Source organism: Dysidea avara, chromosome 11 (assembly GCF_963678975.1).
Source record: "Dysidea avara chromosome 11, odDysAvar1.4, whole genome shotgun sequence".
Lineage (NCBI taxonomy): Eukaryota > Metazoa > Porifera > Demospongiae > Dictyoceratida > Dysideidae > Dysidea > Dysidea avara.
This window is the reverse complement of record NC_089282.1, coordinates 8,776,234-8,848,322: the sequence shown is the minus strand read 5'-3', so window position 1 is coordinate 8,848,322 and position 72,089 is coordinate 8,776,234. Positions and strand designations below refer to the sequence as shown.

General features: G+C 37.7%; 3 protein-coding genes and 2 long non-coding RNA genes across 17 annotated transcripts in view; 2 read left to right on the top strand and 3 right to left on the bottom strand.

The window, feature by feature from the left end:
* LOC136238045 (uncharacterized) overlaps positions 1-658 on the bottom strand; it is a 5,080-nt gene extending 4,422 nt beyond the window's left edge. For 4 of the 9 annotated variants that reach the window (XM_066028365.1, XM_066028356.1, XM_066028357.1 and 1 more), the window contains exons 1-2: positions 522-658; positions 1-461 (exon numbers count right to left, since the gene is read on the bottom strand). The exon at positions 1-461 is cut by the window's left edge. The gene's annotated coding sequence lies outside the window, so the exon portion shown is untranslated. The remainder of the gene's footprint in view (positions 462-521) is intronic. The other 5 variants (XM_066028359.1, XM_066028362.1, XM_066028360.1 and 2 more) reach the window with 2 other exon arrangements.
* Positions 1-1,694, top strand: part of LOC136238046 (uncharacterized) — a 7,805-nt gene extending 6,111 nt beyond the window's left edge. For 3 of the 5 annotated variants that reach the window (XR_010692737.1, XR_010692736.1, XR_010692733.1), the window contains 6 exons: positions 1-966; positions 1,011-1,066; positions 1,117-1,190; positions 1,236-1,303; positions 1,358-1,401; positions 1,458-1,694. The exon at positions 1-966 is cut by the window's left edge and continues 1,396 nt beyond it. This is a non-coding gene — a long non-coding RNA (uncharacterized lncRNA). The remainder of the gene's footprint in view (positions 967-1,010; positions 1,067-1,116; positions 1,191-1,235; positions 1,304-1,357; positions 1,402-1,457) is intronic. The other 2 variants (XR_010692735.1, XR_010692734.1) reach the window with 2 other exon arrangements.
* Positions 1,695-29,212: 27,518 nt separating this feature from the next.
* Positions 29,213-46,916, bottom strand: LOC136238079 (WD40 repeat-containing protein SMU1-like). The gene is made up of 14 exons (XM_066028405.1): positions 46,830-46,916; positions 46,631-46,768; positions 46,514-46,580; positions 45,183-45,326; positions 44,841-44,993; positions 44,697-44,748; positions 41,444-41,528; positions 40,070-40,313; positions 38,140-38,235; positions 37,705-37,832; positions 36,043-36,169; positions 34,321-34,485; positions 33,795-33,947; positions 29,213-29,439 (listed from the first exon to the last, which is right to left on the bottom strand). The coding sequence occupies exons 2-14, from the start codon at positions 46,654-46,656 to the stop codon at positions 29,341-29,343; spliced, it is 1,539 nt and encodes a 512-aa protein (XP_065884477.1). The 5' UTR covers positions 46,657-46,768; positions 46,830-46,916; the 3' UTR covers positions 29,213-29,340.
* Positions 46,917-54,186: 7,270 nt separating this feature from the next.
* On the top strand, positions 54,187-61,031 carry LOC136238080 (uncharacterized). The gene is made up of 3 exons (XR_010692743.1): positions 54,187-54,335; positions 58,458-58,564; positions 60,770-61,031. It is a non-coding gene; the product is annotated as an uncharacterized lncRNA (long non-coding RNA).
* LOC136239167 (uncharacterized) lies at positions 55,956-57,152 on the bottom strand. The gene has a single exon (XM_066029900.1). It carries the CDS (start codon positions 57,150-57,152, stop codon positions 55,956-55,958), a length of 1,197 nt encoding a protein of 398 aa, XP_065885972.1.
* Positions 61,032-72,089: the final 11,058 nt, after the last annotated feature.

The following is a 72,089-nucleotide window of genomic DNA, read 5'->3' as shown; positions in this document are numbered from 1 at the left end:
CAGTGGCCAATTTGCAGTGGTGGTTTTCGAGATGCTAATAGAGCACCCCATGTTTTATACATCCATAGTGACCTAAGTTCTGTAAAACATCATGGGCTATTGACGGACGTGAGTTTAAATGTAATGGTTTTCTGTAAATATGTGTTTCCAGATTCTTCTGAAACCTCTATATAAAATGGTGATCAAGAAGGAAAAATATTGATGATCACAGTTCATTACTCCAGTTGAAAGTGCATCACCCATCATCAACTGGCAGTGTGGAAGTGACTACCAATTGCATAGTGACCTCAATCTGATGATGCAAACTTTCAACATGAGTACTGTATATCTACCTGGAATAAAAGCAGCATAGTAGCGGTAGTCCGCCTCAAACTTGGCAGCGAGTGATTGCCTGGTAGCTCAGGTAGCTAGCCGACTCAGTTTATTTTTGCGTAGGCGCCTCAAGTGATGGTGAAGTGACTCTACATTGACAAGGAATCGTACAGTAGATAAGATTTCACATACTTGGAATCACAACTAACCTTCACATGATTCGATGTTCCATCCCGTGTTCCATTTAATTGTCACCATCCCTATAACACTCACGTGAGGATGCTATCGACAGCTGCAATTTGTTAGCAACCGTTTGGACATACGACGTTGAGTCGAATATTCACAAACGGAGGTTGTTGAGTAAGGCTGTACTTAAAAGTTGTCGGAGCTGGTGGTGCATGGTGTAGGCCGGTGTTGGACTGAGCTGCCGCAACTGGGTTGAACCATACCAGACTATTCGGTTTGTTTCATTATACTGATAATAATTTCTTGCTTGACTAAACTTTTTAGCAGGCGGCTACATACTGCAGTCGACCATGAACTGTACGAAGGCGTTCCGCAGGCTCCTGTGCCGGCGGCTCAGGGGGCCGGTTCAATTAACTGCCATTCTCTCAGTTCCGGCGGCCGGGGTTTACATACTAGCACTGATAACAGGTTGGTAACTATGTTACTTGCAGTGGCTTTTAGTTTTTATATAGGTATGCTGACAGAAAAGTGTTGACAGAAGTGACAGGTCAGGATGAAGTGACACCAGGTACGGACAATACAAAGGTGTTATCATGTCACATATCATATCCTTTCTAGCAAACAGCAATTAGTTCTAGTGACATGGATTGAAATACTGCTATATAGTCAGGATGGCCAGACCACCAAACATGGTAAGATTATGGAATGCTGATTTATCAATCATTTTTTCTTCCCAGAACACCGATTTGTAAATTTATAAGACCAGTCTTATGCTATTAAGACACAACTGATTCAATAACAACAGGTATTATACCGTACAATTCTTACATTAAAATTCATAATCTATAATAATTGACAGAATTAACTATACATTGCTTCTGAAAGAGATTTCAACCATGCATGGTAAGTACATTGTTTCTTGGCTTCATCTGTTCACAATGCATACCATAATGCCATAGAAACAACTGCAGAAATAGAAGATAGTGATAGCCGTATGCAGTTCCCATGGATGTCATTCATCTTAGATGTTCAGATCAGTGGCGTAGCCAGACTTTTCGCCATGCCTGGGCAATGGGTGGGCAAGCCATTTCCCATGCAACACACGTACACATGTCCATCTTCATATGGACATCAATATAACATTTTAAAAATGCATTATGTATCATCCTACACTACTGTATGCAAGATGACTAATATCAACCTAATAGAAGCGAACGCCTAGCTAGCTATTGGCCTTCTAACATATTACATACATCTAGCTACATGTGTCTTAATACCAGACTACAAAGATTCTTGAATTAAAGCACGAGGCGCTCTATCACGTGATGACTATGCTCTGCCACTACAGTGTATAGCCTAGAAAAGTGGAAACAAAAAGAAAAGAATTACTGACTGAACAAGTACTCCATACCGTTTGAACTGAGCAGTGTACACACGGATAGATGGGTGCTAATTTCACAAATACCTCTAGACTGCTTTGCCTCCCGAGTTTTGACCACACCAATAGCTACCGTGATCACTTCATCCAAATGTAAACCGTCCAGCCCACTATAGTGAAACCAATTCTTTGTCCTTCACTCCTTGCCACAATGCTGCGTGGTTTTTTGTAATCACATGATCTTGCTTCTATTTATTGCCTCCTCTATTTGTGCACAATCAAGTTACTCGTAGGGAAAATCCCTTGGATAACCCCATCTCTGTTTAGCCAAAAAGAAGGAAACCATCGGCGAAAATGGCACAATGAGTGTTGTATATTTAAGTTGTGCTATACTTATTCTTGTACAGTGGCTAGTTAAGTAACTTTAGCAAAATCTCGAGCTATCCAGCCCACGTCTTTATAATTACCCTAGGAGCTGATGGTTGGGCAAAGAAGTCTGATGCCCGGGCAATGCCCTGGCTTGCCCGGGTTTGGCTACGCCACTGGTTCAGATATGCAGTGTCGAAACCTAGAACAATAAATATAATTAGCAATATTTTGAAATATGTATTTGTAATTGTAAATGGATGTTAATCATACCAAAAAAACAGTCTGCATTACATACAATGGCTAGAATGGTTATAATAATGCATTATGGATGTAGATCATACCGGGAATACAGTGTGCATTACGTACTATGGGTAGAATGGTCAGTAATGCACACAACAAATGGAATGCTCGGTGTGAGGAAGCATATCATCTGCAGTTTGGTGTGATATGCAACCAACTGTTTTAACAGTGTGGATCAAGCAATGGGATACTACAATGAACATCCCACAATGGTAGGGGAACTGATTTGTAGAAGTTGATTTTTCGGATTGCGGACCCTATGTTTGCGTGCTTGAAACAATTAACGTGATTACATCATCACGCAAAGATCCTTGTTTTCAAACGGAACTGAAATCCCCTGTATAGCTAGCTATACCCGGAATACGTAGGGTTTTTTTTATCTATGGCATTTAGCTATGTATAGCTACTTTATATTAACAGATCTAGACTAAAACTGAAACCATAGATGAAACCATATAGCTAGCTAGCTAATTACGGCCTATTTTCGAAGAAATAATTTTTCGAAGAACTACTAAACAATTTTAGAAGGTTTTATTTGCTATAGAAAATTTTTGTTGTTGTGCCGGCGGGAGTTTAGCCCAAGCACCAAGGGCGAAAAACAACCCCACAAATTAAAGGCTCGTAGTAAAAGAAAACCTTATCCAAGATCTGAGCAGGAGGACACTGGGGAAACCAGCACTGAAGAACTTTCACTCTGTCCTATTTGTCCAAGAGGTCATAAAGGAACCCACCGACGACGCACCCGGAGATGTAAAATTCACATTTAAATTTTCCATGCCGGCATAGTTTTAGCTTGCTAAATGTATTCTGTGGGTGTTTATGCACTAACTTGATGTATGTATGTATATATGTATGTATGTATGTATGTATGTATGTGTGTATGTGTGTATGTGTGTATGTATGTGTGCATGTGTGTATGTGTGTATGTATGTATGTATGTCTAGGTTGTTGGACACATCTACAACACCTTTGTAATTGATTTATACTATTACCAAATTAAAGTCTAGCTGTAATGCAAGGTTTGGTGTTGCACCTTTTTAAGTTTTGCTGATTATACTAACGCAGTAACTTATGCAATCAGGAAATAGTAAGTCAAGGCTAATGATAATCGACATGATCATGAGCTAGCATTATTCAGTAGAAACTGATATTTCATAAAAGTGTTCATTATATCCTGTGGTATACACATTATTTGATTAGCTAGTATGACATAAAAATGCCAGTACATAAATAAATGTTCCTGTAAAGAAGATTCAGTTTCAATTATCTCTTCATCCATCTGGTCTATTCCATTCAGGTACAGGAAGGAGTACTTATATATGCATCAATTCTGGGTTGGTAAGGTATCAGAGTTGTGTGTCTTCACACAAATGATCCCATTGGAAGGTAACAGCTGGTATATACCAAAACAACTAAACTGTAAGGGTGCAGCCCTTCCAAATATCCAGGGTGAAAAAGGTGATGAAATCAAAAGGTAGCTGCCCAAATGGCCATGATGATGCCATATGGTAGGTTAATGGCAAAGATTTAATAGCGAAAATTTAGGTGAATTTGTGTTGCCTTCTCCATACAAATTCACCTGAATTTTTGTTATTAAACTATTTGCCATTAACCTACCATCACAGCCATTTCTTGGCCACCACTTTTCGTGATTTTACATCTTTTCACCCTGGCCTTTGGGAAGGGCTGCATGCTTTTCTACAGCTTGGCTGTTTTGTTTTATAGATGTATCACTTCTTTTTGTTGTAATTACAAGCCCCAACTGGCTTTGGGGCTTCTTTTTAACTTTGTTTTTTTTCTTTACTACAGGTCTGTATATGGGAATTATCAAAAAGACTAAGACTTTCTATGTGTGTGTAACAATGTGTCCATATTCAAAACTGAAGCTCATAGGGTGATGTGTTATTTAACTGAACCCTGGGACATATAGCATGAGCTGTGTAGAGTGTTTTTTACATGGCTGAATGCACAACAGGGTGACTTGTTTGTAGTTGAACTATCTACAGGGCAACTTGTTGTGTAGCTGAAGTCTATACAGGCCGTATACATACAAATTTTCAAGGGACATAATTTTTGCAGATTTTGCAGATGCTTCACTGTCTGCAAAATTTTTATCCTCAAAAATTAATGATTATTAAAGTTAGCTCTATGCTTTCTAATAAAAAACCTCAGTGGAAAACGACTGATCCTCAAAATGAAACTGCGAAAATCCTGAAATTCGTTGATCCGCGAAAATTACGTACCTAGAAAATCTGTGCATAATATATTATATGGTATGACATATTTATTGAGCTCAATACCCGTTAGAATTGCCCCTTTATCATCTACCTACAGTTAGTAGTAGACCTTTAGCACTTTCCGGACCAGATCTATCTGTTTACAAACTAACTTCTGACTTTAATGCTACACGCTATTCCAATGATTACTATCCATTCATCTCTTCATTCAATCCACTAGTACCCACTTTTCCCCCTTTACCCTTTATTCATTCTTCCCCACTGTGCCCAGCGTCTCCCTTCCAACTTGACTGTATATTTAGTATAATAATTGTTTTAGCTCACATGTGTATGTTACAATTCAATAACCACAAAACTGTTCCTGTAACAACTCTTGTACTAGAAAAGGGAATACATTATAAGATGTATTTGGCATCACAAAACAAAATCCTCATGTATCTCACACAAAAAGCAATGAGAATATACACACGTAATTTAAAGACTTGTGTGCATCATGGATTACAAAATTTCAGAAATGGTTCAACATTAGTTGTGCACAATATAACTATAGCTTGCTAAGAAAATGTTTACTTAAACATGTTTGAAATAACTGCAGATAGTAGTAAGAAACTATAACTATAGGTATAACAGTGTATGCAGTAGAAAACAGTTAGTTAAATGGAGTTGATGCCAATAAAATGTTCTTTATTATTGGAAGTCATAAAATATTATTTTCAACAAAATGGTTCAGATGGTGAAAATTTCTTACATGTAGCTACCTAGAAAGGAAGCAGATATTTATACTAGACAGGACGTCTCAGATATGCTACTAAGTATTTACACAACTCTAGCTTCATGGATGAGGAAACTATATCAGGCAGATTGTCTCAGGTAGCACTACTACATAGTAAACACTGAAGAAATACTTACTGACCTCAAATAGAACACTTATATGAAGCATCTTACTACATGGAATAGCTACACATGGTTCAGTGAAAACAGACATAAGTATTTTGAATTTTACATGCATTAAAATACCATTCTGAGTTACAACACATTGTGTATTCCAGTTCAATTGTCCTATGCATGCAATGTTATAGAAAATTACCCATAAACATTGTTATTGTTAAAGATACAGTTAATTACTGTGATCCCAACAAGTCTTCAGAATGCATATTTTCTAAACTACAGCTTGTTGTTTGTGATTGACACCTTTATCAACACAACTATGATTCAAAGTACAAGTCTGCTGAGCATACAAGAAATATCTCTTGCAGTATGCAAAAAGGTATCTCAGTGAATGCATGCAGCTCTTAAAAACATTACATGTTGAAGTTGGATGGTCAGTATAGCCAATTCATTGACATAGAAATGTTTCTTGGTATGTTACACTAAAATGTATGTATAATTACATTAGGCCACTCCAAGTCATACCTTAGTTTCTGGTCACTCCCAAGCCTACAAATGGATGCGGGCGGGCGGATGATCAGGACTTCAGGACTATAGACTCTACTGTGACAACATACTGTATGGTATTATTGTTTGCTCAATTTAGCAAATTCATGTTGATTTTGTTTTTAGTCAAACTTAACCAACAACATAAGTAGTTGTGCTTCGGCAAAAAATGCACTAGGAAAGTTGTTGATGGATCATGGCTAGCTATACACTGATGTATAGCATTTAAGTATATTTATTTATTTATTTATTTAGAATATGCTATTGGAAATGTTTTACTCATGTAGCTATACTTATGCTTTCCAAGTGAAATAAATGTCTCATTAGCTATGTCAGGAAAGTATTACTATGACTTATAGCTAAGTTGTTCAAATGATCATGATCCAAAATGAAATTTAACTTCTATTTTCACATCAGAAATTCTTCATTCAAATGTGAAGTCTTAGCCCACTAGCTATGTGTTTCCAGCCTTCTATTCAGTAACCTTGAAAAAAGTAACTGTCAAAGTTTTGAGTCATTGAGTGCTCCAGACTAGTGTTTTTTAGTGATCATCTGGGAATGTTTAAACTATAAGGGTTTCTACTTACCAATCTAATTTTAGTTATGGAAAAGTTTAAGTTTAAGTTTAAGCTCACCAAATGTTGCCGGCTTTCCATACCCCTGTAGTGTTCAGTGATAAGGAATTTGAAGTTACTAGACTAATCATTAGAGGACTACATTTGAATTATAAAGTTAAAGCTATGGCCCATCTGCATGGACTAGTAGTTAATGCTACTGAAATTACTTTGGTTACAGAAGCATTAGTAACAGTTATAATCTGAACAGCTATATAATCAAGGACAAAACTAGCTATAGTTAGAAACATTTTATTAGTGTGGCATATATACCTAATATTAGAGTTAAGAGTAGTGTAACTGCTCTATTGGAATCCCTGACTGCTCTATTAGAGTATATCGATCTTTTGCAGTAAAAAATAAGTGTCTTGCTGGGTCACGTGCACTTAAGCACCTGTAATATTAATAACAGTCCTCATAAACTAGGGTTCCAGGTTTACCATGCGGGCGGGTGACCAGAAACTAAGGTTTGACTTGGTGTGGCCTTAGGTGCAGGTTATTTCTGCTCTGTGGATGATGTAATAACATGGTTTAATGCAGAGCCGCCCACAGGGGGGGGCAACTGGGGCATTTTGCCCCGAGCCCCAGCCTGAAAGGGGCCCCAGGAGTCCCTATAAAGGGTCCCTTGAATACCTGTTTAAAAGATCGATATACTCTAATAGAGCAGTCACAGTATTCTTCAGAGGAGCAGTGTAGCAAGCTTATAAATAAGGAGATATGGTTGGTGAGGGCTAGCTATTGTCATTGTCAGCATGTAATGGCCTTTTTTTTGGTCTTTGGTTTTTTGGTCTTTTGTTTTGGTCTTTGGTTTTTTTTTTGGTCTTTTTTTTTTGGTCTTTTTTTTTGACCTTTTTGGTTTTTTTTGGCCTTTGGCTTTTCTTGGATGAAGTTGTGATTCAGAATGGAAACCTCCTTGCCCCTGGGTCCCCACTTTAACTCTTTGCCCTGGGCCCCTTAATTTCTCTGGGCGGCCCTGGTTTAATGTCTTGCCTGTATAAAATCGAGTGCACATAGCTGCCTACATCTACTGTTTATTGAAGATACCCTCATAAGGAAAAGTAGCTATCTATCTAATTTTATCATTCACCATTGAATGATAAAATTAAAATCATTAATTAATTACTACCAAGGAAATTGACAATTAAATCAGGTGTTTATTGCTGAGAAGATTATGACATGACATGTTCAATAACCACAAAACTGCTTCATCATTGCAACAACTGAAAGGGGAAAAATCAGTACATTACAAGATATTTTTTGTCATGAACATCACATAACCTCCTCATAATATACGATCAAGCAATGAGAAGTACACACACATAATTTAGAGATTCATGTTCATCATGGATTACAACATTTCAGAAATTGTTCAATATTGATTATGCACAATATAACTTGCTATGAAAATGTTTACCTAAACAGTCATGTTTGAAATAGCTGTATATATAGCTATAATAATAGGAAACTAAGATACATAGAAGGTAATTGCTATATATATATCTACAGTATATGCAACTGGTTACATGGAGTCAAATGCAATGAGCTATGACTGACACCAATAAAATGTTCTTTAAATAATGGAAGTCATAAAAATGATTTTAACAAAATGGTTTAGTACCTAGAAGGGAAGCAGATATTTACACTAGGCAGGAAGCCTCAGATACGCTTCAGGAAGATTGTCTCTAAACACTGAAAAAAATGCTTTCAGATAAATTTAAGCAACTTACAAATCAGGCATTGATAAGTATATAGTTGAAGTGACTTACTGCGTGGAGTAGCTACACATGTCTATGTGACAACAGACAAATATTGTTAAGTCATAGTGAGAAATGGCATTTTGTGGATGCCAGTCCAATAATTGTCCTATGCAATGGTGTTAGAAAGGTACTCTTGATTCATTTTGAACACATCTGTTTATTGTAATGAATTTAGATGCAAATATGAAAATGACTTAATTATTGTGATCTCAACAAACAAGTTTTTGAAATGCATTTAAAAAAACACATTTGTTGGTTAATTTAGACAACATGTATACCTTTAATATCACAAAGTGAAATTAAGTACAAGTATATGACTTGTAGGAATAGGAATAGCTACTGGTGATATGATAATATAATAATATGTAGTTATGCCCATAAAACATGAAGCTAGCTAAATGCAAAACATATCTGCCATCAATTTACTTGCTTTAATTTGTGACAGATACTTATAATTAAATTCGACATTGCAAACAATTTTATAGTCAGTTACAGCTACATGACTACTATGAAGTAATGAATTACAAGTCCATTGTGCATAAGATACATATTTACAGAATGGTATATATAAGCATGTAGTTCTTTAACATGTCAAGGGCATCTGCGTTTGTTAGTCAATATAGAAAATTCATTGACATAGCAAAATTATTAATAAAACATATTATTACTGGAGTGACTATAGTAATCAGTGGTTCTTGGTAATATATACTCAGTTACAGGTTATTTCTGCTCTGTGAATGATGTAATAATAAATATTGGTTTAATGTCCTTCCTGTTTAAAGTAGTATAAATTGAAGTGCACAAAGCTGCCTACATCTATTGCAGCTACTAAAACACTCAAAAGTATCCAGGTCCTCGGAGACAGTTTCAGTCATGCCTTCTACTGTAGCTATCATAGTTGTACTAGCTGTAGTGCTGGTGAATTCACTTGCAATGACTGAAGATGTTACCTGCACAAGATATGGATTTGATGTGGACCATCCTGGATCATCCTGTGCTGATATACACTACAAGAACCCTGAAAGTCATGGAAAGTCTGGCTACTACGTCATTAAGACTGATCATCTCTTCTTTGCCTATTGTGATATGAAACTAGAGTGTGGTGGCACCAAAGGAGGTTGGATGAGGATTGCTGATATTGACACTAGAAGAGGAGACCAATGTCCTAGTGGATGGGTGAAAAGTTCTCAAAACCATTCTTGCAAACCAAACAATGATGCTGCCGGTTGTTACTCTACTATCTTTGATACACTCTCTACAAGTTACAATGAAGTGTGCGGAAAGGTGGTTGGATATCAAAAAGGAAGTATGGATGGGTTTTATCCATCAGCAAGAGCAAATGGAAGGTTTACTGGCAATTATCAACCTGTAACCATGTCAAGGTCTTTGGATGGTGTATATGTTGATGGTATATCAGTGACTCTTGGTAGCCCACGTAAGCATCTATGGACTTATGCAGTTGGACTCAGTGATGACTATAAATATCTATCTTCTAACTGTCCATGTGCTAAGATTCCTGGACCAGAACCTCCTTCATTTGTTCATGACCATTACTACTGTGAGTCTGGTAACACTGGAGTGTATGATTTTAGTAAACTATACACTGATGACCCATTGTGGGATGGAGCTGGTTGCCTTCCTGAAAACAGTTGTTGCTATCAACCCAGTATGCCGTGGTTTTATCGTCAACTTCCTAAAGCTGAATATGGAAATATTGAAGCGAGGATGTGCAGAGATCAACATTTTAATGATGAAGATCTTACAGTGGAGCAGATTGAACTCTATGTGCGATAATCAACCATTTTTGTACCAGCAATGATAGGATTGTTTCTGCATTTCATTACCAGTATTTGTATCAATGTACTAATTAGGGAATGATTTGATTTAGAAAAATAGCAATATTATAACTATATTGTAGATGTGTACAACATTTCATTGATTATAAAGCAAACATCTATGTTGACATACTGGAAGGGATGCTAGTGCTTATATCTTTAGTTAACCTGTATTGCATTGAACAAATACCTTTCTATATAATCAAGTTCCTTTGAAGTAACTACACACCATAACATGAGTAGCAATTGCTATAAGTGTACAAACCATAAAAACCAAAAGCATTACTAGTGTGAATCATTTGTGAACAGGTTAGCTATGGTAAAACCTGTCATAATAGCTAGCATTTTACTACAATTAGTTAGTGTAAAATGGTTTTAAAAACATTTAAATGCTATATTCATTGATTTAAACATGTCTCTTAGCTAAACTGCTGTTCCGGGTGTAAAATGTTTTAAGCTGGCCTGGTGCATGCATCCCCATTTTGTAGTTATCTTTTACATATTAGTGATAACTGGTACATACCTTTGAATAACAGCAACGGTTAATATTATAATAGTCTGAGGAGATGAGATTAAGTGTCCAACACTATACAGAGTAACAACAAAATTAATTATTCTGTTAAACGCTTCCACCAACCTGTCAAACACACAAAGGCATCACACCATTCAAGGGCTTCTATATGCATGTTACCATTGCCATTTAGGACATCCACCAAAGGGTTTTCACCAGACAAATAGTTTTGAAAAAGACTTATAACCTTCAAGAATCCCTTGGTTCTTCAACAATATCTATTCTGTATGGTGTTGCATCATTTGTAACTTTCTCTCCTCTTAATTAACCCTACAGGTATACTGACAGTGCATTTATATCTTAAGCACTCTAGTTACAGCTTGTTGATTAACAATAACAATGCAATTATTTGTTGGTGAAATATAAAATCGCACCGTATGATTGGGATGAATGCAAATACATTATGCAGCCATGAACATGTGAAGCAGACTTAAATATTGTACTGTGACTTCAACAAGGTCCAGGTGGTAAATCATATATCCATAAAACACACAAAATAACCATATACACACATTCCAATACCAAACAATAATGAGTCCATCAGTTAAACATGTACTGAAATGAAATAAAGGAAAAATGCCGCAGTGATTGTGAGTGAATCAGTCAAGTAAGACATTAAGGGTAAACCATAATTTATTATTGTTCTATGACAATATCTAGTTATGTTGATTGAGTATTTCACAGTCACATAAATCATAACATAAGCGACAAAAAGTTTTGGTGGATGATTGCCGGAATTGGTCTGTAATAAGTTGAATTTCAAGAACTACATGTATTGTAGTGAATAACATTATGGAACAGTGCAGTTGGTTGTAGAGTAGCTACTGGGACAACATTTGCAGATTCCCAGTCATGTATATACTAATTTATAAGTTCCTTACATAACTATATGTACATGGGTGTTGTGCATTATGTCACCTTGTTAACTGTCAGGCTTCATGGCTCTGTTGCTGATGGCATGCACTGTTGTGAACTGTTACTTTGATGAGTGGCAATATACTAAGGCTATAGCTATAATAATGGACTGCCATATACAATTTCCATACGTAATTCTGTACCTTTAAAATATTATGTCTTCTGACCACAATTGTAAAATTTTGAGAAAAGTCAATTGTAAGTTCAAATAGTCTGAGGCTCTACTATTTCATATTTACGTACATACCTGTATGTGCATGTATATTGTAATGTTTCATGATTTTATTGATATAACTACACTGTGTAGTCAGTGAGGTACCTGACTGTCTTGTCTGTACAGAGCTTATTATAATTATTCAGTTAGTAAAAAACATATTTCTATATTGTCTATTAACACCAACTGTAGTACAGCCAGCCTGTTAAACTTAGATGAAAATTTAAATGAATTGAGAAACGTGTCTATAAGGCAAGTTTCTATTTGATGCATTCACAATTATAAGGTTTTAAATCCTCCAGGCTTGCATAAGGCTTATCCACAAGTGTATCACCTAATTTTATTACTGTACGTACACATTAGCCAGGATGTCTCAATTCTAGTGACACAGGCACACTGCTGAATGATGAAATGAAATAAAAGCATTAAGCTACAGACTAAGGAAATTGATAATTACATCAGGTGTTGTTGAGAAGATCATGACATGTTCAATAACTACAAAACTGCTTCATCATCGCAACAACTGGAAGTGGAAAAATCATTACATTACAAGATGTCTTTTGTGATGAACACCACAAAACCTCCTTGTGTATATGATTACACAAAAAATAACTATACACTAACATACTGTAATGTGTACATCATGGATTACTAAATTTCAGAAAGGATTCAATATTGGATATATTCACAATGTGGCTCTATATAGCTTGCTATGAAATGTTTATCTAAACATGTTTGACATAACTGTAGCTAGTAGTAAGACATTTAGGTAGAAGGTAGTACTTTGCTATGTAACACTGCATTGGTGGAGTCAAGTGCTATGAGCAGCGAGATTTGTAACTAACAATTATTCCCAGTACACAAGTGTGATTGAAATGTTATCCAACCTGAGCTGGCCCACGTTAACCAGATGTAGAAATGAATTAACAGAAGGCTATAATGTTATATAAGATCATAAACTGCCAGGTTGATATAAATGCTGACAATCTCCTTATTCTTAACCCTGACATCTACCACACCAGAGGACACAATAAAAGATTTTTGATACCAATGACAAGGATTAACTCTTATAAATTTTCATTTTTTCGTCCGCTATTAAAATTTGGAATTCCTTACCCCAACATGTGATCAACTCGACTGAGATTGAACAATTCAAGCACAACCTAGCTGGTCTAGAGACTGTTTAATTAACTAATTAGTGATTGTAATTGTACTATTGTTTCTTTTGTGCACCACACTTTTCTTGAGGTCTGCACAATACAACAAATAATATGACATGATGTTCTTTATTGTAGGAAGTCATGAAAATGATTTCAATAAAATGGTTCAATTCAGTACCTAGAAAGGAAGCAGATGTTTACACTAGACAAGAAGTCTCATGCAGACAGCTACACTTGCAATTATTATATATCAGGAAGATTGTCTCACACAGAACTAGCACACAGCTAAAACACTGAAGAAATACTTTGCTGACCACAAATAGCTGTTAAAAACATACATGGGAATATACAGACCAGGTAAAGTGACTCATTTTAAAACACTTTTTTTGAGTCACAGTGTGAAATAGCATGCAGTGTGTATATATGCCAGTCCAATCGTCCTTTGTGTTTAGAAAAGTACTCTTGAACATGTTTATTGTAATGGTTTTGGATGCAAAGATGAAGATCCAATTAATTGTTGTGATCCCAACAAGCAAGTTTTCAAAATGCATATTTTCAAATTACATTTGTTTGTTAATTATGATTTCTAAAATTTAATTAAGCACCACACAGACCTGTGTATAATTTGTAGGAATAGCTAGTGGTGATAATATAATTTTGTTCTATGTTACAACAGGTCATTTCTGTTCTGTGGATGATGTAATAATAATATGGTTTAATGTCCTTCCTGTTTAAAATGGAGTGCACATAGCTGCTTACATCTATTGCAGTTACTGTCTATTGAAGACACCCTTGAAATAGTTACAGCCATGCCCTCTACTGTAGCTATCATAGCTGCACTAGCTGTAGTGCTGATGAATGCACTTGTAATGGCTGAAGATGATAACTACAGTGCAAGATATGGATTTGATATTGACCTTCCTGGATCATATGCTGTGCTGATAGCTATAAGTGTACGAGTAACCATAAAAACCAAAACGTTAATGTCAATCATTTGTGAAAGGGTCTCAGCTAAAGCCCATCATAAATCTAGCAAAAACCTAAATCCATAAAATTTTTTAATGCTATTCATTGATTTAAACATATGTCTGAAACATATGTCTAAAATTTAAACATATGTCTAAAATTTTTAGACATATGTTTAAATATGTTTAAAATTTTAGACATATGTTTAAAATTTTAGACATATGTTTCTGACATATGTTTCTGATAAAATTTTAGACATAAAATTTTAGACATACAATCGTCATCATTCTGTACTTTAAAACATTATGTGTTCTGACCATAACCTTAAACATATGTCTAAAATTTTAAACATATTTTAAACATATGTCTAAAATTTTTTAATGCTATTCATTGATTTAAACATATGTCTGAATAACAGACATATGTCTTAAACATATGTCTGTTATTTGTTGGTAAAATCATAGGTAGTATGAAATGGCACCATATGATTTGGATGAAGGACACATGCCTGCATTCACAACTCTGCTTTGTCTATTATACAGCCATGACATGAAGCAGACATAAATATTGTAATGTTTCTTCAATGAGGTCCAGGTGGTCAATCATATATTACATGAAACACACAAAGTCATACGTACATTCAAATAAATGAGTCCATCACTTAACATGTGCTGAAATGAAATAAAGGAAAACTGATTTGGAGGGAATCAGTCAAGTAAAACATTAATTTTTGGTAAACCATAATTGTACATGTTCTGTGAAAATAACTATGTTGATAAGAGCATTTCACAGTCACATAAATCATAAGTGACAAAACTTTTGGTGGACGATTTTTGGCATTGGCAAATTAGCTAGCAAGCAATTAATTCTGCATAATAGTGATATCATTAATAGATGGAAACTGTGAGGGGGAAATGCAGGAACTTTATAGAAAGGTCAAAATTGCAGACTTAATAAATCAGCATTACTATTTGCGAATTTTGTGCCACTCACTAGCTATATACAGATTGTCACGGACACGAGAGAGGTGATTAATAAGTTCCTTACATAACTATATGTACGTGGGTGCTGTGCATTATCACTACCAGATACAGTACATGAAATTGCTATGAAAATAACCATGAAATACCCATGAAAATACCTATGGTTTATCCCATGAATTTTAACATTTCATGGGTACTGCACCCATGAAATCTCTGCAACGCCATGATAATCTGATCTGGAAACGCATTTCATGGCCCATGAAACAACCCATTGTATACCATGAATTGACTTTCATGGTACATTTCATAGGGGAGATTTAACATTTCATGAAAAAACCATATAGATGTTTCATGGCATACTTCTCTGGTAGTGATATGTCACATGGTTAACTCTGAATGGTTTTGCAATGTAATCTATCAGGATTGATGGCTCTGTTGTTAATGGTGCTTTTGTAAACTGTTACTTTGATGGATTAAGGCATGGACTATTAAAGCTATAGCTATAATTTTATGGACTGCTGTGTACAATCGTCATCATTCTGTACTTTAAAACATTATGTGTTCTGACCATAACCTTACAGAAATTTGTGAGTTCAAATAGTGATATTGCATTCTGAGGCTATTGTTTCATATTTACATATGTGTATATTGCTATGTACACTGTAGTCAGTGAGGTATCTGACTGTCATGTGACTCATGTCTGTACACAACTTAATATAAATATTCAGTTAGTCAAAAACAGATTTCTATATTGTCTATCAACACCAACTTTGGAATGTATAAGTACATGTATAGCCAGTTTATTATACTTAGATGAAAATTTAAATCAACCACATATGAAGTTTGAAAAGCATGTCTAAGGATACATTTCTACTTGAATGCATTCACAATTATATTCATTATTATTATTATCATTAATACTTTACAGTGACCAGCACTGAATTCTTCAGGCTTTCAGGCTTGCATAAGACTTATGCAGAGGTGTATTACCTAGTTTAAATACTGTACATATTAGCCAGGATGTCTCAAATCTAATGACACACACTGCTGAATAATGAAATGAAATAAAAACATTAAGCTACCTAGGAAATTGACAATTACATCAGGTGTTGTTGAGAAGATTACTGACATGTTCAATAACCACAAAACTGCTCCATCATTGCAAATCAGTATATCTTTTATCATAAAACCTCCTCAAGTATATGATCACACAAAAAGCAATGAGGAGTGTATACACATAACATAATAGTGTGTACATCATGGATTAAAAAAAATTCAGAAGTGGTTCATGATTGGCTATGTGCAATATAGCTTGCCGCGATGAAAATGTTTACCTAAACATGTTTTTGTATTGTATTGTATTAATGCTTTACAGTGACCTGTAGCTATATAGTAGTAAGACACTAAGGTAGAAGGTAGTACGTTGCTATATAACACCAGTGGCGGATCTAGAAATTTCAGAGGGGGTTTCAGATTCCACTTAGCTGTAGGTCGAAGTCCAAAAAAAAAAAAAAAAGGTCACAACATGCTGTTCAACGCCGTAATTGTGATTTCAAAGGCAAAAGTATGAAGTTTCGCCAATAGAAAGTCCTTCTATAGCACACTATGTATAACTCGTGGCGATTTTATCACCCACACGAGGACTCGTCAATAAATTTGGGGCGCGCGCTATTTTCAGAGGGGTTTCAGCTGAAACCATTGCAACCCCCCTGTATCCGCCACTGAACACTGGTTACATGGAGTCAAGTGATGACATCAAGAAAATGTTCTTTATGGCAAAATGGTTCAATAACAAGAAAGGAAGCAGATGTTTACACTAGACAGGAAGTCTCGAAGCAGATGTTTACACTAGACAGGAAGTCTCTTGCAGATGGCTACACTTGCAATTATATATCAGGCTGATTGTCTCAGGTAGAACTAGTTCACAGCTACACACTGAAGAAATACTTTGCTGACCACAAGTATTAGGCCAATGAAACTTGATTAGCAGTTTCGCGTCATCGCCCGCATGCTTTTGATACACCCGCATGGAATTTCATTATTGGTATTTCAGATCGAAATACTCTAATAGAACAGTCACTTTTACTCTAATAGAGCAATCAGCTATACTCTAATGGAAAAATCACTTGTTATAGATTAGTAACGTACTTTAATTATTTAATGCAAGAGTAATAATCAGTGTAGATCTCACTGATTTTTGGCAGAAATCTTCATGTTTGGATATGTGTTGTGCTTTTGGAAAAATAATGAATAATGAATAATAACCGCCCGCCCGCATCAAATTTTGAGCGAGAAACTGGTAATCAAGTTTCATTGGCCTAATTGTTAACAACATACATGGGAATATACTAACCAGGCGAAGTGACTCATTTTAGAACACCTCAGTCTTGTTGCATCAATAGTATGAAATAGCAGAAAAGTACTCTTGAACAAGCTTATTGTTAGATGCAAATATGAAGATCCAATTGATTATTGTGATCCCAACAAGCAAGTTTTCAAAATGCATATTTTTGAAATACACTTGTCAACGTTATGACTTTTTATAATTTAACAAAGCACCATGCAGACATGTGTATGATTTGTAGGAGTAGCTAGTGGTGATAATATATTTTGTTCTGCCTATATATCAAAATATGTATAGTAAAACATTCTGCTATCAGTTAGTTTACTTTGCACTCACTCGACAATTTTCTAGTCAGTCTACATGACAGATCTAAATTAAACAATGATGAAGCCATTGATGTGTTGTATGCTTGTGAACTGATTCCTGTATCCAAGAAAAGGAACACAAACTGTGATGAAAAAGTACAGTCTGCTGCGCATACAATGCATTCATATCTCCTACAGTATGCAAAATGTAGCTCAGTAATAAGCATACAGTAGCTCTTCAACATGTCAAAGGCATCTGGTCAGTATAGCAAATTTATTGACGTAACAAAATTTTCATAAATCTTTTGACTTAATAATCAATGTTTCTTGGTAATGTGTATAATTTAGCTGCAAGTTTATTTATGTTATGTGGATGATGTAATAATATGGTTTAATGTCCTTCCTGTGTAAAGTAGTATAAATTGGAGTGCACATAGCTGCCTACATCTATTGCAGCTACTGTCTGTTGAAGACACCCTCAAAGGAAAAGTATCCAGGTCTTCAGAATTCGGAAGCAGTTACAGCCATGTCCTCTACTGTAGCGATCATAGCTGTACTAGCTGTAGTGATGGTGGATGTGAATTCACTTGTAATAGCTGAAGATGGTACCTGCAGCACAAGATATGGATTTGATATTGACCTTCCTGGATCATCCTGTGCTGATATACACCACAAGACCCTGAAAGTCATGGAAAGTCTGGCTACTATGTCATCAAACTGATCACCTCTTCTTGGCTACTGTGATATGGAACTAGAGTGTGGTGGTACCAAAGGAGGTGGATGAGGATTGCTGATATTGACACTAAAAGAGGAGACAAAGTCCTAGTGGATGGACTAACTACAAATCTTACTGTATAGGAGGCCAGACAGCCGGTTGTTACTCTACTCACTTCTCATCTAACTCTACAAGCTACAGTAAGGTTTGTGGGAAAGTAGTGGATACCAAAAAGGCTCCATGGGAGCTTTCTTTCCTTCTGCCAAGAAAATGGAAAGTATCCAGATGAGTTTACACCAACTACACATTCACGATCACTAGATGAGTTTATGTTGATGGAATATCAATAACATCAGGCATGCTCGTAAACATATGTGGGACTTATGCAGTGGAAATAGTGATGATGCATCCATCCATCAACCTGCCAACTGCCCATGTGCAAAATACCCAGGACCCGACCCTCCTACTTATGTTGGCACTCATTACTATTGTGAATCCGGCATCAATGGTCCAAGTAAAAATAATCAAGTTTATGAGGATGACCCATTGTGGGATGGAGCAAGGCTGTCCCCCGGAAAACAGCTGCTGCTATGATGCTGGGAATGCCATGGTTTTACCGTCAGTTACCAATACCAGAAAATGGTGATATTGAGATGAGGATATGCCATGATCAAAATTTTCTTGATGAAAGTGTTGCTGTAGAACAAATTCAGCTTTATGTACAATAACTGTTACAGTATTGTTTACTGGTCCAAATATTTTTACATTTCTATATTTCATTAGGCTGCTATATAATGCAATGCATTTATTTGTATAATGTATGGATTATTTCTGATATTAATATTTGGAACAAAACTATTTTAGCATCATGATGTATGGGTGAATCAAAGGTGTTGCCAGTGTTTACAATGGGTGGGTAAGAAACAGTGGACCCAGACTGAGGACTAGAGAGACTGGGCTAAGTTGTATGCACTCCATGTATTTTATGTATTCTTACTAACTCCATGCACACCAATGATAGGCCATTCATTCTTTACAATGAGTACACAGCAAGCTGTTCATTATAGAAGTTTCATTCTAACCACGTATTACAAGGGATGGCTATACTTCTGTGAAGCACAGACCTCATGGTAAAATGGTGCATGCGTGTGCATGAAATCCTTTGGAAATTGTGGGCAAATTTGCACCACTCATGTGGTTGAAGATGTGAAGAATGAGTGATCATGACTTATATGCTAAACCAGTTGACCCACAGCAGCATTAGCCACAATCTTCCTTAGAGTACAGGGGCAGTGGAGCAGGCCAAAGAGTGAGGGGGCCAGGCCAGCTGTAAGTTGAAGACCAAAAAAAAAGTCAGCCTGCTGACAATAGCTGCTCTCCACCAGTTATATCTCCTTATTGATAACTACACATACGTAACTTGCTACACTGCTTCTCTGAATACTATGACTGCTCTATTAGAGTATCCAGATCCCGACTGTTCTATTAGAGTATCTCGATCTTTTCTTGCAAACCAGTGTCCCATAAAAGTGGGGGGGGGGGGGGGGGGGGGGGGGGGCACCCTGCCCCCCGTCTCCACCGCCTATGTTGAGTATACACTAGACTGTTAAAATGAAGGGTAACCGCAACTTAAAGAAGTTCCCATAATAGGGAGGATTTAACACCCCTTGAGAGTAACCATTACTCTAAAGGAGTAACACATGTACATGCTCTGAAGGTGGTGTCATTTACTCTCAGAGTAATGGTATATTCTTCAGAGTGTTGGTTACTCTCCAGGGGTGTTAAATCCTCTCTACACTGGGAACTCTTTAGAGTGGTGGCTCTTCATTTTTAGCAGTGTAGATGCATATAAATAATTGCTACTAATCTTTAACAAAGAAGTGTGAACAGCTGTGATGTCATGCAGAGTTTATAGCCAGCAGAAAGTAAGGAATGTATAAAAAATAAAGTATATAGGTGAATATCTTGAATCCTATAGCCATAGGGTCCACTGGTTTTACCCACCAGTTTACAATTGGTTGCAACACAGTATAATGCCATGCACTTTTATGCCACAGTCTGCATGATCATCAATTAGTTTAAAGGTACTTGATTATTACTTGGCAATGAATATTTGCTGCTTTGCAGTTGTCACAATGTATCCAAAACAGAAGTATTATAGTACAACAGCTAGCACTAATCTATGTAGCTACCAATGCATTAGATGACCACCAAGAGGGCTGGACCATTGATACAGCTATTATGAGCTATATATAAACAACCCAGCAATAAAATAAAATTCTATTTTAAAAAAAGACTAAAGAAGGGGGCTACACTGAGTTATACATATGGGCCATGCTGTTCAGGACCCATATAAGCTATTAAGTCAGTCATGGTAAAAAGTATAGTAATAATAGTGTCACATGCAGTCATATGTCAACACTTGCTGGTAAAGACTTAATTATTTCATTCTTCGTTATTTTTCAGCCAAATTGCTTCAAGGGACTTAGGACATCCACCAAAGGGATTCCACCAGACAAATGGTTATGAAAAGGCTATTGTGGAATAGACTGAGAACTTGCACATGCACACACCACACTGATTATGTATCACGCACACCCATAATGATTGTAAGCGTATGTTCTAATTATATTGCACATGACGCATGCGCACTGTTGATCTGTACCTCGTTTTGTCACATGGTGTCAGAAGTGGGATATGGCAGCTACTAGCTACAACGTATCGCTTCAACCTCCTCCTACATTTTGTTTTGACGAACCTGACCAATGGCCCAAGTGGCGACGCCGTTTCGAACAGTTCCGCGTGGCGTCAGGTCTATCCAATGAGGATGATGTTCGGCAAGTTAGCACGCTCCTTTATTGCTTGGGGGAGGAAGCCGACGATATTTTAACTTCCACCAACATTACAGATGACGACAGGAAGAAATATTCTGAGGTGATGACTAAATTTGACGGCCATTTTAAAGTCCGTAAGAATGTTATTTTTGAGCGGGCACGCTTCAACAGGCGTGAGCAGGAGGAAGGCGAAACTGTAGAACATTTTATTGCCAGCTTGTACCAGCTCTCTGAAGATTGTCAGTATGCCGAGATGAGGAACGAGATGATCAGAGACAGATTGGTAGTGGGAATTCGTGATGTGGCTTTATCGGAGAGACTCCAAACTGATGAAAACTTGACATTGGACAAAGCAAAGAAATTGATTCGACAGAGAGATGCGGTCAGAGAGCAGCAGACCATCCTTAAAAGAGGAGAGAATTCATCACTCAATTATGTGGGGAAAAGACCTTTAGGCCGGCAAGCCAACAGAAGCTCACTGCCGAATTGCTCACGGTGCGGCAAGACTCACCAGAAGAACCAGTGCCCAGCCAAGGACATCACCTGCTATAAATGCCAGCGTCGTGGCCATTTTGGCAAATACTGTTTTTCCAAGACAGTGGCTACAGTATCAGAGGAGAACCTCCCAGATGACTCATCTGAGACATCAGATTCTCACTTTCTAGATGCAGTCTCCGACCAGTCTGCAACAACCACAACCTGGCACATTCGTGTTAAAGTTAATGGCAAAGAAGTGGTATTCAAAATCGATACAGGTGCCGAGGTAACAGCCATATCCAAGGATGTGTACAAGGCCATTGGTCACCCTAAATTACAACGCCCGAGCAAGGTACTCTGTGGCCCCAATAAGCAACCACTGAATGTACTTGGTCGCATCACAGTTCACCTGGTATACAAACAACGCAGTTTACGTCACCACGTTTATGTTATCGATTCACTTAACCAGAACCTACTTGGACTACCAGCTATACTAGCTCTAAACATTCTATCAAGAGTGGATGATCTGAGCTCCACTTCTACCATCCCTTCAGAATTTCCTGACTTATTTCAAGGGTTGGGCACACTGAAGATGGAATATGCGATAAAACTCAAGGCTGAGGCAAAGCCATATGCCCTCAGCACTGCGCGACGAATTCCCATCCCATTTCTGACACCATGTGACAAAACGAGGTACAGATCAACAGTGCGCATGCGTCATGTGCAATATAATTAGAACATACGCTTACAATCATTATGGTTGCTACATACTTGGGAAACATGTCATCCTGGAAACAGACCATAAACCATTGGTCCCAATACTCTCCTACAAACAACTGGATGATCTGCCACCACGGGTGCTAAGATTCCGTCTCAGATTAATGAGGTTTGACTATGATGTTGTTCATGTGCCTGGTAAATATCTTTATACTGCTGATATGTTATCCAGGTCACCACTGCAAACTCCTTCTGATGAGCGTACCCTGGCCCAACAAGCTGAAGCTGAGTACTTCATACAAGCAGTGACACACCATTTGCCAGCCAGTGAACCACGCCTAAACACCTATCGCCAAGGACAAGCCAATGATTCAATTGTAAGTAAAGTGATTACTTACTGCCAGTCAGGGTGGCCCCACAGGCTCCAAATTCCAGAGAACCTTAGACCATATTGGGTTGTACGAGGACAACTTAGCTTATACGACAACCTCCTACTTTACGGTAGCCGCATTGTTATCCCATCTACGCTACGCAATGAGACTTTAGCCAAAATCCATCAAGGCCACCAAGGCATCCAAAGGTGCCATGCCCGCGTAGTGACTTCGGTTTGGTGGCCAGGTGTCAGTCACGCAGTGGAAACCTATGTGAAGCACTGCTCCCATTGTCAGAAGAGATATGTGCCGCCTAAGGAGCCCCTCATTTCTTCAACACTGCCAAGTCGTCCATGGGACAGAGTAGCTGCAGATATCTTTGAGCTCAACAGCAGTCACTACCTCATTGTCGTAGACTACTTCTCCAGGTATCCGGAGGTATGTCAGCTGCAGTCAACTACCTCAGCTAGTGTAGTCAAAGTACTCAAAGCTATCTTTGCGAGGCACGGAGTTCCATCAGTACTGTTTTCTGACAATGGTCCCCAGTTCAGCTCAACAGCTTTCAAGGACTTTTCCTCCCAGTATCATTTTCAGCAAGTTACCAGCAGCCCTCGATACCCCCAAAGCAATGGGCTAGCTGAACGGACTGTGAAGACGGTCAAAGCTCTTTTGGCCGACAATTCTGATCCACATCTAGCCTTACTTAGCTATCGTGCCACACCACTTCCATGGTGCTCAATCAGCCCGGCAGAGTTACTATTTGGTCGTAAGATTGCCACAAGCCTACCACAAACGGATGATCAGCTATCACCAGATTGGCCTTACCTGGCAGCTTTTCGACAAGCTGATAGTGCCCACAAGTCCAAACAGCAAGTTCAGTTCAATCGAAGGCATCGTACCAGGCCATTGCCGGAACTGCCCCCAAGTACTCCAGTGTGGGTGAGGACAGGGAAGCACCAAGAACCAGGAAAAGTAATTGCAAAGGCTAATGCGCCTAGATCATATGTCGTCGAAACGGCTACTGGGAGAAAACGGAGAAACCGGCATCATCTAGCACCCAGGCTTAAGATCTGTCAAGACAACAGCAATGAACATTTCAGATTTGACTCGCCAGTTTCGCACACTGTCTCTCCAGAAGCCCTCCCTGCGGCTGAACCTCATCTTGAAGCACCAAGGTCTCCAATCAGGACTCGCTCCATGACTGGCACAGCTGTTAGGCATCCCCGCCGATATACTTGAGAAGGGGAGATGTGGAATAGACTGAGAACTTGCACATGCACACACCACACTGATTATGTATCACGCACACCCATAATGATTGTAAGCGTATGTTCTAATTATATTGCACATGACGCATGCGCACTGTTGATCTGTACCTCGTTTTGTCACAGCTATATATTACCATTCAACAATGTCTGTTCTGCATAGTCTTGTATCATTTGTAACTCTCCCCTCTATACTTGTGGTGCGACTAAATGTCTGAAACAGGGACTGATACTGTTTCAATGCCATTTCACTAATCAAAGTATGATTTGGATTTAAATACACATTGCCCTAAGCACAACTAACTAGTAGACAATTTCCACTTTATTATGTTCTTTGTCTATTATCAGTACAGCCATGAACACGAAGGATGTCTGGATACAATCAATCTACTTCTTAATAATGCTTGTGGAAGAAATGGCATAACAGCATTAAAATTATGCACACTTGCATCATGTTGCACATGAGTATGTAAGACATGAATGTGCTAATGTATGTGACAGTTGAAAATTTTTTCTGCCGGGAAACACTGTGGATGACATAAATGATGCCATCAAGTTCAATACTAAAACAGTGCAGGGTATTTTACTAATCAGGTTGTTACCTTTCTGCTCCATCAATAGTGTAATGTATTATGACCTACTTATATAATGTACTTCTTGGTATAAATTGGATGGCAAACAGATTAGTTGCTATTCTGGACAGCTGCAGTCATGTTCTTGACTGTAGCTATCATATCTGTACTAGCTGTAGTGCTAGTGAATTAACTTGTAATGGCTGAAGATGATGTTACCTGCTCAAGATATGGATTTGATGTGGACTTTCCTGGATCATCCTGTGCTGATATATACTACAAGAACACTGAAAGTCATGGCTACTATGTCATCAACACTGATCATCTCTTCTTTGCCTACTGTGATATGGAACTAGAGTGTGGTGGTACCAAAGGAGGTTGGATGAGGATTGCTGATATTGACACTAGAAGAGAAGACATATATCCTAGTAGTACATGGGTGGAAAGTTCTCAACATCATTGAATTTCTTGTAAAGCAAACAATGTTGTTGCTGGTTGTTACTCTCCTATGTTTGATACACTCACTACAAGTTACAATAAAGTGTGTGGAAAGATAGTTGGATATCAGAAAGGAAGTATGGATGGGTTTTATCCCTTCAGCAGGAGCTAATGGGCCTACTACCTATAAACCAGATAAAATGTCAAGATCTTTAGATGGAGTATATGTTGATGGTATATCAGTTACTCTTGGTGTCCCATGTAAAACATCTATGGACTTTGCAGTTGGATATAGTGATGATGGCGATGCTCCACCTGCCAACTGTCCATGTGCTAAAATTCCTGAACCAGATCCTCCTACATTTGTTCACAACCATTATACTACTGTGAGTCTGCTCAGTCTGGAAATACTGAGCCAAACTGTATGCACTGAGGGCCCATTGTGGGGTTACCTTCCTGAAAACAGTTGCTGCTATCAATCCAGTATGCCATGGTTTTATTGTCAACTTCTTAAAGCTGAAAATGGAAATATTGAAGTGAGGATGTGTAGAGTTCAACATTTTAATGATGAAGATCTTACAGTGGAGCAGATTGAACTCTATGTGCAATAATCAATCATTTTGCAGCTATTAGGGTTTAGTCTTGATTTCAATATTTCGTTAATTTTGTACATTGCTTAGGGCAGCATTTGTATTACAAAATAGCATCATAGCTGGGTATAACAATTTCATTAATTAATTACACGCTAACGATGTCAAAGATTGCTACATAAATGACAGTGAATATATATAGTGCATTATAATATATTTTTCATGAAATAACACCACTGTAAGGATTTTGTACAGAATACCGGTATTTACGATGTCTGCAACAGCAACAGTGCTGTCTGAATATGGACAGATGTCTCAGGGAGATTGATCATGACCAGAGTTGGGGTAGTTACTTCAGAAAAGTAACTAGATACTAGTTACTTTTATTCCATGTAGCTGAGTTACAGTTACAGTCACTTTTTAAAAGGTAACTAAGTATCTAGTTACTAGTTACTTTCATAAACAAGTTATGCTTGTTTGTTAACTTTTGTAACATGATTATTTTTCCAGAGCAAGGGAAGAAGAGAACTATATATAATAATTATTTGTACTTTATGAAAATAACGATTCTGTAGCCATTCAGCTCAGTTTCAACTGTTACATCTGTTGCTCAAGTTGAATCATGAAGAACAATACACAGAAAGTGTCTACTTAATGTGAATAGTACAAAAATTGAAGTGCTCTTGCTTTAAAAGCATAATTACCTGTAGTTACAATGTAACTATAGTTACTATTGTAACTATAGTTACTATTGTAACTATAGTTACTATTGTAACTTAGTTACTTTTGGGCAGTTGTAACTAGTTACTAAACGAGTAACTAGTTAAAGTAACTAAGTTACCCCCAACTCTGATCCTGACATTGAAATTTTATGGAAGCCCATTACAATATTAGCAGATTGACTCAAATATATACCGGTACCAAATGAGATTTGGAGCTGAAAACATAAGACCCTAGTTGCATTTCTTTCAAGTACACTTTTTGAAAGATCAAGAAAATTAACAAATAATGTAGTCCATTGTTACAGTAGTGCAATAAATTTGGCAGGAAAATTTTGTCAAATGGATGACCAAGCAGTTTGAGTAAAATGTAAACAAAAATACTTCAAATATAACTGAATTGAAATGAAAGAGGGAAAAGTTTTGGCAGCTTGTATGATCAAATTTGTCAAACTTTCTTCTGTTATTACATGGGTATTTATGCATCCTTACATTGTACTACACACTGTCGCTCTACATAATATGTGATGGATATGGCTAAGTCGTGGCAGTTTACATTCTAGTAAATCGTAGAGGTGATTGTATTTAAATTTGGTCACATACAAAGTTAACCAGCTAGGTCAGCATGGTTTCTGGATATCTATCTCTTTAATTCAATGCTGTCTTATAGTGATACTTTATCATCTGTTATCAGACATGTGTAATCCATGATCATTATAGCTTTCTGCAATTTGTTTGTCTAAATACATGTGTGGATCAATATTAATAATTGTAGAATCTTCCTTAGTTTTCAGATTTAAAAATAATAATGGTATAGAGATTTCAAATGTACTAGGAAATATACACCAGGGATTACGTGGCAGAAGACTTTGTAGTATTTTGTCTAGTGTAAACATTCATTCCTTTTTGGCAGTGAATTGATAGTTAAATTACATCAGTAGATAGTCTCAGGTGGCATTAACACCACTACAGAAATAACTGCTACTACATTCTTACAACAGACCTCCCATATAATATTATTGAGATAGGATGGATAAGCAGTGAATGACTTAAGCATTCCAAACACTACAAAAGTTTTGATGAAATCTCACCCCGAAATATCTGAGATCTCATACCAACCCATCACAGTTACAATGTGATGTTATACAAGCTTTAGTTAAAACAAGCTGTCCAGCGCCTAACAAATCAGTTCAGACTACAAGTTGTATTCTTGTTTGTCACATAAAAAAATATGCTGTGGTTTGTTTCTTTGTTATTCAGCCACTTAGTGATACATACATACAAAGCAATACCACACAGCAAGCTTTAGTTTTAAAACAACAAGTCTACGGCTGTGAACAAGCTAATACAGCAACCACACTGCATATTTCCTTGTGTTTATCACTTGGGAAGATTTTTTGTTGTTATTCACCACTCCAGTTAGCAACAGAGGCACAGCTACAAGGGGTGTATGTAGAACAATCTAAAACTGTGCTAAACTATTCCTTTAGCTTTGGGTAAGAACATTTTTTTTGTAAAAAACTAAAATTGCAATGAAATTTATTTTATCGTGTGATTACTCTATTAAGTGTATTTCAAGTGTATAGATAAGAGTGCTTTGTTGATGATAATGATGTGCATTAGTTGAAGTCAATAGCTACAGTATCCAAGGCAACAAGCCACACAGTACTAAACTAATTAAATTTTTTTAACCTTAAGCTAAACAAAGGCATGGTAATGAAATATGTACAAGTCAGTACAACGAAATAATCTAACTGTTGCATAACCGTGTTAATTGTAAAATTCCATTTCTTTCACGTGTGACCTTATGTCTGATTTTCCAAAATCTGGTCACAAATAAAAAGTAATGCTTGTCAATACTGACCATCAAACTGCTAATTAACCACAAGAAAAATACTACAAAAATACATAAGCTACAATACCTTCTCTCTTTTAACAATGACTGGTTTAAGCTCACTTCATTTTTTTTCGAATTTACTTAGTATAAAGCTGGTGGCATGGTAATTTCAAATGATTGCAAAAAAATATCTGAGTAATCAAATGACAGACACTCCGGTCATGTTTTACACTGCAAGCACTTTAACACAAAACCAGGGCCGCCCAGAGAAATTAAGGGGCCCAGGGCAAAGAGTTAAAGTGGGGCCCCAGAGGCAAGGAGCTTTCCATTCTGCCAAGCTGTAAGTTGAAGACCAAAAAAAAAAAAAAAAAGGTCATGACCTATTAACAATGACAGTAACTACCCCTCACCAACCATATCTCCTTATCTATAAGCTTGCTACACTGCTCCTCTGAAGAATACTGTGACTGCTCTATTAGAGTATTTAGATATGACTGCTCTATTAGAGTATATCGATCTTTTAAACAGGTATTCAGGGGGCCCTTCATGGGGCCTCCTGGGGCCCCTTTCAGGCTGGGGCCCGGGGCAAAATGCCCCAGTTGCCCCCCCTGTGGGCGGCCCTGCACAAAACCATAGGTATATGTATGTAGAGGATTACATGATCATTGTAGAACCACACAGAGCAAACACAATGTGCACCTCACACAAAAAAAATCAACAACCAACCATATCCATCCTTTGAACAATGTCTATTAGAGAACATGCACAACTGAAGCTTTCAGAGATAAAACCTAAAATACAAGTTTGTGTATACATAATCAAATTCCAAGAACTTTAACATACTACACATATGCAACATAGAAATATCAGATTAACTTATAATACACAACACCATACAACTACGCTAGTACTGTATGTTAAATTTCTATGGCTTCCATAGTCTCAGTTGAGCATCTTCTGCAAAAGTGGCTATCAAGTTTTGATGAGGATGGTGAGCTATCCCGATTGAATCTTTTTCATGAACCTAAAGGTGATGTTAATAGTCTGACATACAGTACATACACCACCCACTGTCTATGTAAATTACCATTCTATTAATGTTATGTGATCTGATCTTTGCAAGACTGCGTAGTTAGTGGCAAGCATGTACATTGTATGTGGCAGTGTTTGGGAGAGATGACTGTGAAGCAGTTACCTCAAATCAATTTCTGAGTGGCAAATTCTTATGTAATCCTGAAACTTTGTTACATGTGTACAATGGAATTTCAATAATTGAAACAGCTTGGGACCACCTTGTGTATAATGACTGAAAAATCCACTACAAATTTGAAAGTGTGGGTGGAATAATGACTGAAAGAACTTGACCTAAAGGTATATATGAACCTCTAATAAAAAACTAATTACTCTAATAGAGCATTCAGTTACTCTAATAGAACGATTATTTATTTAGCAGGATGTGTGGGTTTCTTTTTTAATTTACAAGTTCTCACTGTTCCTGGCTTTCAAGACACCTACCAGGTGCAATTTTCAAGTAGGACAAAGAATCAGAAACTATCTTGTGGTGTTAGCTACAACTTGCAAGGAAAGAAGAGGTGAGGTTTGAGGGAGGTTTGACATTTGTTGTGTTTAGCTGTGTAGCTAACTAGTAACGAAACTGTAGCTTTCAATATCAATTATTATATCTACATAGAGTGGATTGTATTTAGCCTGTAGCTATGTGATATGGCTGCAACTACATGTAGTCATCGAGCAACATTGATACTCAGATGTGTATAATGTTACACTTCGAAGACAAGTAGTGAGGTACTGTACGCCTAACTAGTAAAGTAACTCTATGCTGACTCATTTCGGTCACAGTTTTGAATCGGGTCGTGAAATATTATGTTACATGCATTTTCATAATTCCTAACAGATTATTATCTAATGATGTTAACGTAAATAATGACAGCGTCGCCACGTCATTAAAGTTATGTGATACCCTCAAGATCTGGAAATAATTTTTGGTTGAAACAGCTTGCGTGTAAAATCACTTACATATTGTTTGCACATGAATGGCCACATGGCACAGAAAGGTGTTTGTGTTTCTTGGTGTTTTCACTTCGATGTACCTACAACAGCGCAAATATTGTATGGGTATCAACACCATATAGCGTAATATTTCGAGGGAGAAAATTTTCACTGATTACGAGGATTTTGGGGTTATAACAGCAAAAATTTTATCCTTGAAATATTTAGACTTCCATATATAGTCTAATACATTTTGAGATTGCTTGCAAATCTGCAAAAAAAAATTTAATTAGGTAATGTAAAAACCATGAAAATTTTGTCCTCGAAATATTTAGGCTATATGGTATGCCGAAGGTTTCTTCGGATAGGTAAGACACGCAGTACTAGGATTATTACGTCATTCCTGAGGGTTGTTTATCGACTGAAGAATCCTAGCAATGCGTGTCTTAGTTATTTAGAGAATGGCTCGAAGAAAGGATGTTGCGTTCGGTGCTGCTGCTAAGAATGAAGTAATCGTTAGTTCTTCTGTGATCAAACAGTTTGATCCTTCGCATCCAATTCCTGCGAAGTTTCAAATAGGATGGAAAGAACTGATGGGAGTTCCAGTCAACCCGGTGCGTTATACAGGACTGTTGGCACCAGCTATTATAAGCAATGGAGGATTCGATAACCTGGATCCCGAGATGGATGCACTGTTGGTTGAAGCCTCTCAGCGGGTTGAAAGTGAGCTGATATCTTGGGAGAACAACGAGGATGATTGTCGAAAGTTTAGCCGTTTTGGTACACCACAAAGCGATGCTGATATTAAAAAAGCTAAAGAAAGCCGTGTTCCAAAGAATACTTCGAAAAACACCAGTTGGGCTCAGCAAGTTTGGCAACAGTGGGCCACAGAACATCTACAAAGAACCGCGGAAAATGAAGGTAGTTGCGATTTAGTGTTGGATGTGGATTTAGTGCTAGATGTGGACATTAGAAAGATGAGTAACGAGACTATTAATCACTGGTTGCAACGATTCGTGCTAGAAACAAGGAAGAGTAACGGGGAACATTACTCCCCTGATAGCTTGTACCAGATATGCTGCAGACTACAAAGAGCAATCAGAGCTGCTGGTAACACTGATATTAACTTTTTTGATGGCAAGGAATTCACACCTTTTCGCAAGCTAATGGATGGTGAATTAAAGAGACTGAATGGTACTGGTAAATATGTGTACAAGAAAAAAGCTGATATCATTACAGCTGAAATGGAGATTTTGTGGAAAAATGGATTGTTGGGTGATCACTCACCACAGGTACTGGTGAATACGTTGGTACATTTAATGGGGTTATGTTTTGCACTTAAAAGTGGTGATGACCATCGAAGACTGAGACATTATCCATCGCAGGTTAAACTGGTAGAGCCCCTCAATAGTACAGCTTACTTTCACTACAAACAAGATATCTCAAAAACAAACCAGGGGGGACTGAAACATCTCAAACGGTGTGACATCAGGGGATGCCAAGGAAAAGACTACTACATGAGAGGCCAAAGAAGAGAATGCAACAGTTGTCAAGGAAGAAACTACTATGCCAAGGGAGGCCAAGGAAGAGAATGCAAGTAGGTCTCCTCAATGGACTTTGGTAATGCTACAAACTTCACAATTAACTTTAACTTTAATACAAAGTCCTGAAACAATGTTAGTTACTTTGTTTTGCAAAGGTGTCATTATGTCATTATTATTAGGTGTTTGTGATGAAATAAATACAATCTGAACTAGCTATGTGTGTGAAACTGGTTGGGAAGCTGTACTATGGAACTCATAAAACATGCAATTATATGTTGCAAAACATGACTAGGTGAATTACTAGTAAGACACCTGTACACAGGTGTCTTACCAGAATAAACCACCTGCATACTTTCCAAATATCAAAGCATTCTTAACATGCCATTGTCTAATTACGTGAATTCAAAGCACTTATGCAAAAGTAGTGCCGTAGATATTGCTACTTTTCTGCTACGCTTGACTAGACAGGCAACTAGTAGAAAATAATGTTGAATAAAAAAAAATATTGTAGCAACTTGAAAACATTTTGGATCAATCAGAAGGCACTTGATTTTACCCAACCAATACAGTTATATCATCGCGAGGGGAATTGAGGCAGGTTTTTGAGTGATATTTATCATGGTCCACACCCAAACCTTCGTTGTCCCTACTATTATGCAAAACTAAGCATGGCTACAACTGGATAACAACAAGTTAGCGTTATTAACACTTACCTGATGAGTGATGACTGTAAAGTACATAACATGTATAGATGATTATCTGCTCCATACGTGCACCAAATGATCAAAATACTCTAATTGAACAGTCAAGGCTCTAATAGAACAGTCATATAATTTATTCAAAACTGTTGCCATGCTCTGCTTCTTTCATCTTTAAACACACGTAACACAAATTAGAATCTGGGTCACACCTAAAGAGTGGATGAGACCCGGTTGCTCAAACAATATGACCCAGATGGCTCGACCCCAGTTTCAACCCTGCTGTAAAGGGTACAAGAGTGATACAGAGTTTCTTTGTTAAATGAAAAGTGCTCAAAGCCTCAAAAGCAAAAAAAAACAACTTAATAGTAGATAATCGAATCGGCTGTTGGTTATCGGCTATATTGGCCTTGTTGCATATTGGTATCGGATCGGTAACATGCATAAAAAAGCAGCAGATACAGATATACATAAACATCTATTTATGGGCACTTGTGCTCAAGTAATATCCTAGCAGTGCCTGGCTATGCAATGCCAACTGTTGATTTAAGTCCACACTGTCACTTTTAGAGTGAAAAATGTAAGAGGAAAGGTCTATGCTACCACATCGGATTGGCTTTGTTTATTGGCTTGATAAAATTATTTTATACTGGTTATCGGAATATCAGCTAAAAGTCATATCGGTGCACCTCTACTTAATACACTGTACGTAAACAACTGAAATGTGGATGAACGTCACAGTTGGCCTGGGGCCACATAAATACATAGTTCTAAAAATAACAACCAGCAATTGGCTATTTTCCAACCAATATGATAATATGGCCAACCAAAATCCACCAAATTTACTGTAGACACACTTCAATGGGGAAGCCTACAAAAGGTTTCTACCAAAAAATTAGGAAACACACAATTTATTTTTAATGCCACAACATCCTAATTCCTTGTATTTTACTGTTAACCACTACGTACTATATAGTTGGCATTTTCTAAATGTCGGTTTAGGTTTAGAGTCAAAATATAGTATTGTGGCTTTATTAATACCTCAGTATAAATACAGGTATATTGCAGCGCTCTATTTCTAGCATACCATATATGGATGCAGCATAAATGCAACAATTTGAGTGACTTACTGTAATGGTGTTCTCCAATTTACCAGTGATTGTACTAAAACAGTAGAGAACACAATCTTCTCCAATACAATACACCCACTCTCCTCTCGGGGATAACGTGGCACACACAAAGTCTCCACCTTCTCTTTTACCAGAACTAAAGCTACGCACAATCTAAATAAGATCAAGTCAAATATAATATTCTATGTAATGAACAAGATATGAACAGCAGAACCATGTACAGTATACATTTTAGATGAGCCATGTAAACTTGCTTACAGTAGCATACGTACCATTTGTCTGGCTTAAAGATGCTAGAACATTGTTATAGATTTACAAACAAGCTTAAGGCAAAGAATTACTCATAATTACAAATAAACTGCAGAAAGTTTTGCTCATTCAATTTTTTTGGCTTTTTGAGTCTTTTGACTCAAGTTCACCCCCAATAAAGATATGCTGGTCACAATAGAAAGGCTATCCTGTATTACATGTAGTTCACTCTTGCTCACAATACATATGTATGCTTCAGATTTACACGTTCACTAACCTGTCCCTGCATGTTCATGATTGATATGGTGTTGCTCTTGTTACACACAATAAACTGGTCTGGCTGTTTAGGCAGTAAATGAACGGAATGGATGGTGACGTCCATCTCTGTGCCAGCTGATGGCTTGAATGTATTTGTACATTCTGTAGACTTGATATTCCAAATCTACACAAAATAAAGTCAAGATTCAATATAGAGACAGAGTTTGTACATTATACATGTAACTCCTAACAAGCGTTCTGCATAACAAAAATTACTTGAGATAGTTACACCCCTGTAATGCATGCTGTAAATGACTCACATTAACTACACATTACAAAATTTGTGATGTGCTCAGAAATACATGTACATCACATCCACCTTGTAAAATTCCACTTATCGATGTATTTACATGTGGAAGTACATATTGTGGTGTGTACTTCACAGAAAGAAGTGCATGCGTGTGTGCGTGCATTTGCATTAAAGCTGTGCACCTACAAAATTTTGATCACACATATATTGGTCACCAATAATTGACAATAATCAGTTAATTGCCACAATTAAATTCCACTATTTAGACATGGTTTTAAAACAGTAAAAACTTAGCATATGTGCTTGTGTGATTGACATTAAATTCTTATTGACTTAAGTGGGTACTATTAATACTAGAGGTGTACCGATATGGGTTTTTGGCATGTACTGCCGATATCCGATATTGATGCAACCAAAAGAAGCCAATAACCGATAGTTGATCCGATAAACTTGCTATACCGGCTTTCTCACAAGCCATTAGAATGCGGAGTAATGCAGAAATATCCGTTTACGGCTTCATGGGAGTATACATAAAAATGTTTGGGGTGTTTAATTGTCTGGATTGCACAATAGAAACCCAAGCTGTATAGGCAGAGTATAGCAATGAATACATGCACATGCTGTAGGGTAGGTAAATGTACACTTTCGTTTGCTTAAAATATTAATGCAAGTATTTCCTTGGTTATCCTGTGATCCTTCTTTTATTACAAAGGTACTCTATAACTGCTTCATTTGTAAAGACTGTGATAAACTTTCCAGCAACAAACACTAGAATTGTGTGCATTTATATGGCTTCTCGTAGCGTAACGCTTGTTGCAGAGTGAACAATAAGCCAGAGCCACATGGATAACATAGAAAACCAATGCATAATCCGTTTTTGTACAAACTATTGCTACTACATAAATATTGGTAGCAATATCGGTCCTCCTGCTGTTCTGTACCGATACCGATTGGTAAAAAAAATACCATATCGGTGGCCGATATTGTAGCCGATCCGATTATTGGTACACCTCTAATTAATACATAACAAAATGCATTATACCAAGACCCAGTCACTGAATTACAGTGATTGGTATGCTTAGCACTCAAAAGCTACTCAAATGTTAGTGCGTATTTGAGTGAAATAACTGGAGCCGATTATTGGTTATTTAATATTTACTACTGGTTATTGAGGTCTTGGGAATCTTTGATTGATTAATCGGTTATTCGGTGAAAGTGAACATCACCAATTTGCATGTGTCCATGTATGTGTACTTGCATGTGTGTGTGTGTGTGTGTATGTGCGTGTGCTTGCTTGCTTGCACTTTTACAAAATTTTAAAATGATTCGTATTAACCCTGATGCCTGATACCAAGAGTATATACTCTATACTATTGCTGATACACTAAAGAAAATGCATGCCTAAATGTAAGTACAAATGTACATACTGACCTTCACTGTACTATCACTACTAGCAGTGATGATGTTGTGTGTATCTGGTACAAACACTGCATCATTCACAAATGACGAATGACCTCTGAATTCCTTTAAAGTCTTGCCAGACTTCAAGCCATGAATCCTACAACAAAACGATATCTATATTTGACTTGCTGAGCGAGAACCCGACTTGATAGCATAATTCTGTTTTTAAGATAAACACCATTGAAATACATGGGTAAAAATCGCATGCTACATGCGTAAACAATTTTATTTATGTTTTAAGTGCTTCAGTAAATAGTGAAGGAAGACATGAATTGAAACATCTAATATACCAATGGATTTGCCTATTCATGGAGAGTAAGAGTATCTTTGTTTCGTTTCTGTACCCTATGAAGTGAACGCGAGTTACACATGTTTGGTTATGTTGCAGCAAAACGTCTCTGTTTCTAAGTTTGAACAACCTTTTTGCTTAATAGCATGGGTGTATTTAGGCTAAAACTATACCTTGATAAATGCCCCAGTTCATGGTGAATAAAATTACACAAGTCCCAACTCTGTATCCCGTTGCACTCGAGACTTTTGATCAATTAAACAAGCGCCTGTAATTTTTTTCCTGTACAGGCACCGTACAAATCAATTGTTTTGCGCTTCTTGTTGTCTATCACTACAACTCTGAAAGCACTTACCAGATTAAGGCTGAAATTTTAACAGTACCTCAGCCCATTGGTTTTTACTTCTAGAAAACAAAGTTTGAGGAAAATGCAAACAAGTCAGGTTTTGCTCAGCAGGTCACATTACACTTGTATGTAACTGTAGTACAGTATGTAGTACACACAACTGCTATGGCATATGCAGTTGCACCTTTTGTTCCTTTACCATCTCGACCCATATACCCATGAGGCTACGTATATGACAGAATTGACTTGATGGAATAACTTAGGATTCAATAAATGGATGTTGGTGGTTTATACCCTGCTTGTGACACTTTTTTTCTTTTCCAATACTTTTTATGCAGTAACCACCTATATATCAACTGCACTATAATTACTGATCACTCAGTGGGAATGGTTTCACATAAGCCAACAGACAGTAAATCACAGTTCCTATAAGTGGGCGTAACTTCATGCATACAGTACCTATGAATGGGCATGGTTCCAAATATGTATGCCTACATACAATATCACACACTATCGACAAGTGGGTAATGCAAACTGGCTTGGACTACAAGGAAAGCAATAAATAATTAATTAGTGGGTATGGCTTCATGTAAGTCTATTGTCAACCTAATTAATTTATCTCACATGTGATCCAATCTGGGTCAGACCTGGATATTCTGTGGGCCACCAGACCACGATGATCCAGACAAAAGGTGAGCCAGTTGACCAACCCAGTTTTAATCCTGATAGAGTGCAAATCAACTTGTTTGGAAGAACTACCGTATAACGGGTTATTTTTTAAAGCAGAAATTTTTGCAGAAGAGGCAAAATCTGAATTTTGAAGGTTTTAAATTGTATATTTTGGTCCGGTGGGTTTCAAATAAACAGAAAATTTGAGTCACAAACTATGAAAGATATGCATGCGTGCTTGCCAACAATCCCAAAGACTGGGGAGTCTGTTACAAATACAGTAGTACTACTGACATAAATGCCATGCACTGAAATGTGTCCTGTATACCTGATGGTTCCATCATATGAGGTGCTTAATACTTGACTGCTGTCCTTTGAGAAAGTAACAGAAGTGACACCTTTGGCATGAGCTCGTTCAAACCGTCTTAGACACTGTCCAGTTTGTACTTTCCAAACCTGCAGAATGCGAAGTCATTAACAGGTTGATAACATGACACACACAACCTCACTGAATGCCTCAATTTACACTGCAGCTACTCTTGGACAATTTAAACACTTGTATAAATCTCATTTTTACATGCATGTATGTTAATGTGTATGTAATTATATTGTATGCTATGTATGGGCACTGCTGAAAAGCAGTAGTTTTCTACTGATAGTCTTCCCCCCCCCCCCCCCCCCCCCCCCCAAAAAAAAACAACAACAAAAACAACAAAAAACATGTGTTAATAAGGTACATGTGACATATAACCATGTTACGTACCTTTATTTTTCCATCATGAGAGCCAGTAGCCAACATTTCACTATCTCTACTGAAGGCAACACATAATACAGAATCTTCCATTAACATGAAGTTGTCCTGCAAGAAAATGGGACCGACTAAATTGGAAATACTATAGGGATCAAAGAATAAAAAAGTAGTGAAGTAGCAAAAAAGTAGTGAAAAAAGAGAGGCATATTGTATTAGGGCTGAGCAATACTATCGTTTTAACGATATATCGCGATATTTTGAAAGTATCGATATCGTGATATTTTGCTATTAACTATCGTGATACCATGCCTGTAAATAAAGATCCATTTGTTGGCTAAGAATCCTTGTAAATGATAACCTGGTTACCCCTGCAGAGAGGTGTGAACACCATAACATAACCTCAACCTGTGCATACTGCATCAAGAGAAAGAATGGCACCAGGCATGCCATAATATTAATTTTACGTCTGAATGTGCAACCCAACAATCAGTTACAGTACTAAAAAGTGCAGTGGTATGGCCATTACACTTCGTATTTAGCTATGTTCTTCCAGTTACACAGTGATACAAATGAAGAACACTATGAGAAGTGTCTCTGCAATCACTACGGAAAAAATAGTTACCACCTCAGCCAAATGGAAGCCATATCGCATTATTACAAATTGACACCTTGTGTTGTCAGTGAAAAGAACTGGGACACAAAAAGAACAACAGTTAAGTATCCGCGATGCATGTAGTATATGTACTGCAGTTGGCAAAAAGGCACACCTTTAGGACGAAACAACGTCAAACAGTGAAAAAATCAAACCTACAGCCATATGTATTGTTGAGTTATGTCTGGCTAAAGGCATCAGTTAGTCTGTTAGTAGAAAATTCAGAAAATTTTAAAATCCCATAGAAGGGTTTGGGGTCACTCTGAAGGCATTTTTGGGCTTGGTTATACATAACCAATACCGCCAAGCTACATGTATTTTAAAGGAAAACTGAGGGTTTTTTGGGTAATTGTGAAGGGTAAGAAAGCCCAAATATCCATGATTCCTAATATACTGTACTGCCGTGCTGTATGATACAAAATGGTGAACAAACGCCTACCACTTTTTAAAAGTGTATTTTTTTTTAAATTTCTAGCATGCTATAGATGCCTGTATGATAAAGAAGCCTATAATCTGCAAACTCATTGTCAATGGTATCACCAATGCTAGGTTAAAACAATATCACTAATATTCTAAGTAGGGCTGAGCGATACTACCGTTTTAGCGATATATCGCGATATTTTGAAAGTATCGATATCGTGATATTTTGTTATTAACTATCGTGATACCATGCCTGTACATTACTATCATTAAAAACCCATTTGTTATGCAGTACTAGGCTAAGAATCCTTGTAAATGATAAAGTCCACCCATCTGGTTTCTCCTGCAGAGAGGTGTGAACACCATAACAACCTCAAAGCATGTGTTACAATAACTGTTACTGTAAACAAGGATGATAGTGGCTAGTTTGCTATCACCTAAAAGGACTTCCTGCAGGAATGCTGAGCTAATACACTATGTGCACGTGGCACCAGCTATGATTGACTTATTTGTGAGTATCGTGAACTATTCAGTATCGTGAATAGTGGCTTTAGTATCGATCGTGATACTAAAATGGCAGTATTGCTCAGCCCTAATTCTAAGACAAGAAAAACAGCCATTATGTCATTGGGACTAAATATTGCAGTAATATTATCAATATTATAACAATTGTTTGGTTTTTTAATGGAAGATGAGAATACACACATGTACAAGACAACAGTGTGCGAAATTAGCTGTTGAACTATCATTTGCTAAATTTTAGGGTCGAATCTGTACCAGCACCTGCAGGTACAGAAAGTGTGGGGTGTTTGACGTATTTCTGTATAAAATGTATGTATGCTCATCCATAGTGCACACACACAAACATACTTGAGCTTGATACTTCAAGTCTTTTCTGATCTTCCCAGTGGTAAAGTTCCACACTTCAATGAAACCATCAGCACTACCAGTCACCAGGTATTGTCCATCTGGTGAGAATTTAGCACACTCTGGATAACTCTTAGCACCAAACTTGATGGTACGGGACAACATCTGAGGGTACTTCTCTTCTTCCAAATCTCTCACTGCAGCTCTACCTCTGAATAAATCAATAGTGGTTCCAGGTGGAAGCAGTCTGTTGGAAACACAGTAAGATTATTTGTGTAAGTGATATAAAATTTAACAAATCCACATGAATGGTGGCTTTAATAGTGAATATTTCTTCCTATGGGTACCAAGATATTGCATTCAGGTAGCAAATTACTTTGAATAAAGACAATATATGAAAGCACTGATCATATTTTTGCAAAGTACAGTGCTGCATGTACTGTGCAAATATATACTGTGTATACACACATACAGGGCAATATATGCATGCTTGTGTGTATCCGTGTGCGCATGTTATACTCCAGGTAAATTGGAGGGAGTTTATTCAATTGTCCAAGTGAAATTCTGGCATGGGTACAATGCTGGTCCATGGTTTCTGGGCTATAAAAGTATGTATTGTGTCTGAATCACTTCACAAGTTCCAGTGTTTTAGTTTACTTGCTAACCCATATCCCCTAGAGCTATGTGCAAAGTACTAGTTATTATCCTTTGTTAGTCATCAGAACATTTGGGTGTAGGCATAGAAAATCAATCAGGAGACAAGGTAACAGTATTATTCCATTAATCTTTTAACCGATACCTCCATCATCTACATACGTACGTAGTGTCTGTACAGAGTGAAAGGTTGTTTATAAAGGGGAAAAACAGATTATTTTGCGATTATGCATCTGGTCAAATTCTCTTAAACTCTGTTACACATTATCTTCACACAGTTTTAAGTTTCAAACCTTAGTGTATGTACTCAATTTCACAACTCTCATGTTTCAAACTATCAAGTACATACATATGGCATGTGTGTGTCTATTAGTCAACATGTCATATACTTAACCCTTAAACCTGCAAAGAACTTTTGGGGAATGCCCATACAAATATTATGAATGCTTGGTTTAAGGATTAAGTACAATATGCTAATTGGTAAAGGCAATTACTGGGAATTATGGTATATGATACATTAATTCTTTCTCTAAGCTTTACAATTTTCACATGCTGTCTAACAAACAATCCAATGACAATAACACATATCAGTATCACCCACCATAATACAGGGCAGTGTACCACTGAAAATGTATCAGTACATCATTCACCAAACCGCCATCAAGGAATATTAATCAGTGTTGTAATACTTCAATACTCATACATGCACAACTGCACACTTACCCCTGGTGTTGTTGCCACTTAAGAGACTGCCCCAATAGAGCCATTAGTCTTGAAGATGGTACCACAGACACCTCACCAGATAATGCTAACAACACACAAAATAAACATATGTACATACATGATACGAATAATAAATATACAATATTATATATGGGTCATTCCATACCGAATCAACAAAAAAAAATCCGGACCCCTTTTGATTTTCCTGAAATTTGGCACAAACATAGACCCTATCAAGAAACTTTCTCACACCAAAATTTGGCTCATTTCATTGGTCTCCCTTTAAGTTATGACCACTCAACGTTTCTGTTGAAAATGTCATTTTACTTACAGGTCTTCAATAAAATGACCATAACTTTGCTTGTGATTGACGTAGACACTTCTGGTTTAGATTTTTGAAATGCATATTAAATTCTCTTTTAGGTGATATATGAAGGTTTATAATTGCTCAAAGGAAAAGGTCAAACCACAAAAATGTAGCTTTTTCCTTTGATCTTAATTTTCAAAAATATATATTCTTTAATTAAATTTATTTTTGGTTTACATGTTGCTCTAATACCCATCATTCACCACTGTGAGTTTAAAGTTGGGACCAATAGTAGATCATGAGTTATAACTATTAATGTGTAGCCTTGTAAACATTGCTGTTTGTATGGTATAAATAATTATGTGTATAGTAATTTCCAATACCAATTGCAAGTAAAGTATGTCAAAAATCATTTTATGCAACGAATTAGTTAGGGTTTGTATTGTAAAAGGCTCACTACAGTGAAACCATACTAACAAAGCCACTTTTAAATCTAAGAAAGTTTGTGCAGTAATAAGGCTGCCCATAAATAAAGGAGTCACTAATTATATTTTTGCTGTAAGTTCAGTGTCCTATATAAGAGGTGGCCACTATAAGAAGGTGGTCTTATTATAGAGGTAGCTATATTTATAGGGGGCTTACTGTACAACTAATGATATTTCCAATCTATTCTTTCAATCTTACTGTATTATGCCGCCACAGATTATGATGATAGTTTCCAATCTTATATTGTGTATAATAAGTTATAGTAACTGCAGGATGCAAACGATACAGTTATTTATACATTTATATGTATATACATGTAATGTGTTACTCTAATGCAACTATATGAAGCAACCACCTAGGCATTAAAACCAAGAAGTTTTGGATACCATTAAGACATGGCATTTTGATTAAACAATTTCCTATTTAAAGTTGGCCCTTGTATATATATAATTATAAAGAGGTGGCCACTAAGATATGTTCTACTGTATATCACTTTGAATCATGCAGACTTTGAATGAGCATGCATACTACTGACCACTTAAAGGCCATCTTTATATGTTTGTACCTATAGACAATGTCTTTGCTGGAAAAATGTACACTTCTAAAACCACTACGCATTGTCTTACTCATCAAAAATTTGATGGAATAGAGTGGAACCCATGACCTGTCTTAGTGGCCACCTGTATAGAAAGGCCACCACTTCATAAGGGCCAATTTTAAATTACAGTTGCCTATATATACCGTAAAGCTTAAATATTTCGAAGGGAAATTTTTTTGCTGATTTTGCAGTTTTGGGTGTTACCAGTGAAAATTTTATGCTTGAAATATTTAGACCTCCATATATTTTAGGAGTGTTTGCAAATCCAAAAAAAAATTTTTTTAGCAACATTGCTCAACCTTGAAAAATTTGCCCCTCGAAATATTTAGGCTATACGGTACACTTATGCAACTGTATTAAGCAGCTACCTGCACATTAACTATCATTAAGGCCCAATAATTTTGGCCCTAAGGTAACTCCATACATCAACTGTATCATGATGAAACTATTTATTATAGTAATGTAGCTCATAATTTGATTCTATAATTGAGAATTGTAATATCATAGAAATGTTCCATAGAAATTGCTATGTGTTACATTGTACAAAAGATTCACTACAGCAATTGCACACTAAATCATGTAATATAGAAGAGTATCGTAGTAAAAGTTGAGACTGAAAGTGGTGCATATTGCATGATGGTCTGTACAATTATTCACATGTAACTTTGACATGCAACGAAATCTGATGCATTGATATCAGTACACAATTGAATCTTTGAAGGTGCAAGTTGAAAAGACTTTAAAGCCATTCTACTGCATCAGTCATTCATTACTACTCGTTAGAAAAGCTCTAGTAGATTACAATGTCTGTTAAGGGCCAACTTTAAGTTGTTCTAGTAAGGCATCTATACACATCAAACTATATAAATAGCCACCTGCATATTAAGGCCAAAAAGTTTGGTCCTGACTGGCCTAGACAGTTTCCACTATAGCTACATTTGTGTATCAAAATACGTGCTTGCATATCAATAATCAGCATTAAATACTAACAGTAGCAGTAGCAGTTGCTGTAGCTAGTGAAAATGTCATCAAGGCTACTATATAATAGACTTGGCGTCATAATCAGAAACAGTATATACAAGCTTGATTAGGGGTAAATTACATATTTAAGTCTGGGTTTTCTTACAAAGCATAAAAAAATGAACTTTACTTACAAACCAACAATGTATAAAATGATTGTGACATAGTATTAAATGATTGTGACATAGTATTATATAAAGTTACTTGCAATTGGTATTGCATCTTTACATACTTGAACCATACAAACAGCAATGTTTACAAGGCTACACATTAATAGTTATAACTCATGATCTACTATTGGTCCCAACTTTAAACTCACAGTGGTGAATGATGGGTATTAGAGCAACATGTAAACCAAAAATAAATTTAATTAAAGAATATATATTTTTGAAAATTAAGATCAAAGGAAAAAGCTACATTTTTGTGGTTTGACCTTTTCTTTTGAGCAATTATAAAACTTTATATATCACCTAAAAGAGAATGTAATAAGCATGTCAAAAATCTAAACCAGAAGTGTCTACATCAATCATAAGCAAAGTTATGGTCATTTTATTGAAGACATGTAAGTAAAATGAAATTTTCAACAGAAACTTTGAGTGGTCATAACTTAAAGGGAGACCAATGAAATGAGCCAAATTTTGGTGTAAGAAAGTTTCTTGATAGGGTCCATGTTTGTGCCAAATTTCATGAAAATCAAAAGGGGTCCGGATTTTTTTTTGTTGATTTGGTATGGAATGACCCATATGCAGTACACATACAGTAATTATATTTGAAGCACATAAATTATTAATGTAAGTAGGACAACAGGAACAGTACAATAGAAGACTCAACAAGATACTCACCATTGGCAATGGCTTGCCTTCTTTTCTCTTTGCTACTACCTTCTGGATAAGCCTAAATTGAAATCAATAGTGTTATTATATGTACAACATGTATCACATACGTTCTATAAGAAACAGACCTCTATTAATTGTCAAGTCACTTACTTCTCGAGGATCAAAATAAGATCGTGCAAGTAGGTTTTCCAGATGCACATAACGATCTGGTTGTTGCTGCTTCAACATAATCATTGGATCTGTCTGTCTCAACAGGGAACGTGCTGCTCCCAACTCACGAAGTTCTATCAGCTCCAAAACAATCTAACAAAAACATCAACCCCAAATACATACAGTTACAAAAATGTGCTTTTTCTCTCATTAAGTAGTAATAAGGGGCTATGCCAGACTACATAGCGATATCATTAAAAGTTACATTACATGTACACACTACACAAATAGTGACAGGCACAATTACATAGGTACAAAAATACATACACACAACTACTGTACCTGTTCATACAGTTCAATCAAAGTCTTATCAGGTAACTTCAGTGGTTGTACTGCCTGCAACACAGTATCCCAGTGGCCATGATTGATCTCTGCTACAAAACTGTCAATACTGTCCACAGTGTTCAGGGTAATGGACGTCTCTTCCTAACACACAAGTGTACAATCATCAAATATAAGTAGAAGTTAATACCTTTTACAAAATTATTTTAGTCATTAATACACAGATCAAGGGGTTGTCACCTCAGCACTTGCTGTGGGTCGATCTGGGGCCACAGTCAAAGTGTTGACCAGGCACCTTGACATGTACATGACTTAAAGCATTTATCAGTGTTTGATCAGTAAATTAAGCATTTCTACTCGAAGTTTGACCTCCATTTTATTCTTCGTTTTCCAATGTGCACTTGTACTTGTAACATAGTACAATAATTTGTTGGTGCGTGCCACTAACAACTGTGGAAGAAACTATTATAATCACAATGAAATGTCTGCTGGAGCTTTGTAGCTGCTTATATCCTTTGAGTTGTGTATATTTCTGTAAATTAGGTTTAAATTCATATAGACCTTATGCATTGGGACGCACGACAATTATTTTCTGTAAATGCTCGCAATATTAATTGTTAGAAGATGGCGATAGAGTGGCACTGGTGTTTCAACTGTCTTATGTTCTTGCCAAATTAAAAGAGAAAGCGACTTACTAACAAGACAGGAAGTCTGTAAAATGTTTATTTATTACATATTTGTCATGGTGTAGCTATTTCGAATTGTGTAGTTCAGTTGGGGTGTTTTTTTTTACCATGAGGCTGTACCAACATTGTGGCGGCCTAGTAACACCACTGCACAAACTTGAAACACCATCCCATTCATTAACATACTAGTGCATTAGGATAATTACACTATAATAAATAAACGCTTCGCATAACTCCTGCTTTGTTACTCTCGTAGTTAGCTGAAATGTTAGATAGTTGAACACCCGTGCCACTCCATCACCATTTTCTAACAATTAATATTGTGGATAGATCCTGAGTGTATACGGAAAACTAATTTTCGTATGCCCTATTGCATAAGGTCTACAGTTTTTGATTGTGGGTTTTGAACTCTTTGTCACGTCTTGACCTTTGACCCACTGTAGTGATTTTGACTGTTGACCTTGACTGCGGTCGCTGATCTACCAACTGCAAGAGCTGTGTGACTCCCCCTAGGCCTAGCAGATTTGCAACACACAATTCCCAACCATAACAAAGAAACAACTTTGTTCAGTAACTTCAGTTACTGTTACATTTTACACACTTAATTTTGCATTCGCTACATCGACAAGCTTTATTGTGACTAACTTGTAGTGTAGTCAAAGTTCTGTGAAGGTTGTTCTCTTTCAAATATTGCTCTATCAGCCTTATTACACTAAAATGCACCATATAAACAAGTAGGTAATCAATAATATGGAGACTTACTCGGATGATTCGATTTCCAAAGACATGGCGAAAACTGATGCAGTTTTATTTAAAGCACACCATACAATGTAATGAGCTTTAAATAGAGGAATATTGGCTTTAAATAGAACATAAGTTGAACTGGCTTAAAGCAGGGGCCTAAAGGTGAAGAAGTCGATGAATTTTTAATCTAAATCTGAAACTACGGTTGCAAGGCTACCTGTCAAGTCGGGACATCTCGGGAAGGAAGTGTATCCATTCTGCAGCTGGACTAAGGTAAGGGCGGGCGTTTCCGGACAAAGTTTGCACACTCATTAGAAATTTGTTCATTTCTCATGCTTAGTGCCGAATTGTAGCTAATGAACTAGGCTATCGGTGGTATAAATTGTGGGTGGTAAAGTATAGGTACTAGGAGAAAGAGAAGTTTAAATTTGCAGTTTGAGAAATTGCCAAAAATTTTGTGGCTGGGGATTCCGTACACCACTAAAAAACAGGCGTACCTGCCATTGTTATGGGAAATTCTGCATTGTATTGAGTGTCATGGCCCAGTAGAGACTGATAGCATTCTGTTTGTCTGGTTACTTTGTTGGTGACAGCGATTTTTAAGTAGCAGAACTGCTGCCAGCCTTGCTCGGACCGTGCGTATGTCTTGCAAAGCTTTCGAAGATGCGACATTTGATCTACTGCTTGGAAATCTGTATTAGTCCTTGCCTCAACACTGAAAAGTAGTGTAGCCCTGCGGATCCTTGCTTGGGACTTCTCCGGGATGCTAATTGTGTTGATTGCGCGTGCCAGTTAACACGTCGCAGGTAATGGACTTGGATTCCTGTTATACTATCTCTAAATCATATATCCGTTCACTGAATAGTGTGACTGATCATTTGTGCTGCCTACAGTCGCTTAGAATTACGAACGGTGCCCTCAATCTGCTGTTAACATGCGTAGTAAAAGTTTTTTACACAAAAATATTCTACACGCGCAAGCAAATTGTGATGCATCTCGGCAATCCTTAAAGCTATTGAAACAAAACTTTAGTATTTTATAGTACACAAGTAGGGTACTTAGGTACTTAAACCATAGCCTGATTGGTTTCTATTCCATCCTTCAGTAGCAGATTAAAAATGAAGTGTCTGGAATATCCAGCTGTCTGGAAACCCCCTTACTTACCTTATACTTCGAACACCTAGGTAAGTGTGGGCAACTCCTGACACTCAGCTCGTTCTCAACACGAGTCAACACTGGTCTTCTACGCAGTTTGGTGCTCTTGGTCTAAGAGAGAGAGAACCATCATTGTTAAATTCAATGAAACAAGTACAATAGATAAGTTGTGGTAAATCATTGAGGCGAATCCAGCCCATATTCGAATCAAGTGGAGATCATATCCTTAGCAGAACAAATCGTTGATCAGTTCTTCCTTAACTTATTTTGCCGTCCTGTCCAAGGGGTCGGTCACGGTTAAAATCGTGTACGAAATTTTAAAAGAGTTGAAGGTTTGAGCTTGAAATTTCAAATTTGAAATAAATTTATAAATACCTGATCGTATTATAATTCGTACAATTAACTCCTGAATGATCCAGTAACACTCATACAGTGATAAATACACTATTGCAGTTATCTCAACATTTTCAGAACTAGTCTATAGACTACTTCTTTAACTTGCAAGATAAATTCGGCTTTCATAGCAACAGGTATGCTCATCAACAATGTGTCACGATTAAATCGAAATCTTACCTACTGTAGGCCTTTAGAAATGCAATTGAAGCCTTAAGAATCAGCTGTAATAAACAGCTTTACCATATCAAAACAATGATTTTTACAGGCACCTATTGCATATTATATGTTTGGGGGTAACAGTTTAGAGGTAAATGTGTTTTGCCACTATAAAAGTTGGCAATAAGTATCAGTGACTGACAAAGTTACTGAATTCGAGAAAAAATTGTCAGCAGTTCATCACGTTCCATGGAATGTGGAGTTGTGCAATATCAGGGCGCGCTAATGAAAAGATCCAGGCCAAAAATTTCAATTTTCAGACCAAAACTTCAAATTTTGAAATTAATTTCAAAGGGCTTGTACGAAATTTCAGAGCATGACCGACCCCTTGGTCCTGTCAATTCTCTGTTTCCCTTGGTCCTGTCAATGCCATTGAATGAGTATGCTGCTCTTCTAGTGGAGCATATTTGTGTTCAGTTTCTGGAACAATGCACATTTCTACTATGCAGCTATTGTTGGGTTCTGGGAATAGTTACAAACTCGTGCCTTTGTTGTAATTACAATTGCAGAGCTGAGTTATCTTGATCGTTGCCTTTCATATAAAGCCATTCCAAATAAATTCTCTGTTTCCCATCCACCATTCAGATCTGTTTACTGTCAGCACTAAAATGTTACTGTATTTTTCTTGAAAATGATCTTGTTAAGTGTCAGCTCATGTTGTCTGCGTGCTATTGAGTCAGCACAAATGCACATTTGTGTTATCCTGAAATATGAAAGTACGGTACAACTTTAAGCATGCTTTATGCAGTTTGCTATGGCTGTGCTCAGGCAAATATTGGCTTTAAAAGTTGCCAATTATATAATGGAAATGGACCACCCACCTGCATGCAAATACAAATGAGAAACAGAAGTATTTGGAGTAGTCTAGATCGAGAATTAGTTGGAATTTAACCTCTAACAACTGCAGCTTTCAACAGATATTTTGATATTAAACTTTCAAGCTATCTGTATCCTAGTGGAATAATAATAAACCATGCCTCCTTCCTGTATTTAGAATTGTTCTGTAGCCTTGCATTTGTACTAATTTGTTAGTCTCTGAAGCGACAATTTGCTTGTTTAGGAACATTATATAAATCAACGTAAATTGTTAAACATGCATATCGTAAATTGTTAAACATGCATAGTAATTTCAAGTAGGGTTGCACCTTTTTTTCCAATGAGAATTATTCTGTGTTCATGTGTTAATTTTTGTATGCATGTGTATCAGTGCATTTATCACCACATGTACACCTAGTACCAAAAAAGAGAAAGAAAAGAATACTGCACCAAATGCAAATTTACTCAATGGCACATGGCTACATGGTATGGATATTTGATCATGTCAGCCCAAGAGGTTAGGTGATGTAAAGCAACTTCCCAAGTATCATTTGTAGCACTGAAAATAGTTGAATAGTTCTCTTCTACCATGCATCCTTACAGACTCTAAAGGATTGCACTTGTCAAAGTGTGGCTGTGAAGCCTGTGATTGAATGACACTGTTGATTGTTACTTCAAATCAACTTTCATGATGATTTGATACCGAGGCTGTGGATCATGTACTGTATGCATGCAGAGACATGGCTAAATACGAAACTGCAAGGTTGTAGAGTAGTTTGCACTACATCTCCACACTAATGTGCATTGTATTCCTATGAAGTATTATATCTGCAGAACAGTGATACTCATTCAGATGTATAGGCAAACACGTTATTGCCTTTAGTAGTTACATGTAATCCTTATTGTACAGTGCATTGTTAAGGGACCACAATCCTAGTCCTATATAACTCCTGGTTATTGCTATATAGGTATGGATTAAACAGTAAGTGAAAAACAACATGTAATATGCATCTTAAAATACCAAGAATAATAATACCCCGTAAAATAGTCTACAATGCATAGCTATAAGAAACAGTATAGCTATAATATCTATAAATTCCTCAGTGAAGTCACTTTTTCTTCAATGGTTTACTTGAACTGTCCAGTTGTGTCAGTATATCTTTCTTTGTGTTTATATATTGAAAAACAACAGTAGGAAATATATCACGAATCTCGACACATGACAACCGCTTAATAAGGTTTTCAAACTTAATAAATTCTTTTCCACTGCATATATTGCAATAAAATTCTTTAATTCTCATATCTTCGCCATGAAATTTTTCCTTCTGTGCAAATTTAAAAGCAGTGCCATGCAATGGAATGTATACAAACGGTTGGAAAATGGTGGATGGTAGAGGCAGTTGCTCATGTAGACCCAACAAAGATGCAATCCACCGAGCATGTTGCAGTATGACCATGAACTGTGAAGCTATGGTAACTCCAGTTGGGCCAGGTCGTGCAGCTAACTTTGGTGGTGTTATATCCAAAGCACAACAAAAGCATGCCAATACTACAGGAGTAACATAATGGGGGTTGATAATTACCCTATTTTTAATAGCAAATGAGAGACAAGTGCAGGTAAGTGAAGCATGTAGATGGTCTTCCGTTTCACCAGAACATCTGACAACCATGTCAGAGTCATCCATATGGTAACTGGGAAACTCTAAGGAGCAGTATAACAAGGCATTGAACACCACTATTGGTTTTGCATTGAATGAAAGTCTGCGTAATGAGTGCATAGTATGTTCTTTATATGGACAGAGGCGAATTCTTTCTTTCACAAACCTGTTCACATTTAGTTGACCATATTCACTTATGTTGCGGATGCACAATAACCTGTAAATCAGTCTGCGGACAGGCTCAAGTATTTTATGAATGCAAGTCATTCGTTCATCTAGCTGTTCAATTTCATTTCGCCACACAACACCAGTCTTGGTAAAAGCCATAAACTCTCTACTTATTTTGTGATTCTGCACTTCTGTAGTCACCATGATATGCAAGGGACTCTCTGGGCGGGTTGTCCGCACTATTTTGGAGCCAGACTGGTAAAAATTGTATGAATGAACTATGGCTTTAAGATATTCAGGGTGCTCTTGACATATTTCTTTGATTTGTGTAATTTCTACAAATGTATCTACTGACATGCAGTCTTTTTCATGGTGTTTAATCCAAACTGAAATGTTGCTGACAAATGGATGTTTAAACCCTAATTTCTCTTGAATATCATACTCTTTATTGAAGATGTCTGTAAAATCATTTCCGCAAAGAATTGACAGTGCAGGTAAACATTTTTCATCTATCTTAAGATCTCTAGCTAAAGTCTCCTGTTTCAAGACATCACAGCAAATTCCATGGGACATTTTCAGTGTAGGCCGATAGAGTTGTAATACATCCTTGCGATCAAAAAATTTGTAATGAATCATTTTACACCCTGACATCAAAGCCATATCAGAATCATTGGTCAGAATGCCTACGACATCTTTGTGTTCTCTTGAGTATTCAGCCATCATCTGGTCAGCTTCTCCTTCACATATGATGACAGTTACTTGAGCTGCTCTTAAGGCAGAGACTAGTTCATCAAACAACAAAGTCTGTTTGATTCGATTCACTTTTATTTCTGTAGCATGAAATTTGCAAATTTCTGCATTTCTTTTAACTGCATAAAGAATTTTTCTACTCCGTTTTTCCCAAGTGCCCATTTTCATTTCATAATCACAATCTGACCCTTGTGGGCCATCCATAAAAAATATAGGCTCTACATTTATGTGACGCAGCACTTTAACAAATTCTAGAATTCTGTTTGTGTAATCTTTAAAGTTGCCACCATAAATAGCAGCATATGGGGAATATTCTTTAGAACTCACTTTAGCTTTGTGCAACAGTTTGATTAGCCAGTAAAACACAGCTATCATGTCACATACCAGCTGTTTGGCTTCTCTGTCCTTGAATAATTCGATAGATTCCAGCTTAATCGATGAATTACTACTTCTGATGTACTTGAACAATCCGTTGACTCCCATGATTTCGCCAACAACGCCAAAGGGTGTGGCGAGTAGTCTTACGTGGCCAGACCGCTTTTTCTCAGCACGGCGCTTATCGATTAAAATTATAAGCGCCTGCTCGAAAAAGGAATATTAATCGATAAGCGCCGTGCTGAGAAAAAGCGGTCTGGCCACGCGAGACTATGTGGCGAGGGGTAGCCAACGTCTTGGAACTCTCGTACACTATCTGAGAAATACCCCGATACCAAAAAGGTTATTCTCGTTTCCGTCCGCTGCTGACACCAATTCCAAGTTAATTTTTTTTTCCCGGGCTTGATGGACTGCCCTTGCCTACCACCCCCAGCACATAAATGGCCTGTGCTGGACAAACCGGGACTTTCTTAGTCCACGGCAAACTGAGACTGCCCGAATCAGCTCCACAATTGGGGGAGTCTTAACATAGTGACCGATGGATGAGCGGGCTCCGTGGATGCATTGTATGGAGGACCGCAAGAGAGAAAAAGATAGACAGCACCTTAACCACCCCATGACAACAGAGTAATCATCGCCCCACTTAATTGAAAGTTGATGAGCCAAGCGTTGATAAAAAACAGAAGCCTCATGAGCCAGACCACCAGAGGCAGACATTACCAGGGGGGTAAAAGAGGCATGCTCCTCCTCACGAATTCTCTGAGCATACGCGCGTTTCTTAATGTTCTCGTGCCTCCGATAACAGGAGGCCAGTGATGAGGACGTATTAGAAGCAGCCAGAGGGTTGAACACCCGCACATCCACAAAACATCTTTCACTTCTTCCACCCCAAAAACCATTCATGGCGATGTCAAGACGGGCACCATCTTGGATATTGGCAGAAGCAGGGTAGTCCTGCTGTGAAACCGGCTGGAGCTCTGGTTCAACAGCTACCTGAGAGCATACTTCAGTCAACAGGGTAGCAGTTAGATCTCTGATCTCATTGTGTCGGATAGAAGGTAAGCCACCCTTGGGACAGGATAAAGCATGCTCCACTGAAAAGGAAGTCCCACATGCACAGTGAGCAGGAGTCCGCTGAGGAGACCACCCATAACGTAGTGCCACGGCATCGTGAAATGCGGACTTATGCAGTGCAAAGCCATGTTCCTGTAGGGGCCGGGTGGTAAGCCAGTTGGAGGCCCAGGAGTCCGCTGAGGACACCAATTCCAATTAGGGTTTCGTTACTTTCACATCGTTTGATGCCCCACGTAAAATTACGTAACAACATTGCGTTAGAGGCGCTTTAATAAAATAATTATTAAGCACCATCTTCTTGGTTGCTCTCATGGCCCACTACGTATCCAACGCCATGATGCTCTTGTTTCTATAGTACATCATGCTCTACTGCAAGATCACCCTGGTGTTCTCCATGAGCAAAGCATTGCCTCTGATCAATCTCGTCCTGGGGACATTTACCATCCTGATTTTACTCTAGGCCGTCCTGCTTACTTTGACCTCTCTGTCAGGTGCACAACTCAGCCTTCCTTTATTTCCACTGCTGCATCTAAGGCTGGGGTAGCTGCTGCTGCCGGTGAGGAGGCTAAGGATGACCATTATTTGGAAACTGTTAATAACCATGGTGGTGAATTTTTTCCCCTGGTTTGCGAGTCGTTTGGTGTTTGGACACCCTTTGCTTTATCAACCTTATCCACGATTGCCGACCGTACCACTGTTATAAAAGTGGTATTCCCAGACAGTTTGCAAGGAAATAATTGCTTCAGCGCTTGTCAGTTACTCTCTGGCGATATAATGCCAAAATGATCCTGAGGCATTATGGCTTATGCCCAGAAGATGGCATAGACTTGTTGAACTAAGTTATTAATTAAGGTTGTTTTGTAGTTAAGGTAGCTAGTTTTGTAGTTAAGGTAGCTAGTTTTGTAGTTAAAGTACTTAGTTTGGTAGTTAAGCTAGTTAGAATTTTGTATTTAATATATTATTTATATTTTATTTCTCTAAAAAAAAAATTATTAAGCACTGACTGAGACACGCGAGGACACGCTTTATCAAACCAGATACATAGAATCTAATGGGGAGAGGTAACAGCAGCCAGCTAGTGTTCTGTGACTAAGGGGTCTGCCAGAATAACAGAGGTAAGTAATGTATGCAGCAGTATGTATCACATCACCACCAAGATCAATTCTCGTCGTTATTCATTCTTTATCAATTTTCTCCCGGGCTGGATGTACTGCCCTTGCCTACCACCCCCAGCACCAAGGAGCAAGTGTGCTGGACAACTGAAAGGGGGACAACTAAAAGTCCCTAGGGCCAGCAATATGGCCCATTTCCGGGGAAGTATTGTTGGAACGATGAAGGATGGATCTTGTTCCCCGGATGTACATTGTAGCAGAACGAAGCAATGAAAAAGACAGTGTGCAGCGAATCCACACCAGAGTGCTACTATAAGATGTTGAGCTGTGGCGAGAAAGCATGTCGGCCAGACGACGATAGAATGTTAGTGCTTCTCCTCCCATTCCACCGGTTGTGGAAAAAACTAAAGGGGTAAAGGAAGCCTGTTCCACCTCCCGGACACGTTCGCCATACTCTCGCTTCTTCTGTAATTCATGACGGCGATATACAGATGGTATGATGGAGTTACGGTAACTTGGTGCATTTGGGTGAAACACCCTTACGTCAAGAAAGGCACTTTGTCGCCGTCCCCAGAAACCACGTGCATGAATATCTGCCCTGGCATCATCCTGTCGGTTCGCAGACTTGGGAGTGATTACTTCACCACTGAAGGGCTGTAACGGAGGCTCAGTAGCAACATCTGAACACACCCTTGACAATAAACCTGCCGTGATGTCACGCAAGTCATTGTGTCGCACAAAGGTTAAGCCCCCATGTTGACAGACCATGGCATGGTCGATAGTAAAAGAAGCCCCACAGACACAGCGACTGGGAACATTCAGTAACTTCCATCCGTAGCGCAGATGGACAGCATCCCAGAACTCTTGTTTGTTAAGATGGAAGCCCTGCTCCTGTAATGGCAGGGCCAGTAACCAGGAAGATGCACCGGGTTCACTGTTCAAATCAACCGCCCTTTGAAGTTGGGAAGAAAGATGATCTCTTACATGCATTGCAAGTTCTTTGGAAGTTCTTCGCCGATTAAGATGAACCTGGGCCGTTACACAACGAACATCAGGGGGCCGAGCACAAACTGACTGCTTGATAATCAGATCTTTCAGGGAGGCAGTAATCAGTAGTGATGCATCAAACTGAGAATCAGAAACCTTCGTGGGATTTATAAGCCCTAAACCACCAAAACGGCAAGGAAGGGAAAGCAGGTCCCATTCATCAGCAGAGCAACCAGGGTGTCCAGAAATAGAAGGAAGAAGTTGCAATCGTATGGCATCCTCTAGTGGTTTTAAAAAAGAGCTTATATCCGGGACTGTTCTCATCAAATAAACCCATCGTCCAATCAATCCATGAGTGAAGGCACTATAAGCAGCATGTGGACGACTGTTTGTAATCCCAGCCAAGGCAGAAACCTCAGAGACCCAGGACTGCACTTTGTCAGCCACATATTCTTCTGCGAACTCTCTTGATCCCAGCACAGCACCAAGATGTCTTTGGCCACGAGCAGTTATCTGAATGTTGGTATCAGCAAAAAGCTTTTGTGCTCGAGTGAGGTGTTCTGGCTTGACAATTAGAATAGTTTTAACAGCATTTGTAAAATAGCCATAGGCTGGGCCATAAGATGAAAGTTGCTGTCACCAAGTCAGCAGTGAAGAGAGTGAACCAACAGCACTGGCATCATCAGCAAACCAAACCTGAGATACATCAGGCACTTCAGTACGTAAACGACGAATCAAAGGAACCATAGCCAGTGCATACATGCCCATTGCAAGGGGGTCACCTTGCGTTGTGCCCTCAGTAGATGAAATTTCACCTTCACCAACAACAAAAAGACGGACTGGGGCATGATAAGTATTCTGCAGGATGGTAGAGAATGATAGACAAATCTTGGAAATATTGTGAAGTGCAGCTTGACGATTGACACAGTTAAATGCATTAGTAGCATCAACAAGAAGAGCAGCTTCACTTGTGGCAGCCCCAAACAATTCCTTCATTGCATGAACTGCTGCTTCAGAACCTGCCTCATGACCAGCACAAGTCTGCAGGGGGCCAGCAGCCGATACAATATCATCACCAATGGCATAGAGGACTGCCTTTGACACAATCCGACGGGGCACATCCCCAATGCCAATTGGACGGACACCTGGACACTTATCCAATGGAATTAGTCTACAGGACAGGAAGGGCATTAGAACCGAAGGCACAAGGTGAGCAGTGCATAGGCGACGAGCAACAGAAGCCAGGGATTCACATAGTCCAACAGAGGCCTCGCCAAAAGATGTACACATACGTCGCCATGCATAGGCATCAACACCAGATGGACCAGCTGCTCCATGAGTATTAAGAGAAGCTTTCTTGATTAGATCACCAGTTATACAATCAAAAATGATGGGGTCATAATGCTGAGTTTCACTAGACGAATCAAGTAATACTGATGGGCTGGCTGGAATAGCAGCTGGATGTTTCTCCATCAAAATTTCTCTAACAGTACGAAAACGTTGTTTGCCTGAGGAATCAAAACCAGAGGGAATTGATGAATCCAGTGACAACACACCACCCTTAGATTTCTCAGAGAGAAGGCGTAGTGCCATACTCACTTTTCCCTCAGACATCAAATGATCAAACAAGCGTGAAGGATCTTTAGGTTCATTCCTAGATGACAGTCCACGCTTTAGATGATCCTGTATACAGCGACCCTCTTTAATCAGAGCATCAAAGGAACCTTGGTTCCACAATTCCAATCTGCGAAGAAGGTGGGCAGAATTATCCTTAGCTTTACTTTGTTTGTATGGCTTTTGTAACAGCAAGGGCTGCAACACTGAACAGGCCATCAAGGCAATAGAGCTTAGAGCTGTGTCCTCAGCAAAAGCTTGATATAGTCTAGCAAGTTCCTTATTAAAGTGCTTGCCTGCTTTTCCATATGGTATGAGAAAAACATTTGGTCTTCAATGAACAACCTCATCATATGCAGATATCAAAAAGTCACAGACTTGTTCACCAGTAACAATATTATTCCACAGGAAGTCAGTACACAGCTTAAATTGATCAGTTGAATCCTGAACAAAAAAAGAGTCCTGACCAATAGTATCCAGATTGGAACGAGGAGGGGTAGAGTTTTCAATACAAAAAGGACAAATAAAGTTCTCATGAGAAGCACCCAGTCGCTGACCATCAGACGGCGACAACCCTAAACAATCATAGTGATACCATATACTACATCCCTCACTTTGCTGATCACAAAGTAGCATGAGTCGACCATCATCTCGACCACCACAGCAACACCAAATGTCACCAGACTCAGAATCGCTTGTAATCGAGGGAAATTCATCCGCAGATACAGCAGCCTCGTGTGCACGGATACGGGCACTCCGACGTGGCATGTTTGAGTTCTCGATATAACGCCCACTGCAAACCTATTGAGCACAGGAGACAAAGCAGCCACTACACATCCACCGTGACATATACCTTTGTTATAACCGTCCACAGTCCAAAGAAGTTAGAATACTGTCTTTCTGTGAAATTCCATACCATTATGCATTCTCAATGACTCCAACCCCAAATCTTTCCAGCATTCTTTATACTGTTATGTGTGCGTTAATTGATGTTGCTTTTGTTTGTTTCTGTGTATTTTGTATTTAGTGTAGTTTTGTAAATTTCTTTGTTGTTTTTGTAATGTTATATTTTGGGCTGACACCTTGTACAGGCTTTGCCTTTTGTGTATGCCTTCCCTCGTGGTAAAATTGATAATAATAATAATACCACTTTAATATGCCTGATTGTAATGTTTTATGCTGCAATACCATTATTAATGCTATGAGCAGAACTCTTAACACAGACATGGTAACAATTTCCTTCACTCCAGATATATTTCAACCTGCCTTGGTCAATTATAGTAAGGCCAGAGGCTCAGATTGTCCCATGCAGTTGCAGTGGTGTTGATGGTTTTGCAGCAGTGTTCGTAGTTGAAGTATTCTTTACTAGAGGAATAGCATAACTGTAGCTAACGGATAATACTGTAGCCTCTTTCCCAAGGGTCTGAAACTCACATAATCTTACAATTTCTGAAACAGTTTTTGTTACTTTCACATTGTTTGATGCACCTCTACATACCATTATGTAACAACACTACATTATAGGCACATTGATAAAGCACTGAGACACGTCAAACTCAATAGGTGACAGCAGCCAGTCTTGTGATGACTGAAGATGATGTGCGACTAATTGGTCTGCCAGGATAACAGAGGTATGTATGCATTATGTATCACATCACCTCTGTTACCTTCCATTATCCTTGAGTGTACTGTTTTAAAAATGCTATGAACAGAATTCTTAGCACAAGCATGGTGATAATTTACTTCAGGGATATTTCAACCTACTGGTGACCATCTTTTAATAGGGACCTAGTGTACGTTTGTTTCACTGGGGTGTCACACAAGCACTCACTATTGGATGATCTGCGTCAAAGACAAAATTTACCTTAGCCTTTGGCTTACAGCTTTTGACCTGACTTGAATGCATCTTCCTGAAATTTTGTCTGCTGTTTTAGGCTTAATTGTTAGGTTTTCATCCCTGGCCACATCCAATGTGGCCATTTAGCATTTTTAAAAGTTAGTATAACTAGCTATAGTAAACCAAGAAAGCTGCTGTCTGGGCCATGTGAGCCAGCTAGATATAAATCCGTACACCTTCATTGTTACTTTAAGTGTTGAAGCTATTTAGGTTTATTATATCCATTTACCAACACACCAGTCCTGTGCTTTAAAATTTCTTAATACATGCTACCTATATAATAACCAGGGGAGTAGGACAAGACCACGTGAATACGTAATAATGTTGCACAAGTACTTAAAGTATTTCATGTGAACTGAATAGACCCTTTACAAAAAGTAGAGGAAAGGGCTTGATACATATTTTGCTCTATTTAGTTTGTTGCTTGCAATGGTGTGATTCATGATTGGAAAGATGCTGCTGTTATGGCAAGGGCTAAAAAGGGGGGCTAGTTGTGGCCAAAAAGCTAGTTGTAAATGACTTTTGGCTAGTTGCAAATGGTGATTGGGCTAGTTCTAAAATTTAGACAAAATAGCCAGGTTTACTACAGGAAAGTATACTTACGTATTGTACCTCTTAACTCTTACAATTTACCACAGGGATTTGACTAAAAGTCTAAAGATACATCTTGAGATAGCCATTTTCAAAAATTTTCTATTTCATGGTCTACTACTCTGATTAAAAATTACCTTACTAGTTTTAATTTCTTTCTTACAGTTCACTATAAACTGAAAATCAACACATTCATCAAATCAATGCTTTCATGCACATAATTATATGCATAGTTATTTTGTCCCTTCAGCTTGCTAATTATTTCCAGATCTCACTCATTCTCTAAAATCATTTCCAGGTTCAATCATGGCACACTTATGTTTCAAGATTCTTGGGGAGTATGCCCAGACCCCTAGAAACCTCTCTTTACTGCCACTTTGTCTCATGACTTTCACGTCAACAGTAACAGTAGGCATCAATGATTACAATACAATCGTTGTTGTATGACCTATTACTTTCAAACTATGCTTTAATAAAATATTTTTGTTAGTGCTTTGTAGTGCACGTGATCTTGTCTTACCCTCTGATCTACAACTGTGAAAGATACATCATTGAAATCACAGTGAAATTGTTACAGAGCTTTGAAACATTTTAAGTTTTTCTATCTCGTAAGTTTTAATATTTATTTATAGGTAACTCTGAGTTTTAACACACTGTAGTGATATTTTGTAGTCTTGACTGTTGACTGTGAGTTTGACCACAATCACAGATTGAGATTGACTTAGTAAGTGATACGTGATACCCCTAGTGTTTTGTTTTATAAGCCTAGCACTACAATTAAACAGGTGATTCTGAAGTCACAGTCTAACCCCCTCCTCCATACTCCAAATAACCCACACCCTGTTTGCCCATTGTAATCTATAACATCTGGGTTTTGCACCACTAGCAACTGTAGCAGGCTATCTATCATTGTTACCAAACAACCAACAACATACTTAGTAACCGTAGATACAAGACAATAACCATACGTAAGTCCAGGAGCATGACTACCTGAAAACATACATTCATAAATGAATAGAATATAATGAAAGACTAAATACAACAATGGAGAGTGAGGGCTAGCAACAAGAAATTAAAACTTAAAATTTTGAACCATCCAGCACCAAGATGATTCAGGGAAAAACCCACTGGGTTTTACCCACATACACACGTTACGCACATCAGTAATGACTGAGTTTCTTTCTGTAGCTATGTATGTGTTCATTTCTTCATTTTGATGACAGTAGTGACTTTCCATGTAAAATTCTGCCGTTCTCCTAATACAAATGTCATTTTGCAAAGTTTTTTTAGACATACTCTGTAAAATGAAATACAATAGTAATTGTTTTGTTTGTTTTTGTTAATGCAGGTAGCAATGATGTCATCGTCTAATTGTGGGTCAGTCATGACTACTCGCACAGCAGGTGAAATTGGCCAGTATCTCCTCATATTGTACATAGAACTCTATCATCAAGGGTGACTTTTTTTGCTGAAGAGCTGCAGCATTTGCAATAATGTGATGCTAGACTGTGGTACATCGCTCAATAACTTTTTGTTCCAAGTTTTATGTACATGCTGTAACTGATCACATATTATTGTTGTTTAAATATCACATATTTTTTATTTACAAATAACTAACCCTTTGTTATCACATCTTTATAGTAGATCCAATATTACCGTAACTTCTTTCTGTAACAGAACATGTACAGTATGTTACCTCTATTACATTCAGATGGTAGCCCTAATAATTTATGAATGGAATGTGGCTTATTCGTAGTAATGCTTGACCTGCTAAAACACCTGAAGCTTTTATTTCAAATGTCCTATGTGGTCTGACAATTTCACTGTTTTATATGTACTAGGAAACACCATTTGGTCTTCTTTTCTGAATTTGGAACCAAACCATTATTTCTTTATTTATTATACTGGACAGTCTGTAATTATTGATGCATCCAGTGGGGGGAGGGGGAATGCACAATCAATAGAGACCCTACCAATAATGTTCATGTAAGTTTAGACAGTTCAAGAGTGTCATTATCTACAACTTCATAATTATCATTTGTACACTCAGTCAGATTGTTATCACCAGGAACTTGTCGCTTCTCCAACAGAGGGGACATTACTTGTTCTAAGTACGATTTCACCATTAAGTATTATTCACAACCTTTCCATAGTTGACTCTCCAACAAACCCCATACATATTCACTGTACACAGAATCACAACTGCACTTTACCTTTGATTTAAACCCCTGGGTTACCATACATGAATTGGATCACTTCATCTGAAGCCTATACGTACTTGATGTCCCTAGCAATGCAAAACACGCTGTGCTGTACATGATACGAAAGTAATGGATTTTTAAACAACATTTCAGTCTAATAAATAGAGTAGTTACAGTTGTACAGGAGCAGCTTTACATAGTAATAGCATGTTTCAAGCCTTAGTGAAGGGGGGAAGGGTCCTGATGTAGGGAAAGAGAATAGTGCATGTGCTGAATTGTCGCTGTTCAATATAGTGCAGACCAGCTAAATAAATTACTTCACACTTGGACATGCTGACATGGTCCACATTCTGTGGGTATGCCTTACAATGACAGTGTACAGGACAAAGTTCTTGTAAACAATTTCAATTTACTACATACTGTAACAGTATAGCTGGTATTTTGAAGGCACACACATGCATGTTGCTGTACTTTAATTTGTTTGCTACTGATTATGGAGGATGATTTGATGCTTACCAACTGAGGCGATTCACTTGGTTTGTCTTTTAACTCAGACTCTACTGATTGTGTGCAGTGTAACACCATTTTGCAGTAAATGTACTTGAAATTTAACTGTTAGACTGGAGTGATTCAATTATATCTAATCACGAGCAAGAGTTGAACTTGTGCACACTGGATAACAAATGGCAGAAATGATAACCCTCTTGAGTTTACTTAATATTGGGACAGTCTGTACTAATATATTGCAGGTCCCTATGGTGAATGGGTGAATCCCCCAATTCCCTGTATCCCACCAGTCCCAACATAAGCAGTCCATTGTGTTTATGTTATGAAGTAACAGCTGCTCGTGCCTAATTGTATAAAATAACAAAGGTTATCTGCACGCACAACATGGGGCAGGATACAAAACCTTGCACGAGACTGTACTATCAGCAAAGATTACAAATGTAATTTAATGCCAATATTTCTGTATTAACTAATTCAATGAAATATTAAAAATTAATTTAAGGTGTTTAATCAAGCAATACAGCTACTCAACCTATACAGCACTGTGCATGACAATAAATTGATTTCAGTGGCTGCTTTGAGCTTCAGTAATGGTGGAGTAATATATAACATACACTTGTAGAATGGCATGACCCACACACTATAGCTAACTGTCACAAATGAAAGGCAGACAGCGCTGCACAGATGATTAGGTATGCAGATATTTAACAAAGTTTTACCGCAGATACAACAGGAAGTACTGACGAAAAAAAAATTTGAAGAATTCACAATATTATTAACAGCTTTGACAAAATAAAATTTGACGAAAAGCAAAAAATAACAGGTCTAAACACTGACTTTTGAGGTGCTTATTGGACAAATTAACCAATTTGTTAAATTTTACTTTTGTAAAAATTTTCCTGTTGTAGATTTACAGTTAATATTGTTTCAGAAATTGTACTATAGTATTATCCATTAGCTACGTAGTTATGCTCACAGGCAATTCTAAGGGGAAGGGGGGGGGGGCGATTCTGTAGGTCTAGTTCAAAGTTCAACTACCAACACTGCAAAACCATCAACACCACTGCAACTGCATGGGACAATCTAAGCCTCTGCCCCTCTACTATAATTGACCAAGGCAAGTTGAAATATATCTGGACTAAAGGAATTATCACCATGTCTATGTTAAGAATTCTGTTCATATCATTGTAGCATAAAACATTACAACCAGGCAAACAGTAGTGATCTTGGTGGTGATGTGATACATACTCATGCATACAGAATCGCCCCCCCCCCCCAGCGATTAGTTCAACTCATGCTTTCGCGAGTGATGATAGCTTCGTGAAAATATGATTGTGAAATGTTTCAGTTTATACACATAGCTATTACCCTCGCTATTACCCGCTTTCTAGACTTTCGTGAATTAAAAAATGTATCAGAGTTTTGCACTGTTAGCTAAGCAGTAACTCTTTTTTGCATTTTTTTCCTCCTTTCTTTGTACGTTTAATTTGCTAAATATCTGGGAGTTACAATTGATGAAAAGCTATCATGGAATGAACATATTCTGAAAGTAACCAATAAGGCAACGCAAGTTAATGCATTTTTATGTCACAATATTTCTAACTGTCCTACACATGTCAAATGTAACATCTATAAGATCATGGTGCACCCAATACTTGAATATGGCTCTACCATCTGGGACCCCCACACCCACCTAAATATTAAAAAGTATCCCGAAGAGAACTGCTGCAAGATTTTGTTACAATAATTATTTTAAACTTTCCAGTGTTTCTAGAATGTTCAGTTTACCTAATCTACAGCAAAGGAGAAAGAGAAGTAAATGTATTATGATGTTCAAGATAATTAATGACCTTATATAGGGTCCGCAATCCGAAAAATCAACTTCTACAAATCAATCCCCCTACCATTGTGGAATGTTCATTGTAGTATCCCATTGCTTGATCCACCATGAAACCGGAGGCACGATTGTTGTCTTCACAGAAATATTGTTTTCAGTATCTCGCAAGATGCAAAATTTATTTTTAAAATTTCGTGCTCCACACAAAGGACCGGATGAAACTTGCTACTTAGCCAAATCGTATCCAGAGTTGTTGTAGTTGAAAAGTACGCAAGGAAATAAGTAAACGATGTGCTGGGTGCCCGGCACAGGGTTGCTTTCTTTGAAAAAACAGACAAAGAGATACGAAGTTTCGAATTCAAACTGCCCCACCACCCAGGGAAAGAGAAGCCAACTCTTCCTCATAGTGTTTCGATACGGTTGGGTGCATAGTCTGTCTATGCTGTTAGTTTGGAAAAGATCTGAGACTTCTCACCATCTGGGTGACGAGCGTCAAAATTTCCTGCAGCATCAAAGAATTGTGTCGCGCTTTCTAGCCATTTCCATCGCTTCTGCAGCCACAATAATCATCAGTTATAAACTAAAACTATGGCAAAAGATGTCCCTGAACGTTTGGTAGCAGTGGTTGTCAATTATTATTTCATCCACGGTTTCCACGCCTCGCTCTAAGCTATGCATCAAGGGAGGCAGCAAAATCGTCCAAATTTGACTTCACATCTCACGCTCCACAGCAACTTCAAATCTTCACTAGATCACCCTACATCACCATTATGCTGCAAAACATCCAAAAACAAACCGAAAAAAGTACAAAATCTTTCATTTTTGATTCGAGCTGGGTGGAGCTCCTGCATGGTGAGCTGCTGGTATACTGCATCATATAAAATCACAGAAACACCAACTACTACTACCAAACATTTTGATCCATCATTTATCATCATTCTAAACAAAATTAAGTGACCAGTGTGGCATCAGAAGTACTGGAAAGCACTTTGGTACCATTGAGAGAATCCCTTGAAATGACGCACGAAAATTTTGACGTTCTTCACCCAGATGGTGAGAAGTCTCAGATCCTTTCCAGACTAACAGCATAGACAGACTATGCATCCAACCTTATCACATCACTATGAGGAAGAGTTGACTTTTCTTGTCTTGGCTGGTAGGGCAGTTTGAATTCGAAAATTTGTGTTTCATTTTCTGCTTTTTGAGAGAAAGCAACCCTGTGCCGGTGTCACAGTGATATATGTTTCCCCGGGTAACGTGTTTCCCGCACACATATCCCTAGGAATCCGTGTTTCCCCGCACACATATCACTAGGGATCCGTGTTTCCCACCAAAAGCTGTCAGTGATATGTGTTTCCCGTAGCGATTTTTTTAATATTTCACCGCACACACATATCCCTAGGGATTCGTGTTTCCCCGCACATATATCACCAAGGATCCGTGTTTCCCACTAAGATATAGCCATCGTGCAGTAACTCCAAGGTCCTATGGCTATAGTTGCAAACAGTACGCGGTCCAACTATTCAGTAGATATATTGCTATGTCTAGCTAATAGCAAGAGTACATAATATATATGTGCTCTTGCTAATAGACACCCATGCATATTGCATGTATATAGCTATAGTTAGCTAACTAGCTATATAGCTACTATATAAGCCATTTTTTAGCTAACTTTGATAATACCCCCTGTACTTTTCATTACCTGTGTCCTTGTACCCGCTGCTCCAAGACTCCTGCACCAACCAATTATAATTATTTGTAACTATTATATAAATGTATGCATGTATAGTTTTTGTAGTTAAGTAGTTAGTGCTCTAGGCTACCAGTGCAGGACACTGGTAGTCCTTCAGAATTGTATGTCTCTGTAATCACTATAGCCTCTGCTGTATGTAATTCCAATTCTGTAAAGCAATTATTAAATATTAAATATTAATACAATAATTATACTAGCTAGCTATACTCATAATCAGAACTAAAGTCATTTAAAATAAACTTTGTTGCTCTTCTCTGGACCTGCTCAATAAGTGTGATGTCCTTGACAGGGGCAGATCTAGGATTTATAAGGGGGGGCTCAGCAAAAGCATGCTGGAACTAGAGGGGCCTGGGGGCATACCCCCCCTCCCCCAGGAAATTTTGAAAAATAGATGCTAAAATACTGCAATTTGGAGACATTCTCACATAAAATTCATAATATTTTCTGCCTGTAGATTATATCTACTGCCTTTAGATTATAGGTATGGCTCTCTGAAGCATTTTGCTAATGGAAAAGTTTGGGTAGGTACAGACAACCAAGTACATGATGCACCCCTCTCACAATTGCACAACACTGAATAGGTGCATGTTAGAATAATAATGTTGAAAGTGGAAAATTATGAAATTTGAACAATACAAGATTGAATCTGAGAGCATTTTCAATGGAAATTGTGTACCTGAATTAAGTATTGTCATACATATTAACTACACAAGTGGATGAATGAAGACAGACCAATACACTTCATTGTATGTATAGGTGTAGGCAGATTTGGAAAAATTTCAAATCTGTGAAATATCTTTCAAATCCATGCACAAAGTTGCTGAGTCTAAATCATTTTGAAACAGTGAAATATCTCCAGGACTACAAACAGTATTATAAATCTTGGTGTCGTCAATGAATAGTAAAGTTTTACTGATGGTAACACAAGATGGTAAATCATTCATGTAAATAATGAAGAGTATAGAGGTCCCAAAATACTCCCTAGGGGAACCCCAGATAGAACCAGCAAGGGGGTAGATAATGACTGACTGCATGCCAAAGCTGTAGCTACATTGATTAGTTATACATAGCTGCAATCACATGATTTACTCTATATAGCTAGAGATAGTATTTTATTGTATACATGTACTTGTAGCTACTGTTTTATTAAACTGATGCTATAGCTACATAGCCAAATCACAGTACAGTTTAGCAGTTATAGTTGAATGCCAGTGAATGGCTTGATTTCCTCCATCAACATGTATAATTATAGCATTAGTTGTATAGGTATGGCTGCTAGCTATGATTATTAAAAGTGCATGCGCGCCTATATTCTATAACACTACGTACGTTGCACATGACTTTATAAAGGGGAAACATATTACCCGGGGAAACACATATCACTGTGACTTGTAGGTCGCTATAGCGAGTTAGTGATATGTGTGCGGGGAAACACGGATCCCTAGGGATATGTGTGCGGGAAACACGTTACCCGGGGAAACATATATCACTGTGACAGCGGACCCTACCTTATAGACATTCCTGCCAGCCACTTTGTACCTAAACAATGTTTACTTCGAGGAGGATACTATATCCATCTCTCTCTACAAAAATTGACTCTTACAAATTTTCATTTTTTCCTTCTGTAATTAAATTATGGAATAGTTTACCTCCACCTGTAGTTAATTCTCTCACACTTAATGATTTTTGTATTACTGTAACTTAGATACTTATATGCATAACACCTGTGCGTTATAATCTGTCATTGATTCCTGCACAGTAATACTAATAATAATAATAATAATTTGTTGTTTCTTGTTATATGTCGTACTGCATGGAAAAAAACTTTTTGCACCAGTGTTTCGCGCCGGACAGTTTCATCCCTCGAAAATTTCCCACTATACAGTACACCTGTGTCTCTTCTGAAGTTCCTCTGATCCCCTGACAGCTACTCCCTTAGGTGTTTCCTGCACAAGTAGAAAACTCAAGGTAATAAGTTGATGTTACTAACTTGTTAACAACTTGTTTAATACATAGTTTTGTAATTTCGGGTTTCATAATTGGTGAATTATTTCGTAATTCTCTAATTACATTGCTATGCATTGCTAAGGAAGTGCATTTCATCGCCATAGTTCCCAATGACAACACACTGGCATATTGGATCATCTGCGGTGTCAAATTAAATTCCTCCAGAACTACCATAGATACTAAGCACACCAGACCCTTTTAAAACCTATATGCTCAAGTTTAATAAGGTTACGGGATACTGTAAACCCCACATGTACACTATTAGTCCATGAGCTAGGCACCAAAATTTTGGCTGTCGGTACCATCTTTGCTGAATAATGTTCATGTTAATTTTTGAGAAGGTATACATCCCAGTAGTTGAAAATTTTATGATAGCATTGATGACGTGGTAGCTTATGGTTTTTATGGCACGATTTTCACCACACCCCAAATTTCAACATGATCACATACATATGCGAATATAGCAAGTATAGTTGGGGTTAAGTTTGGCATAACTATGATTTTTTTTTACATAATTTGCATCCTACTAATGTGGTTTTCAAACCACACCCATTGACAGTAACCATGGTAATGAAATGTACTTATGCTAACAGTTATTTTTTTCAGCTTATTCTAATGACTGGATAGTGACTCTTCAAAGAGCCATATAGTAACTCTAGTCTGACATATATATTTATAGATTTGGTTATCAATCTTGTCAGCATGTAAATTTAGTAAGCCACACCCATGCAGTGACTGGATACTTACTCTTCCAAAAACCACATAGTAGCTCTGGTCTGATATCCCATAAAAATGCAGTGCTGGGATTTGACAACTCAATCTTGCTGGTGTGTTTAGTAGGCCACACCTATAGACTGGATGCTTACTCTTCAAAAAACCACATAGTATATACCTCTGGTCTGGAAGTAAAAAGCTAAAGTAGTTCTTAGGATGGGTACTATTCTGTAATGCTTTGTTGATTTTAGGAGAATGATTTCAGGATGCTGGTTTAAAAGACATTTGCATTGAAGCTTGGCTTGCTGCTGAGGGTTCTATCAATGGTGTTCTTGACAATAAGCAGCACAATTGTGCTGTTAGAGTCCATAAATGTATTTGTGAAGCATTAATGAGATTGATGTGGGCACAGTTTCTAATTTTGACAGAAAATGACCAGGAATCCCACTCCGCAGCTGTATTATTTTTTGAACAGGTGAGCAGCGTGGCCAGTGATCTTAACCAGGAAGCTTTAACAAACTGTTCAATAGTCAACTCTTACCCAAACTAATGACAAATGGAATTCCTTTCTTCATCATTTGCATTGTGACCGGATAATGGAGAACCATCAGCTTATTGGTTGGCATACATTGACCTGATTGAGAATGTAATTCTTGGACTTTTGCATGGATCGCATGAAGGAAACTGGGATTTGCATCTCAATGCTATAAGAAGTTTAATTCCATGGTGTTTTGCATCTGACAAAGTCAATTATGCCAGATACCTCACTGTGTATTACGATGAAATGTTAGCTCTGCCAGAGAGTAAGCCTGAAGTTTATCAAGCATTGCTGGACAGTTTTCAGTTCAATTATCTTGTCTCAACCCTTTGGATGAATGCCAGTTGATCAAGCTACTGAAGTGACTGTGAACAAAGATACTCAGACTTCAGGTACCACTGGATTTAGTTTGAAGCCAGGTGCTGTTCAGCATTTTTACATGATAGCAGAGCATCGAAGTGCCTTCTTGGTACAGATAAGAAACATTGTTGATGGAAACAAAACTAAACTCCAGCATCCTGATTTACAGCAGACAAGAATTCAGAAAGATGCAGAAACAGTTGAAACAGTGTGTGAACTACTTCAAGGTTGGATTAATCCATTTGCAGAGAACCAGGATCTACTGACTACCAACAGCTAGGAAAGCTCCTAGAGAAGTTGCTTCTGATCTGATGAAGGTACATGATAATTATTGTTATTCAGATTTTAAAGATCAACATCTAGAAAAAGATCTCCAGTAAAGAAATTTCATGACCCAATAGTATTGAACAAGTTAAAATCTTTTAGTAGCCTGTGCAAAAGAAGCAAGTGAAATCTAGAGGCAGAGTGGCTATATTGATGGGAGAATTATTGTGATGGCTCAAGGGCACAACCTCAAGATGGAAGATATTCTGTCCCATCCCCTTGGACCATTTCCTTGGGCTTTGTCCACACCAGATGGATTGCTTAGAAAAACCAATAAAACTGCTTTAGCAACGTGTCTTCAAAGCAATGTAGCACCAGTTGAGCAGTAACCAGATAATTTTGCATTGAACATAGATGGAATGAGCTTAGTGCAAAAGGGAAAAGGTGAGCAATCTACATTTGGTGATGTTGCTACTGCAGTACTGCAAATGGTGCTGAGAGAAGGAAAACACAGCAAGAGAATTGATGTTGTTTTTGACACATACAAAGAAAATTCAATCAAAAACAGCAAGAGGTTGCTGCGAGGTCTGGAAACTGGTCATCAGTTTCACAGCACAGATCGTAAGGCAATGGAGGAATTTCTTGTCAAGAACCACTAACAAAACCAGCTTAATTACCTTTTTAGTAAGTGAATGGAGGAGTATATACACAGCACAGAGAACAATTGGGTGAGAAAGGTTTGTATGCTACCTTTAGTGAGGTTTGTTTCAAAATTGCATCAAAGGAATGCGTGCAAGTACCATGTCTATATAGTGTAATCAAGAAGAAACTGATGGATGCCTTTTGCTATACATGCTGTTCATGCAGTAAAAGATGGATATCAGGCTGTAGTTATCTGCTCAGAAGATACAGATGTTTTCATCATGTTGTTAGCTTTCCATGACGCAATTGGAGTACCCTTATTTCAAAAGAGTGCGGCACAAAAATATGGAAAATAGTTATAGACATCAAAAAAGTTGGTTCTGGTGTGGAAATGTGCCAAGCCCTAATTGGTATGCACGCATTTACTGGGTGTGACACTGTCAGTGATTTTGCTGGTAAAGGTAAGGCTAAAGCTCTGAAGATGCTAACTCACAGCAAGGATTACCAAGATACCTTCATGGAATTGGTGGGATGTGTCAGAGTTAATAAACAAGCTTGAGCATTTCACGTGCAATCTTTATGCTCCTAAGACATCTTCTAATAAAGTCAAAGAGCTAAGGTATCATCTGTTCTGTGCCAAGAAGGGTGAGGTTGAAAGCCATCTGCTTCCACCTTGCAAAGATCACCTAGTTCAGCACGCTCTTCGATCAAATTTTCAGGCTGCCATATGGTGAAGATGTTTGGAACAGAACCCTAGTATTCCAAGTTCTGAAGGCAGGGGATGGAGGATTGAAGTACACTCAACTAGTGATACACTGGATGACTGGTCAACCAGCACCCCAAGCTATTTTAGATCAATTGTGCAAAGAAGTGTGAGTTGCCAAGGTGCATTTGTATGACTAATAGGCTCAAGTGCACAGAAATGTGTAGACTGCAGGACTGTGGCAATCAGGCTGATCATGCTGATGAAGATGTCATAAATGAACTTCAAGATGAACTAGAAGAAGATCATGACTTTTAAAAATAAACAAAAATGTTTTATGTAACTAGTTATATGATTTTGCATAATTTTCATGTCATATAATTACTGTTATCTGCATAATATGACCATAAAAATTAGAAGCTACCACAAATACATTGCTATCATGCATTTTTGTGTTATTGAGATGGATACCTTCTCAAAAAAAGCAGTGAACCTTATTCAGCTCAGATGGTACCGACTGACCCCTCCAGCTCATGGACTATATCGATCATTTTTCATGATTAGGGGTTTGATTTGTCTTAATGCATTGTTATCAAATATTTATGCATTCTTAACTTCTTATAAATCGACATGGAATTCAAATATTGTTATGGAAACATGAGTTGTCCCCATGCCAAACAGTGAAAACTGTGAACCAAAAATCAGACCAATGAAGAACCATGAGAACTTACTAACAATTCTAAGGTTTGAAGAACATCACTTGTGAGGGACTGACAAGAGGATTTGTGAATAATGTGTATAGTTGCTGAAATATGACTACAATATGGCCTAAAGCAAGACACTGTGGTCACAAAATTATTTTTTTAATTGATATCACAAGCACTAGAAACATTATTTCTAATAAATGGCTCCGTCAGGACCTAGACAAGAAGCCAGACTAGTAGTCTGTTTATACAAAATGTTAACAACTAGTTTGACCGGCAGTCCTGATTTTTGGTTCAGGAAAATATCGCCATTAGTCAGCAAAACTACACATGCGCTTACAGGTGCGCCAGTTGCTAAGTGTGTTGTATCTATGTCATCTTGTACTGTTACGTGTGTTTTCTTGTACCTTGTAACTGTCCAGTCAGCACGCTATTATT

Excerpts from the sequence above, each read along its gene's own strand:
- LOC136238079 (XM_066028405.1), bottom strand. The coding sequence starts at position 46,656 with ATGTCTTTGGAAATCGAATCATCCGA. Across the intron at positions 44,749-44,840 it reads CTTATTTTGATCCTCGAGAA|GCTTATCCAGAAGGTAGTAG; the intron begins GTAAGTGACTTG and ends ATTTCAATTTAG. Across the intron at positions 33,948-34,320 it reads TCATGAACATGCAGGGACAG|ATTGTGCGTAGCTTTAGTTC; the intron begins GTTAGTGAACGT and ends GATCTTATTTAG.
- LOC136239167 (XM_066029900.1), bottom strand. The coding sequence starts at position 57,152 with ATGGCCTGTTCAGTGTTGCAGCCCTTGCTGTTACAAAAGCCATACAAA.